This window comes from Protomyctophum parallelum, assembly GCF_964188405.1.
Source record: "Protomyctophum parallelum genome assembly, chromosome: 4".
Taxonomy (NCBI): domain Eukaryota; kingdom Metazoa; phylum Chordata; class Actinopteri; order Myctophiformes; family Myctophidae; genus Protomyctophum; species Protomyctophum parallelum.
The window spans coordinates 24,737,687-24,809,775 of record NC_139700.1 but is presented as its reverse complement, the minus strand read 5'-3'; positions in this window follow the sequence as shown (position 1 = coordinate 24,809,775).

Below are 72,089 nucleotides of genomic sequence, written 5' to 3'. Positions count from 1 at the left end.
AGGCGATGTTATTTTCGTTTATAGGCGATAACCTTAGTTTTCTTATTGGCATTCAGCCGAAGGCCAACCTTGGCACACTCTAACTCCTGTGCTTGTTTACGTTTCAACCATGACACTATTGGACTGTGTAGACATGTAGCACTGCGTGTGTTATTTGTATTTGCTCTGCGTCGAACCCAATACTTCAATCGAGAATTAAAGTGTAATGACTTTGAGATTGAAAAGAATACATTTGATGCCGTGCGAGCCATGGGAAAATACAATGAAAACAGAGCCCCTAGTTGTCTGGACGTGGAAGGCTGCACGATGCAAATGATCCCATATTTAGACAGCAGTTGATGCCATTGTAAAGAACCGTAGCAAGTGGTAACTGCGGTGGAGTGGGAACACTAACCCAAGACTATGCATGTGAAATGCAGTCGAGCACTATTAGCTTTGTCGTAATGTATTATTCATAAGGTCAAAATATATTGCATTCCAGTCAACCATTGTGTAACACACCGGACTGTAGGGAGAGACATGAGGGCGCATGTTAATAGATTGACCTCATAAAAAGGTGGCCCATTATAACAGACACGAGACTGCATTCATATGTGGCCATAGTCATACTGGGTTACGGCCGGGCTACACCAGGCTTTTCGCGCGCATTTACGCGTACACGCGAGCCCCACATACGCGCACAAATTTGCCCGTTGTAGCCTGACCGTTAGTCAGATGAAGACATCATAGGGTCCTATGATATTTTGTGTATCAAAGCAAAAGTAATGTTGTAAATCTTGAAGAGGAATTCTACAAATAATATAATGATTCATTCTTGAACTATAAGAAGGCTTCATATTGACATGGGAGTTACCACAGGTGACTAGTTGTTGTATCCCGTTAGAATAAGCAAATCAAGAGCTACCATAACATTTTAAATATGAAATAAACATCTTCTTATGTGTCTTTTGTCATTTTCCACATTTTGATTCACCCAAAGACTGGGTAAAAGAAGAAAAAAACGAAGAAGAATTTGATAGCACATTTTATTTTATTACAGAACACCCATCATCATTTGCCATTTGAGTCTCATTATGCACATTTTGTCCTAGACAGGTAATGAATGCAGAATGGTCTCACTGGCCTTTACTGTATCTCATTTTCTTAATTTTGTTATACCAAACTACAACATGCTAAATGTAATAAACCTTCCATTTCAAATAATGACCTGAAAATGTTGCATTGGCATGAAGATGGGACTTGCAACTCCACCATTCCCCATCCTCTTTTCATATGCCATTCTTAAACCGAATCCAACACGATTTCAATAGTATTACAGCACCTTACTCAGTAAGATTGCATCCCATCTTTATCCTTCATATCTGTTTTGATAATCTTACATTACACCTGCTACTCTTATCTTTAAAGGATTCTATATAGTTTGCACATACTGGGTTTAGAAACCCCATTCATTTGCTCCATCAGTTTATTTAAACGCAGACACAACAAGCCTAAATTAGTCGTGCAACGGTGCTGAGTGCCGAAAATATCAGATCTATATGCTCACAACGCTTTGCACCTGCTCTGTGAGGTTGAAACCTGTTTTCAGTGCGACACCGTCATATGAGTAAAAATCAGGCTTCAGAATCTTGTGTAAAGAACTTGCTGCTTTGAGCCAACTATTCATCTGCAGGGACTAGCTATTCAAACAGTAGCTTCATTAAAGCTCCCATTATATATTTAACCATGGTGTATATAATAGGACCTCATTTCAGCTGTGTGTGTGTGTGTGTGTGTGTGTGTGTGTGTGTGTGTGTGTGTGTGTGTGTGTGTGTGTGTGTGTGTGTGTGTGTGTGTGTGTGTGTGTGTGTGTGTGTGTGTGTGTGTGTGTGTGTGTGTGTGCATGTGTGTGTGTGTGTGTGTGTGTGTGTGTGTGTGTGTGTGTGTGTGTCACTATATTTGAAATAGGCTGCCCATTTGATTTGTATATGGACACTTGTTTTACATCCAAACTTATGAAATATCAGCTTCTGGTGGAACGTATTATGGCCTTGGGATATAACTGTCAACTTATTGTCCTTGTATTTGGAAGTCTGGGCCATGTCCATAAACTTGTGCTCAGGGGTCTGCAATTGGGTGGATTGCTAAAAACAAATGCAAAAAAGCTGGCTAAATACTGTTCTGTCTCAGCTACTATGGGCAGTCTGTCTGTCTGGAGAAGGCGTTGTTTCATTTATCCCTAGGTGGCTTAAAAAACCCAAAACAAACATCCTGTCTAGTAGTGTCAAGTAATAGTATGTCAACAATGTGCTATATATATTTTTATTCTCTTCTTTTCCCTCTGTGTGTTAAGCAGCATGTGCAGCAGCTATATCTGGTTGGACCATGTATAACCTAATTCTGATCAGTGTTTGGGTCTATTGTATTACGCCTCTTGTGCCGATCCAAATAAAATAAATCAAATGTGTGTGTGTGTGTGTGTGTGTGTGTGTGTGTGTGTGTGTGTGTGTGTGTGTGTGTGTGTGTGTGTGTGTGTGTGTGTGTGTGTGTGTGTGTGTGTGTGTGTGTGTGTGTGTGTGTGTGTGTGTGTGTGTGTGTGTCTGCGCGCACATGCGCGTGTGGGAGAACAGCCATGCAGTTTGTACAGCAAGTTGAATGAGATGTGGAGTCTTGTAAACATTACTGCATTAATGGCATTACAAATTGACCCGCACAAAACAAAAAATTGCATACCAACAACAAATTACCAACATTATCTTCACTTTCTATTCAAGGGAATGACTACCATAGTAAATTATCTCTTTTTTCCCCTTCTTTTTTTCTTCTTTTACAAACAATTTTGTTTCATTTCAGGGCATGGCTCTTCAGGGGGAAGTTGCTGACATTCAGTGAAGTGAGTGTCTCTTGGCTGGGGTTCAGAACCAGAACCAGCTGTTCTTATACAAACAACGTGATACCCTGTTCTTATACCCACAGCCCATTAGCAAATTCTCCAAGTACCGTTTTACAATACACCTGGGTCAAGCTTTGATTTTGTGTAGAAGACAGCTCGTGTATTAAATTAGTAATGACGGACAGTTATTTTTCCTAATTTAAATTGCATTAAATGTGCTTTGTACATCGACGTTCCTGCTCATTTAGCAGAAAAAGCGAGTAGTGCCTTTATGTATTATAAATACAGATTGTATTTAAATGAATGTGTCACACACGGATGATTGATTAAATTCCAAGATGTTCTCTTATTTGAATGGAAATAGCTGGGGCAAAAGTCTGTTCGTCTGTCGGTGCCAACCTCATTTGAGACTTCTACGAGCGGTTGGGCTTGGAAAGCAATTTACAGCAACAGAGTATAGTCAGCAAATGTGCACAAGCTCTTTGTCATGAGGAATTAACAGCAGACCGGTTTAATGTCTTTGGGATCATGATGATGTGAATGGTAATTATGGTGATGGTGATGATGATTAAAATGATGATGCCTCCAAGGTAAAACAAAATGGGAGAGAATAGGAGACCTCAAATGGATTGCTTTTTAAATGATCCACTGATGTCTATGACCTGAGCAAAGTTTCTCCCACTCCACTTGAACCCTTAAGTTCAAATGGCCAAAATAGCCAATCTAGAAGCTGACAACGCATTGCAATGCGTTATGACCTTGTAGATCGGCAATTGTTTTGTCAAAGACGTTTGGTGTAGATGGAGTGAAATACTAGAGGATCTAGTATGGAGAGACGGCAACTGTGTGAACTCACTTCCCACGGGGTCACACTGCGCTGCTCCTCTGAACAGATGCATTACTATGCATCTATGAAATTAGGTAAAACACCTATTTTTTGCAGCAGTGTGTGAGACAAGCACGGGATTGCATGTCCGCTTAAATACAATTGTCAGATTCCCCACATTTCCATACCTGCCCGAGACATGAGGCCTGGGAAAACCTACCTAATGAATGAATGAATGCACTCAGATTAGCCAACGCAGGGAAGCTGGAAGTACCCTCACTAAAAACGCCGGGACAACGCTTCACGCGTCCCAAACTCTTCTCCCTTCTGGCTCCAAAACTATGGAATGCACTTCCCATTACAGTCAGAACTGCAGCATCACTCCCAATCTTCCGCCGTAGTCTGAAAACCCACCTTTTCAGACTTCATCATAACACCGTAACACTTACCCTACCCCCTTAGATAGCAGCCTCTCTGTTCCCAAATCACAGCAGCCTTGCTGCATCACTCTCCCCATCGCCGTTCCACAGAGGTGACAGGGCAATTAAACACTATACAGCTTATTAATAAACACATCTGCTGGTATGCCACACTCTGCCTGTTTAGTACCATGGCCTACCCCCTCCCACCTTTCTCCCTCCACCCTCCCACCCCCACAATCCGCCCCCTCTCTACTTCGCTGAGTTTTGTGAGGCATGAAACTCCCCACAGCACACTCATTTCCTCACAGCTTGTCCTCAGAATCCCTTGTCAGCTGGATACTAGCCTGGGGTCCACCTATGCTTTCTATGGCATAGGCAGCTCCCGGCAGGATCCGCCGGGAGAATCTAGACGCAGCTGCGCAACATGAGACTAATTAATTAGAGCGACAGAGAGAGAGAGGAGTGTTTGTGTGTGTGTACGGGTGTACGTGTGTGCGTCAATTTAACAATCAGAAATCAGCAGAGAGAGTGACGTTTGCGCTACTCTATGCCGAATTGAAGTGGACTTTTTTTCTCCCTGGAAATAAAAACGTCTGTTTTCGAGGCTAGCTGGATACTAAGAGGGGTGGATGGTACTGATTTTTTTCTATTGACAAGTTACCCGCCCTTAACAGAGACCTGAGCCCTTAATTTATCCTTATTTATATGCAAATATCATGACCAATGTCATTGAAATGGCATTGCAATGAACATCACTGATGACATTTAGGTGAAAAAAGAACAGAAAAAAATTATAATAATTTAGTAATTAAATAAAATAAAATTGTTGCTAAAAAGCAACGCTGGGTGTTAGAGGGTTAAGCCTATGTACTTTGTTCACTGGGGTCCCCCAGGGGTCTTTGCCCCCTCCCCTTTTCCCTGATCTGTAAACTACAGTATTATGACATGCCCAGAAAATGGGTGCTAGGGTTCATGTTGTGTAAAAGTATAATTTTCTCTCGAGCAAATGCTTGCTGTGTTGAGAATGCAAAGGATCATTATACAACGATTATTATTTCATATATGATTTGTCCAATAATTATGTTATGCTGGAAGTGTTTCTTGTCAAATCTTGATGTTCAGTAAACATCAATAAATGAGGCAGCGGCAGATAGTTTCATTTACAAACCACAAGAAGAAGAAGCACAGCAATAGTCGATCAAACAGAACTAGTGAATGTGTCAATGTATTGATGTTTGTTTTGTTTAAGCGTTTTGTTTCAGAATATGTCACTCTGCCTTCCACCTCAAGTTCAGGTCGAAGACATTCAGCAGAGCTAAGGGCCGTGCGAACACACTTCTAAATCACAGTGTAGCACTTTTTTTTTTTTTACCAAGTTTTAACAGTAAATATGTCAATGTTTCAGTGTGAGTTTGAGGTGCTAAATTATCCAGAGCAGAATGTAAAAGTGTCTGAGATATGATAAACTGGGTAGAAAAACAAGTAGGCTATAAGGGTTGTAAATAATAACCCATAATTAACTAAGGACATGGCAACATAATGGCCAGTTATGTTGCTCATTCTCGATGATGAGATCATAATTGTCTCGTGCAACAGGTTGCAAATGCCTCTTTCTATAAAAACAGTTTAATTAATGTAGCTTGCCAAGTGTTATCTGTGTCCCGACAAAAAATGTCTCACCTCTTGAGCCAGCTGTTCGGGCCCTGTCCCTATATCTCGCAGCAGAAACCAAGCCCAGGTTGATGTGAAACGGTTTGTACACCAGAAAAAGCCAGCCATGTTCCAACTGGCATTGTGTACAGGCAGAAAGCGCATGCCCCTCCTCCAGATCTGCCCATTTCCCCTCTGCACGTACTGTGTAGCTAAACGTTGATCCTTTTCAATGACTCCTCTGCTAGGGAAATTCTGGGCATGGTTAGCGCTGCAGTGGCAACACTCCAGGCAGCATTTCTGGCTGTTGCTCGTGCTCACAGATCCGTGTGATCTATGCGACCAATCACTACAGAAGTTTTGTGGGGAAGGAAGAGGTGAGATTGGGGTTGAGGTATACCCCACACTGATGAAGGCCTAGCTCTTCAATCCTCTTTAGCCATACCCTCAATAACAATACTAACTGGAATCGTTTTCAACTTTTACGGACACGTGCTCATGAAAATTAAGCAATTCCCTCCCTAATATGGTCTTCTGCAGTGTCTGCACTCATGAGATGTTGAAGCTGCTCCCTAAAAAACAGGTGTTTCTCTTGGATGGGTGGGCAGTGCACGCTTCTAAATAATGTGGACCATGTTGACTCAACAAAAATGTTGACACTGAAAGCTAGACAGGTACATGCCAGAAGCAGTGTTGTCAACTCTGCTTTTCGAGTTGCATATCGAATCAGATATCATCACTGACTAGCAGAAACCAGCTAACTCCATTACTATAATTCAATGTATTATTATTATTATTATTATTATTTCCCCCCATAAATCAATGCTACCCTTTACACCTGTGTGTTGGTTAAAAATATATATTGAACCAATGAAAAGTACTATAAAGTGCTTCTGACAGCTTACCCCATTGGACCCTCAAACTGTCTGCTAAAGCAACTAACTCCACCCCTTCTCCCCGCACAGTGCGCACTGAATGCACTGTGAAATGCAAACTAATAGGCGAGTGTGCTCCGGTGCGGTATTTCCGAATGCGCTCATAAAGTCACAATACCAACTTTGATGAGGCAGTACGCACTCTGCTACCCATTCAGGACGGGAACCCCTTTTGGTGTTTTTACCCTTCAGGACGGGAACTCTTGTTGCTATGTACAGTATCTAGCCTACGTTTCCTTTTTTTTTTCTTTTTTTTTTATACATAAAAGTTTTTCAGAAAACTTAGCTCAGTAGGCCTATTTAGAATGCGTTTTGTATAATCGGTCTGTATATTTTTAATTTCCTGAAAGATTAACATTTTGGAGTTAGCTGGTTTCTGCTAGACAGCACATTATAATCTGTTTCAAAGTTGCACAGTAAATTACACTACTATGTCGTGGTTCAGAAATGTTGACATTCAACATATCCGTTGTTTGCAGAAACTCACAATGCAATATGCCACTGTTTTTCTATGGTAACCGGGCTGCAGCAGTACAATAAGGAGCAGGAGCGGAGTTAACGAAAAACGTAACTTTTTTACGTTTTTGCCAGTTTATTCACAAAGTGACAGGATGACCCAATAGGCCTACGAGCTGAGGAGAACACACATCAGGCACACAACACTCCGTGATGAAACACCTGGTTTTCCAGGAGACCCATTTCTCCAAATGGATTTTCTATCCTCAAATAGGTAAGCCTTGGTGCTAATGTCACGTGAGCATCAATATTCGGCTATATTATTGCTGTGAGGTCATTTTCCACCTCCTTTTCTTCATATACAATTCTAATGTCCCCTATGGTAAAATGGAGAGGACCATTACTCAGTCCTTGTGACAGTTGCCAGTAGGTGCATGTGGTAGGGACATAATTGAAAACATGTCGCCATGATCTGAATTACAATTACTCAAGGTCATACAAGGTTGTGAACAATACATGTGTGAATTAAATATTTGTTGAAATCCTTATTCAGTATAGCCTACTGATAGCCCAATGCCACATATCTGAATTTAAGCAATTCCCTGCTTTTTCTTTTGCTAGTTTTGATGAAAGCTACAATGTCTAATGTAGACTTCTCTGTATGTCTGTCTACCCATATCAGTTTACCTCATCTGCTCTAGTACTCACTTTGTACATTACATCACTCTTAATAGTTGCTCAGTCGGAGTATCCATTGGATCAGTTTAGCCATCTGTTCATATTTCTACCAATGTGGTTGACACAAAAGAGACTCATTACTGTTATCAGTGATCTGCTGTATTGTACTGTCTACTCTGTACTGTGCTTTCCTTCTTTCACCATTCTTTATTTGCAAATGGTTTGGTCTGTCTTGATAAGGGGACATTCTGGCTGCAACCTCAACCTCCCTCAAACTAAGAGCAACAGTGCCTCCTATGGTAATATGTGGAAGTTGTGCATAATCTTTCTTTCTCTCCATCAGTGGGTCTATTGCTTTGTGAATGTTATTTGGGGTAAAGTCTTGAGTCTGCAAGAGACATGAATCAGTTTGGTCTATACACAGGTGTTAGAGGCAAATAAACAAACAACCACTGAGCATAGGGAATGTGAGTGCTGCTGTGTGTGTCATAGTATTGGGAGGATGTGATGCATTGTACTGAAATGAGCTTTAAGCAGGAATCAGATATGGGAACAGACACACAAATGGGGGCTATTGTGCAGTAGTCCTAAGCAAACATAGTGAGTTGACTGTCACAGAGCAAGCTCTACAGTATGTTCAACAGCATGAGTTTATGGCAATAAACTGGTATTAACAGCATTTACATTTATTTTAAATGTCATATTGACCTCAATCAAACTGGCATATTGTCAAATAAATGATGCCGATTATCCTGTTTTCTTTTCCTTTTTCTTTCCCAGCCCATTAAGCTGTTATACAAAATAAAATTTCCACTCAAGATTATCATGTCTCACGATCAAGGGGGATTAAATTAATTAATAAATGCAAGAAGCAGTAATAGATGCTACAGTATTCAAATAGATTACCCTGTTTAGACAATTCATTGATAGATCAGGTATTTTCTACACTCCGGTAGTGCTAAAAGCGATAGCACACATGAAACGGAGTCTTCCAAAGTTCCATGCACGTGTTTAAACCACAGGTGCTTATAGCATTTGGTACGTTGAGCTAAATATCGATAGAGCCTTTGCGCTCCGAACATATGCCATTATCAGGACTTGCCAAATGCCAAGAACACACAGTCTTGCTCCATGAAAACACACAGCAACGCTTCGGCCGTAATGCCTATCACCTGTAAAAAGAGTCACAATCTAAGTGCTTGTCTGTTTAATACACAGCCAGTCACCAGTGTTGGCTGTGGCCGGGGAGATAAGACTGGAGGGCGGTGGGCAGAAGGTGTTGTGTTTGAACTTCAGATAGCATGTGATGACTTAATTCTCCTTTCTGTCTCAGTCCTGCATTCGGTGACCTTTCTGTCTAATCCCCTTTCACGACCGTAGTGTTTGTCAAAGGCCCCGGTGGTGTGACCTGCCTCCCAGGGAGATAACATCAAATTCATTCCATTCAGGGCCACCATATATCGGCCCGTGTCCTGAAGCACGCCCTCACAATCATGTTCAAAACACGTGTATAGGAGGAGAGATAGATGCATCAGCCAGGGTTTATGATGGGTGCTATTTTCAAGCTACAGTAGGCACCTCCCAATGTTATTGTTGTTTGTTTGTTTTCTTTCAGAAAGTACTACACAATGAGATGTGACTAGTTTAGATTAAACAGTTTTGGAACTATACAGGTTGTAAAATAATGTTTTATTTATTTATCAACAGTGATGTATCCTGGGGTCTTTGGGTGTTTCAGGTCCTGCAACAGATCAGACACCCTCGCCCAGGCTATACCTATACCCAGCCATGTGTCTAACTAGCATGTGCTAGTTAGACACACTAGCATGTACTAGCTTGTGTGTTCCACAAATCTCCCCGCTTGATCCACGGCCATCTTGACGCCTTTCCTGGCGGTTTTTGGATTTGATTGAATTTGTATATGCTCAGAGTTACAAACTCAGGATTTTACTGTGCATGCTATGTATTGTGGTGCTCTCGGTGCCGTGTCATTAATCAGAAGGTTCATTGTTCCGAAATTACTATCCCTATCTCTAACCCTAACCTAAACCTAACCGCAAGCACGGGAGCAGTGCATGTTCGGACTAACGGGACTTCGGATCTATGGGTAGTTCCCGGTGCTCTCGCCGGAGGGTCCTAGCTGCCTCCATGGACTTGTCCCCTTCCGCCTAGAGCAAGAGGGGGGACAAAGTAATGTGCGTAGTATTATTCATCTGTGTTTCGGCCGTGTCAACGCTGTGGGCAACATTTCCCTGTGACATTTCAGAGGTGGAGGGGGGAAAAATGCACCAAAGCAACATAATGGACAGAAAGACCTTCAGCGCACCACAACAGTGCTGGGGTAAAGCGTGACGGACGAGGCAAATGCCTCCATTACTGCTCGCCATTCCACGCTCGCAACACAGTAAAATCCTCAGTGTCCATTTATCCACATTGTAACTCTGAGATGGTACAGGTAACCCCTTACACGTGTTCATTGTGGTTCCATTCGTACTCTCTCAGAGTTAAAAAGCTGTAATCAGTAAGATTGTAAACAACTGGATTAAGTGAAGAATCCATAAACAATTCCCAGATACTGTTGCTACAGTATGATCTTGGTTTCTTTCCCAGTTTATTTATTTTATATTTTTCTCCTCCCGGCTGAAATGTCAGAGGTGGAACTTTTTACAGGTAAAAAAAGTGGGTGATTTTTTTTTGTGCATAGTTCCCATCGTGTAATTTCTTTACTGAAAAAAAGAAAGGGAAGAATAGGGGAGGAGATCAAGGCAGGAAAATAAAGAAAGTTTGAGCACTTTTACCACAAAAAGTACAGGTAAAGGGTTTTCTTCTGTGTGGGTTTAGATATTTACAAGCTTTTGCCATACAAATGCATACAACCGAAGCCAAAGGGTATCTTAGATTTTTCCACAAAAAAACATAATTTAGCCTACACATACCTGAGATAAGATCATAATAAGGTCAATCCCAGCCAACATATGCTGTTGAACTAAGATGGAATGGTCTCTTCTTGGGCAGGGGAGGCATTACGTTTGAGCAGGGGTGTGCACAGACATTTTGAGGGGCATGTGCTCAAGTGAAAAAAGGGCACCGCCACCTGCCTTAATAGTGTGAGATGTATAGATTTTGGGGTATAAATAATAAATTGCACACTTTTAATCCAGAATTGATCAATGTCAACATGGGTCACATACTAGTGTACACTGTACAAAACAAAAATTAAATGAACAAACTATACAAAACACTTACTTTCAAAAGGTAACTTTGCTGTCCAGAGGGCAAAAGGGCAGGTGCTTTAGCACCACTTGGTGTCTATCTGTGCACTCCCCTGATTGTGAGGTTCAGGTATTCTGAACCAGTAGTGTTTCGATCAAACTGCAAGACCACCTCAACCAACTACTGCAGATGTGTTATATTGTATTAACATACTCTAAAATAAAGTTTTATCCAGTAAAATAAGTTCCAGATTGCAGAGGGTGTTACTGTGTACCTGCCCGCTGTTCAGATCACACGCGTACAAGGAGACCTGAGCCACACAGCGCAGCAGGGCCCCATATACAACCCCAGCTCCTCGTAGGTGGGAGAAATATGATGGTGGGGTGTGAATGAATGTCCTCGTCTCCTCCTCCTGTCTTCCTTCTCATCTCTCTCTCCACTGCCCTCTTTCATCTGTCAACCTAATGAACAGATGTTGCTCAGCTGTTGGAGTCAACATGATGGACCGAGGCACTGGCAGGCACATCCTTCTGAAGCGAGAGAGCCAGAGAGGGAGCGAGAGAAAGAGCCAGAGAGAGAAAGAGAGGGAGAGAGAGGCGGGTCATGCGGACAGTAGACAGCACAGAGGGGTGCCTTGACTCCACTCTGTTTCCCTCCTTCCTCCCTTCCTCATCGCTGACCTCATTTCTGTCATTCAGCTGCCTTTCCCGGACCGAACCCGATCCCCCAACGCCATACCACCCGCCGACCTGTCCGTCTGAGTCCTGGTCAGCCATCCTGTTCCACTGATCGCTTACCTGCAACGTGCCCTTGTCTGCAGCCACATGAAGCCCACCGCCGAAAAGGGCAAAATAGTTCAATGATAAGGTCAACGAGGCCGCAGAGAGGCGAGTCTTGATGAGAAGGTGAAGGAGGTGTGTGCGTGCGTGCGTGCGTGCATGCGTGCGTGCGTGCGTGCGTGTGTGCGTGTGTGCCAAGTGTGTGTTGGGGGGTGGGGGGCAGACTAAGTAAGAGCTTACAAAGTGAAACATCCCTTGATAGTATATGATCAGAGACAGACAGAGCTTAAATTGTAAACAACTGGATTAAGTGAAGAATCCATAAACAGTAAATTCCCAGATACTGCATGTTGTTGCATGTTGCTATACTTGCTACAGTGATCTTGGTTTCTTTCCCAGTTTTTTTATTTTTTATTTTTCTCCTCCCGGCTGAAACGTCAGAGGTGGAACTTTTTTTCCATGTCTGTCTGCCTGTGTCCGTGCGTCCGTGCGTGTCTAAAGAGACATGAAGCAAGTACCACGCCCAAACCCCCAGTTATAGCGATTTCCCGTTCTGTGGATTGGCCTCTACAGCCACAAGAAGACTCTTGAAATCATAATGTGCCACTTGACACTGCAACACTGCAACTACAGGGAGGTTCTTTGTGGATTTGTCTATACAACTACATAAATAGGCTACATCACTGACTGGTGCCGGGGTGCATACTTAGTTTAGACTAGTCATTGGTTATACATGGGTTAAGGTTAGGTTTAGGTGTGCTGCCCCGTGGGAGGTTATGTTTAGGGTGAGGGTTTGAGATAGGTTGTAGTTGTAGGACTAATGACTGGTCTAACCAATGAGTCAATGACTAGTCTAAACCAAAAACTGTCTAAACTAAGTACTGCACCCCTGGTGCCTCCCAGGGGTCTATAGTCGACACTTTTTTGTCCACCTTCAGACCAATTATCTTCATCGAAAAGATGTACAAGCTCACAATGTGGACAATTTCTGGTTCCTCAAACAACTTTGCCAAAAAATAGGTTCTCTAGAAACTCATGAGGAATATAAAGAACCATTCACGAAATATGTTTCTTTAGTAGGTGAGTTCTTAGCCTTTTAAAAGATCTTTCACTTATTGCCAGTAAGGACATGGAGGGATGAATGAAGGAGTTCGGGTGTGTAGGTTCCAGGGGGGGGTCGCCGACCCTGGAGTCTTTGGGGAGGAGGTCGTATGGTGTTCGTCGTAAGGCGTTCGTCGTAAGGCGTTCGTCGTAAGGCGTTCGTCTTATGCATGGACGATCACCCCCCAGCAGGAACCTGAGGAGGAGAGAGAGTTTTGTTTTAATCGTTTGTTCCACTTTGGCAAAGTGAATGCAGTGCCGATGAGCTCCTTTGAGGGGAGCGGGGGAAGGAGCTACTATGGAGGTGAAGGGCGTAGGGGTGGGATGCGAGAAGCCCGTAGGAAGGCGGCTAGTGTGCGACACAGCGAGGCTGACGAAACATGAATGATTCTGGGTGGTACTGGGCAGGTATACAGTAAATGGGGACAGGTAGATTGGCGTGGAGGGCCTCCTGAACATCTGTTGTTCCAACTGTGTGGTTTCAAGTGTGGGGATAGAGTGCTTCTCACCAATGTCTACTGAACTGTGTAAAATCTTGTTCTAACAACTGATTTGAGGTTGGATTACTGTTGCAAACTGCCATGTTTACACTTTATATTGAACTCAGATATGGATGAAAAATTCTGTTTATTTTGTCTACTTTCCAATTTCACTTTTGCTGTTTTTGTATTATGGCACATAGCAGCATATTTTATTCATGTCTCACTTATGCTAGATTTATGTATTATAGCACTGTAAGCATTGTATGCATAGTATCAATATTTAATTCAAAGGCATTCAACTGTTGCGGAAGAAGACTCACATTCGAGCGAGATACTATTATGAGTCGCGACTTTGAAAATGACGTTCAGTTATTGAGATATCTGTCTCTAAAGAAGTAATCATTAAGTATGCACAATACTGCTGAATGGAATAAAGCATACATAAAGCCTCCAGCACGGCACAACTTCAACCTATATTGTACTGTAATTTAGCCGTCAGTTTCCATGCCACTTTCAGACATGTTCATGTTGCTGTCACAGGAATGCAGCTCATCCTCTCGTATAAATGTATTACAGCGCTATCTGTGGCAGGGTTGGGCAAGCAATGTGCCCTGCATGCCAAATCCACCCTGCTGTGTCCCTTATGGACCCCTTGCTTCTTCAAAGCAATGTAGGGGTGTGAATGTGTGGGTAGGTTGCTGTATATAGCTGTAAAATATATAAATAAGGCCACTGAACTGGCCTTTATAGGTGTGTTTCGCATACATTTTCTGCAACGATCATGGGAATTATGAATATACTGCTGTTGGCATAAATCTGCATTTCTCTGCAGACAGAATGAGTTATTTTCAGAATTGAAGCGCCATAACAGGGTTTTTATCAGATTGATGGGTGTTTAGAATTTTTCATCTGTCCATCTATCCCCGCGCGCGCACACACACACACACACACACACACACACACACACACACACACACACGCACGCGCACACACACACACACACACACACACACACACACACACACACACACACACACACACACACACACACACATCCACAGAGAAGGAAGGAAGTCCATAGGATCAGAGGAGGATTGAATGGAGGGAGGGGAGTCTCTGATGTCCCTTATTCCCAATTCAATATGAAATGCAATTGCTTTGACTCACATTTTACTCACCAATCTGCCATATTCCACTACCTTACTCATCTCATCTCATTCTTTGAGACGGCGCTCCCCTGATAGAAATTGAGGACAATGGGCAGGCTAACAGATAATGGGATAAAGAGGTAAAGGCATTCATAAATACTGTATGTGTACTGTATGTCAATTTACACATTTCTCCCAAACAATTTAAATCATGTAATACTGTAAATTATAGATAAAAAGTATAGGGTCTCAGTGAGATGGTCAGTGTTGTCTGAAACACATCTTGTCAGTCAATCTTCACTGAAACTCATTTGGAGATAAATGCTTTTTGGACTTTCTATCAAACTGCAATGAAATAAAGCCTTAATTGCATTTCATATTTCATAAATACTTTGTTGCACAATTCAGATTAAAATACAGTACAGTTCCCATGAGGACATATAAAGGAGGCAGCCAGCCGTCCTCTCAAAAGCATTTAAGAGGCCTAATAATAATTGCCGTATCTCTCTGAATTTTTGGAGCATGAAAGCTGAGGATCATCTCTTTCCTACCTACAGTCACACTTAAAATGTGTTTTCATGATACAGTTCTTCATCAGAATGCTGCTCAATGACCTCACATGTCATGCACTTTTATTTAAAGACCTAGTGAAATTTAGAAATACGTTTTTTACCATGGATGCCAAAACAATGGGAACATTTACATTTTTGTGTATTTTTTATATCAAAGGTCCATAAAAATCAAATAATTACTTCCTTTGAACGAAAACCTAATGTGTGTCGAGTGTCACAATATATAATCATCCACCTGTTTTATTCCCATCTTTGAGCGTCCTCCAAACACAGCTGCATGCTTCTGATTACAGAACTCAAAAACATACTTTACATAGCTTTCTGTTTCAGAGTGAAACTTAAAAATAAAATGCATGAATGTATGAATTATCTTGCATTTTATCCTGACAGACTGTTTGAGTAAACCAAGATACTGTTAAATCTGTATAGAGGGAGATTGATTTTACTACAAAAACGGGGAGATACCACACCACACCACCATTCCGAAACACCCCAATTCCAAAAAATACATTTCGGAATGGCGGGTTTCAGACTGGTGGTGTTTCGGAATGGTGCATGCCATGGGGTTTCGTAATGGAGGCCTGTCCCCTGCCTCTGGCTTCACCTCCTGTCTGACTGTTACGGAATCACACTGTTCTATGACACACTCATTTCTAACCCCGACAACATCCAGCTGTACACCGACGAAATTCAATTCAATTAAATTGTATTAAAGTGTCAAATCACAACAAGTGAATTGTCTCCAGACACTTTACGAGCAGAAAACCGTCAAAGATCCACCCAGAGCAAGCAATATTGCGACAGTGGTAACGAATAACTCCCCCTTAGGAAGAAACGTCAAGCAGAACCCGACTCTAGGGTAGGCGGCCATCTGCCTCGACCATGTCGGGGGAGAGGGGGGGGGAATAGAAAGAAAGAAATAGAAGAAAGATAGACGGAGATACAGGCAAATACAACTAGTAGCAATAACAATAATAATTAATGTAATAGTAAGATAATATAATATGGTATGGTATAGCAATGTTGTCAGACAATAATAATATATAATTTATAAGAATATTAAGATATACTGTAGTATAGTGGTGTAATAATACGATAGCAGTCTATGGTCGTGCTCTGTCAATTGGTTTAGGTGGTTACTATCAGGGACTAGGGAATTAACCAAAAAGATTCGACTCTTCAACAAGTCGAATTCATTAACAAAAGATGACTCCCATTAGGAGAAGTCGAAAGTAAAAACAAAACTTTTTCTTTTCATCATTATTTTTGCTCTGTGTGCGTGTGTACAGAACTCAAACTGTAGAATTCGTCACAGGCAGAAGTGATTCTTCCTTTTCCAACTGTGTCGGAGTGCAGTCTCAGCCATTAATTAACAACTCAGCTGTGAGTGTGAGTCTGCTTTTGATGTGCCATCCACTGCTCACTCAGCTGCTCTGTGTCCCACTGACTAGCTGAACTGCAATGTCAGAGAAGTCAGGACAGAAGCACAAACTTTATCCCCAAACGATCCCCAAACTAACTACCCCCCCATCAATGTGATGACATCATCAAACCAGAAGTCGACTGGACTTTTACTTTTACTGACAGCAAGTCGACTTGCAAGAATCACAAGTTGTTAATTTGGTCAAACAAAATATTCTCCACGAAATCCACTCCACGATTATTCCCTATAGTTGTAGCAGCTCTTATTTGGGGTGGCCACAGAAATGTTTTAACTCACTCCGACAACCAAGGAACAGTAGACATAATCAATAAAATGCCATTCCAACTCCCCCGACATCATGCCATTCCTTCGTCGCCTCATCTGGACCTCTGTCACCCATCAATTTATCATCTGTGCTGCACATCTCCGCCTCCCGGACCATCTCATCCGCATCCTGGGGAGATGGTCCACCCCAGGCATACCACACACCTATATCTGGTCCAACATTCACAATGTGCGCAATGCCCATCTTCAACTAGGTCGACCGTAACTGCTGCTTTCCTAGCCTGTCCGCCCTGGAAGGGGGTCTCCTTCTTCGCTGTCCGTCCCAGGGTTTCTTCCACCATCTTCCCCGGTGGTTTTCCATCCAAGGGTTCAAGGACAAGAGGAATCACACAACAGTCGCCTTGAGACCTTATTCACCCTCTGGCCACCTCACAAATCGTTCCAGCCTTTTGGGGGCAGTGTCGGAGCAGAGGCAACAGACCTCTCCTGAGCAGAGCAACAGCGGTCGTCAGGCTCCCGAGACTACACCCCCATTCTGAGTCTTCCCCACCTCGGGCTCCTCCGCAATACACATACATCTGACTTTGTGCAATAAATACTGTTTAACTTGAGCAGAAAGTGTGGTCTCTTATACTGTCTGTTATATGCAGTGTAATGTGATGTGCGGAGTAGCTGACACCAGCTTGTGAATCCTAGATTGCACTCCCTCCTATCCTATGTGTGTGTAGGTGGGACTTGACTTGACTTGTTCCCCTGGACAATACACATTTACATGTAAGTATAAACGAAAGTAAGAAAACAAAAATGGGGGTTAAAAAAGTGTAAAAAATAAATACAAATAAATGCAGACATCTGTCTGCATTAATGCATAAGTGAGCACTTTTCTTAAAGTCAGAAAAGCATAAGCATAGTCAAAAAGGCAGCTGTTTAGAATGTAGTAATACCATTTCCTGTCTGTTGTTCACTCTTCTGCATAAGATAAACTAACTAAGGTGGCAGTAGCATATAGAGGGGATGCACATGCATAAAGTGAATGGCAAATCGAGTGGCAAAGTGAGAGGAAAAGTAGTTTAACATTGTTTAACGTTGTTTAATGCAATCATATAGGACTTTTATCTTTAGATGTATGGACTGTCAAAGCCAGAAAGTATTTTTGTCACGCGCATACCCTCTATTACTTTGACTGTGGGAAGTGATGCCATAACTCTGTGAAGATAAATGGTCTGCATTTCTGCAGCTATTTTAAGATGTCTTGGAGCTTTTGATTTGTTGATGATGTCCAAAGAGAGATCCTGTGTCTGGTCACGCGGTATGTCCTATTGCCCAGAGTCGCATTGTTCTTTTTGTGGGATGACTTTGGGGCACGTGGGGTAATTACCTCTTCCCCTGTCGCTGGAGGTTACCTTAATGAGCTATGACCTATACAGAACCTCCTCCTTCTAGTGTCATTAGCTTGAGTTTGCACTATATGTTTCGCCAAAACAATTCATTGTGACTTCACTTAAAAGCTGATGGATTCCATGGACATGGAATATAGTTCAGTGTACTGTACACCCAGGCGGTGAGCAACAATTCCTCACAATATATATATACACAATAATTATAACAGTACACAGCACAACATAGCCTACATACTAGTGTCATACACTACATCATGTTTCATTGCTTCTGCTCACAGTACGCCACCGGTTCGGTCATTACCAACTAGTGAAGCCCATTAGGAGTTCTAGGAGATGTATATACAAAGGATGGAAACCCTCAGAGGAATATCTTTAGGGAACAAGCGGGCCAGGGGCAAACCCATTCTATCACATGGAATATGCATGGGGTTTTGCTGTCAACAAAGCAGAGATTGGCTCTTGCACTATGCTAGAGCACGAGATAAAAGCACTTTAAAAGTCACTCTAAACAAGCGAGTCAATGTTTCATCTTTAAATTCTAGAGGAGAAGAATACTGATGTACAGTGTAGTTGGAGATTGGTGTATTGGCTAGTCTGCACTGTCGCATCACATCATCACATGTGCGTGCAGCAGCATGCACATGCACTGCGAGTGACACACATGAACCGTTCTCTTCCCATGCAGCCCAGCGCTGAGCAGTAAGGTCAGTAGCCTGATGAGGGTTTTGCTCCTGCTAATTTGGGATGACAGCTCATGTCATCAAGATATGTTCTTCTTTTTTTTCTTCCATGGAACCCGATTATCGCTGGTGCCACCCATGCAAATGACAGGGAGACCTTAGGGGATATCATTCTCTATTAAAATATGTAGGAGTCTAATTACAGATAAATGTCACATTAGCTGTGTGAGAGATGGAGACCAGGGGTGAATAGGTGGTATGGAAAAAAAGTGGCAAGATGGCCACAGAGTGATGGGTGGCAGGAAGGAGAGGAAGTGTAATAACTGTGGCTGTTTGTATTCTTTTTGGAAAAATATAAAAAAAGATACTCCTGTGGAAAGGCTATATTATATTACTTATATTGACCCTATAAACAATTTAGTATTATTTGGTATATGTAAGGTTTTGCCCCCTCAAATGGTACCTCGTCAGATAATCCCCACATATCCTACAACAACTTCTGTGAACAGACTTCACTGTAGTAGCTTTTCATAAATTATATTTGTACTTAGGCTGTCTGCTGTCATGAAAGTTTATAGTTAGAGAAATTCAAAGTCCAGCCGTCTGCTGTCCAGCCTCTCCCACCCCTCACTGGAGAAAATTCTGGGAGGAAAACAGAAACGGGGTGAGTCTTCTTGTTACTGTCCGACATCATTAATGTTCAATTAGCTGCTTTGCATGTAACATATGAGAATGTGTATCCTGATTGAGCAGAGCGAATCGTTTGATGTAAAAACATTTCCAATAGCTATAGCGAAGAATATTGTCAATCAACATTGTTGGCACGATTGTGCTAATATCACATTAATAATTCCGCATCATAAAGCAAGTTTTTCTCAGTGTTCAATAAAGGCTTGATATCCGGTTGCAAAATGTATGCAATACATAAAAACGAACTCACCATGTATTTTTAACTGAGGTCAAAAGACTTAAAGGCATGGTGAGCCCATTTCTATATGTGATGGATACATTTGCAACAGATATCAAACACTTTATTAGACGTAAATAAAACGCTTTAATTTGTCACTTTGTATGACTTCTCCGCTCTGCTTAAAAGTCCAACTGCATATCATATGGAAATTGTTAAACTTCTAATGAACAATCTCATTAAAATAAGGGCTATTTCCAGAAAGTATATCCCGGTTGGCTTCCATGCACCAGAAGTGTCTTTTCAATTACATAGAGCCCCAAAGTGGCAGAGGGCTTTCAAAGCCTTCTCTGAAGCCACATCATTAAAATCAAAACAAAACAATATATGCTACATAGAAAGTAACAGAGAGCCAACTGACCCGGATTCATGCAAGAGCACCCAGGCCTGGACTGGCCATGAACGCCAGGCATTTGATGTGGGATGGTACCGTGGTCCGTATCAGAGGAGACGTGATTGTCTACAACTCCCCAGACCAACAAGGACAATACACCCAATCACCCTTAAGCCCTGTTCATATCTTTTTTCCTATTCATTTGGTCATTACGGTTCACTCAATGAGAGGACTGTTACATTTCACGGAGGCATTGTGTCCAAAATGGAGCACTCCTGCAAATGTCAGCCAATCACTATGGAATATGAAAAATCTGAAAGAACAGTTTTGTTTAATGACTATATAGATACTGTGTACCGATTTCCTTGATGTAAAATCTGTAGGGGTACTGTCGGAAGCCTTGTGAAAACAATGTGAGTCCTCAGTGGGTGTTGTAGGCTATCAATAAATGCTTCCCATATAGAATATGTGTGGACAACACCAGGTTAAGACTAACAAAACCCTTTCCAAACGAAAGATTGCACCCATTTGTGTAGCCTACTCATCCATGTCTAGACTACTATGCATTTAGCCATGTTTGCCCAACAATGGGAAGGATTTTCCAGATGGTTGATTACTGAAGAGACCTGGGCTCCAATTCCGTCTCCGACTTTACCCGCAGCACGGCCCGCAATTCAGCCGCTGCCCGAAAATTACGAATATAGGAGCTTTCTCTGTCCCTTAATGGTATTTTCGTCCAGCATCACCCACTATCTTTTTTGCAGACACCGGTATTTGCGCCTAGAGGTGTGGTCATGGGTCACGCTTTCCCCTAAATTGCTATTTTGGTCAAACACATTTGGGAAAGCACCCGTAAACCGTATGCCAAATTAGTTCTATCTATCTATCTATCTATCTATCTATCTATCTATCTATCTATCTATCTATCTATCTATCTATCTATCTATCTATCTATCTATCTATCTACTATCAACCTGTGGTAATGCAGCATTGTGTAGTATAGGCTTGGTTTTTTTTTTCTGGTGAATGACAGAAATGTTTGCTGAAAGAAAAGACATATTGGTGATATGTCATAGGATAAGTTGTACTACGAAGTGCAAACACAGGTGCATTGTTTTGAATACAAAGGGCTATAAGTAATTTGGAAAGGGTTTGTGAGTGTATTTCTTAACTTGGTGTTGTCCCCACGTGTCCTGTGTATCTTGGAAACAATTTATTGACAACCTACTTTACATAACCCACTGAGGTCAAAGAATAACCCCCTTATAAAGGGTTAACACACACACAAACACAGACTAATGATAATATCACATTGCAACTGGAAGGAAAATCATCACCCCTGGCACAGATGGACAGTTGGAGTTGAAGCAAGATCTGCCTCCATGGACCTGAGAGGAAGGCTTAGGGGACAACAGAGCCTCACACTAAAACCACCGCCAAGGGCAAGGAAGAGAGGACACAGGCAATGGTGGGACCGGTTTATTTCAAATATTCAATGAGAGAGAGCAAACAAGCAAGTATATAAATGGCAGGAGTAAAGAGAGAAAAGGGCAGACAGTGGCCCGTGTGCCAAACAGGGCACACACAGCACAGTGTCGTTGGGCTGGATGCGTTTGCTCACTTGGAAGGACAACAGGGGTCGGGATTTGGCCGTCAAGGGTGCAAGCTGCCTGTGGCCTCTCTCATCTTGTCCCTTGGCTCCACCCACGAAATCCCTGAGTTGGACATCAGGGCCATTGTGATCTGATTTCATCCTGTTTATCTAGTTCAACATGCCCAGCCACCAGAGGTTTGGGGCACAGGAGAGGTTTTGTCCTCCACTGCTATTGAGAAAATAATCTCGTTTTATAGCCCAGTTACTGAGATGTGGAAAAGTACAGCAGCTGAGAGGCAGCGAGCATCTGTACTAAAATGTCAGACTGTAGTGTTTGATCATGCTTCATAAGCTTCAGAACGGTAACGTGACTCCCCAATGTATCTGAGCACACAAACACACACGCACGCACGCACACACACTCTTTACTCTTTAGGCATTCATTGAGAGCATACACACACATTAAGTGGTTGCACAAAATGCTTCATATTTTTGGTATAGGCACGTTTACAAAGTCTGCAACAACAAGTTCTAGTCTGGTGTCTTCATTCTACGCCTTCTACATCTGCCTCGCGTAACTATGAAATTTAGTGAATATCCCTCAAGTTAAGGAGATTTATACAGCCTGGGTTCCAGATGAGTATTAAGCTTTTAAGCAAAAGCATTTATGCACAAGATTTAGGCAAAGCCATGACAGACAGTGAAGAGGAAAGAAACAGATGTCCTCTTGTTAACTAAACAGAGCGAGAAAAACGCAGGATGGAAGTATTGACTCTGCTCAATGCAGATACAGACATCAGACACAATGACCAGATTAACTGTAGCAAAACTACTAGAAAAAGTGCTCCTCAGAGCACAGGTTTCTTCACGGTCACGTACAGTAGGTTATTGTGTGCCAGCAATGTTCAGAATTCAGAATCAATCAGGATAGAATATGAAATGAATGAGAAATGAAAAAAGGAGATAAAAGATAAAATCTAATGGGCTGCTTGTGATGAATCTTACAGACTCAATTATTTCTCTCCAGAGAATGAACCCTAACCCTTAGAGTAACCCCATGACCTTTCATGCAGCACCACCATTTGTCCAAAATGTCAACTTTGCACACAGAACATTCCATCATCTAATTGGCGGATTGGAGGAAGAACCCTACTACTGATCTTGGTGACCCGATGCTCTTACCTCCCTTAGGCCAAAATGTCTGCTTGTTTTCTGTTTTAAAGGTACTTCATTTTGTTTCAGTTTAAAGTATTTACTGCTGCTGCTGCTGGTACGGGCCATTCTTCTCATGTTGAACTCCGGTGTTCAAATGCAAGTAGTTCTTGGAAAGGGGTCTGACTAGAGACCAGTGAGATCAAAACAATAGGGATAGAAGCCATTCATGTGTTTAGGGTTTTAGACTGATGAAAGGAAATTAATTAAGAATGCAGTATTCCAGTTATTCCTGTCAAAACTATAATATCATCATTTTTCGACCATGGTCGAGATCATGGATTTCACAATATCACGCCAGATTTCCCGGTCCTTCATTTTTGTGAGATACCAATAGTATAAACATAAAAGGCTTTCATATAGCCTACTCTTACATGAAACGATTGATTAATTAATTTATTAATGTTCGCACAGGGCCTCACATTTTTCACAGACGCCTCTGGTGCTACACATAACGTTGACATTATGAAGAGAGGATTTATAGAAGAAAATAGATTTTCAAGCGATTTCCCACGCCACCTGTTCGTTTACCAAATTACCTGACACAGGTGACTTAAAAACCTCTGACTATCTCAGTCCCTCAGAGACTCTCCCGGGGAAGCAGTGAAAGCTACGGCGCTCGGTAAGACAAACCCATATTCCCTCTCATTAAATAGCACCTCAATATGATAAGATAGTAATGTGTGTTTTCTCACCTCACAGGCCGTTCCACTACATGATGTACGTATGAACACCGTTGGGCTCTGAGGCTATGGCATTGAACTTTCCCACTATAACCACCAGTGAGCTAAAAGGAGAAATGTGACTGTTGTCCGAGGAGAGGCCCCGGCACGTACCCTACTTACCGGTAGAAGCGACTCCTGCTCTCTGTAAGAAATTACATTATTATTTAGATTAATTTTAACGCTATTTTGATTTGGCATATTTTGCAACCAGCGCTTGTATGGAAACACAAGCCTGACATAGGGAAGGAAAACCCTAAAAGAAACCCACCTCTCACGGTCCTCGGCTGGTCCTCCGACGGTCCGCTGCTGCTCCTCTTCGCTGACCCCCCCCCCTTCCTGAAAAGGAAGAAACTGACTTTTGCCTAGCATAGATAAAACCTGTGCCAGAGTGGCAAAATATGCAATTGTTTCCTGTGTGACTTTGGTGTGTAGAACAGCGCCCGCACAACATATATATATATATATATATATATATATATATATATATATATATATATATGTAGCTTTTCATGCACATCCAAGTGGGGGAGATGCTGGTAGGCAAGGTATGAAATGCAGACCAAGGAAAACATCCTTAGAGGAAGGGACCGCACACTCCAGAGATGCTCGGACAAGATTAAATTTGCTTCAAGCTGTTTTATTGCACGACGCGTTTCACCGTGTAGGCTTCGCCAGGTGCTTTGCATGCAAACTTTGCATGCAAAGCACCTGACGAAGCCTACACGCATGCACGCACTCACATACACACATTGTGTTGTTATTGAGAGACAGCAATATGTCCAAACCTTTAGTTTTTGGTCCTTTCTATTTTACATAAGATTAGTCGTCACCATTCGCTGAGATTATTGAATCTGTGGAAAACAAATTTTGGAATCAACATTACAACGTTGCAGTTGCAGAACCACTTTTGACCAGATGCCACCCTGCACCATAGATCGTATAAGTAGGGGCCTTAGTAATTGGGAGCATGTTTATGTTCTCTCAGCCCTATATGTTAACCCTAATGTTAAAGTGAACTCTTGCCATAAAGCCTCTTGCACACTGAGGTTTTTTAACTACTATAGGCCTACTCGTCTGAAATTACTGTCCGAGTGCTGTACATAAATATTTTTTAAAATCAAAGTCAGTTTGATTCCAACATTTATGTAGAAGTGTAAGAGCAACAAAAAACTGCATCATGCTTAGTGTGCAAAGACGTTAACGTAATGTGAATGCAGTTCAAATGAGGCACAGACCTATCAAAGGCAGACAAAATTAGTCCTTGGATTTAATTGGCACTTCAGATGTCTGAGTGATGAATGGAGGACTGTAGTGTAGACAAACCAAAACAAAAACTTGAAAAACAGAACTTTTAGAGGGATTGCAGAATGCCCAAAGCTGAAAACACTCAATGTGTGTTATTTGACCTCAGAATTTGAACTCTTTTTTCATATGAAGTCACCCCTGACACCAATTAACTCATCATATTGCAATACCAAGTCCATTTGTTTATACATAATGACAATGCCGTATAAAAAGAAAAAGCCTGTAAAATGTTATGAGATTTAAGATATAAAACAAGTTTGTATTTCACGCGCGCACGCGCGCACACACACAAATTTGCTTCATCGCGGTCAGTACAGGAGAGTCTGTGGGATTTTTAGAGGTGGAATGGAGCAATTTAGGGGCAGGGATATGTGATGTTAAAGTTGTGTCCAACAAATATAACCCTGTTTCACTTTGGATCCTGATGAGCTGAAACATGTTTGTTTTGGGTCTTTTTGCCAAGCCAAATGCCATGACATAAAGGCGTTTTAAACAACCCAACTGGAGTGCCTTGGATCTTTCTTGAGTTCACCTGTTTTCAATGTCAGCCTACTACTTAAATGTGAAGAAGAAGAAGAAGAATCCAGAATACTGGATGAAAGATTTGTATTCTGGGATATATTTATTCTTTAAACCAAACAGAATAAGTTAAAGAGTGATGTTAAAGAGTGGTGAAGAAGAACAAAGCATGATGGGTTAGGGTCTAACCTTTATCACAAAGGCCCAAATTTACTCACTTTCCCCGTCTTCAACCTGTAAATACATTGAGGGAGAGCGAGCAAGAACAACACAAGGGTAATACATTTCATATTTAGTTACACTTAGTTACACACCTGTATTATGCATGTCTTAAGTACCAGGTCTTATTACTTAATTTAAGACCTGGAGGCGTGATCAATGCCATTTGGCTATTCTGAGTGGCCAAAGAGCATTGACCACGCCTCCAGGTCTTAAGTTAAGTAATAAGACCTGGTACTTAAGACACGCAAAATACAGCCATTACTGCGCATGCCTGCATGGTGGCTTTTTGTTACTGCGCATGCGTGGCTGCGTTAAACTATCATTCGTTGCCTTTTTGTCGCAGGCCGCTGGACACTCCAAGCCTCATAACAAAACTGACTCACATGCACTTACAGGCAGCCGTATGTTTTTGGATGCCAACGTCTCTACATTGTAGAATTAATCACAGGGATCGCAATGAGAAACATCTATGACGAAAATCGTTATTCCTATTCAAACCCTGATTCCTTCCATATCCTCCGGCTCTGGTTCAGCTCTGCTGAGGATATCTCCTTTCCTGACCTTGTCCTCTGTGTCTCAGGGACACTCAGTGGAACTGTGCATGGCAGCTCCTCTAACAGCTGTGTGTCAGTTTTGTGAAGGCACAGATGTTAGTACAAGGTCATGTAAATGCCGCTTACAAGGATTTTCTATCACGGCTCTAAAATCACAGACAACAATGTGCCTGTAAATGACTGACGCGTTATGAATGGCTTGTTTCAGTGCATTGGGGGGCAAGTTTATTTGCTTGTGATGATAATCGCTCTTCCTGTCTAGCGAGGCGAGCAAACAGACATACAGCCAGCCATGCACCGTGATGGAAGTCCCTCTTGTGAGCCTATAGGCTTGCAAGTGTTGGCTTTCTGTTGCTGTGTAGCCTGAGGGACATCGGCACTGACTGGAACTAACAGCTGTTGCCGTCCAAACCCCTTAATCCCACATTACTGAAGCAAATAAAAAATGGAAGCAGTGATTCTTTAGACTGACTGAAGAATGAGCTGATCCACATTAAGTAAAATTTGCCATGGATGCAAACTTTCTCTCTCTCTCTCTCATCAACATCAGTGCAATCTGTTGCCCATTCAGAATAAAAATGTAGACCGGCCGCATACTGAAGAGAGCTGTAATTTGCCAAGAGCATTGAGTGATTTTCATACATTATGTTTGGTACATCATTACCTGTAGATGACTGGTAGTAAGGCATGGAATCAAAAGCTACATCACTGTTCATGTGTCATGGTGTGATTCTACTTAATGGCACCATTACGGTTACAAAACACGAATGGCTTGTCAGCAGGGGAAAAGCATTATTGTCCATGCGGTTGTAGTTTGTGATTGGCTGTCAGCTGCCCTACCATGAAGGACCATGGTAACCACCTGTTCATAAACCATTTCCTCTGGGATACAGTAATGGTCCATCAAGTCTGAGGCCACTTGCCTTCACACAAGCTTCTCCCCAGGAGGACTTTAGAAACTCTACCTCCACAGGGGTTGACATAATTAATATATAGTCTACGTCTACGTCATCATATGACCATATGTCACTCCACGAAAATAACAGATTTGTTCATCTGATGAACAGGGACACATCATGTCACATTTTCCAGTTGAAAATCTGTCACTTTCAACGAGCGGCCCGGTTTTATGATAAAATGAATATTCTTTTCCTTGAGGCTCGCAGTGTTGCAGTCTATCCCTGACATTGTAAAACAAAATTTTGTTTCATGTCTGCTATTTATTCCACAAGTTAGTGTTTGTACTGATCAGATTCATGCATTTTATCCTGCAACATATGGCAGTGCGGCATAGCAAAGGCGTCCATGTTGGTTTGTACAGTGCATACTGCAGTGAAGATTGACAGTACAGACACTCAAAATGTTGGTTATTCTTTCTTTTTTTAATAATTTATAATAATCTTTATCCCACGATTTTGGAACCCATTTTTCAACCAGTGTCAATCACCGGTATCAAATGTAATCCTGGGCGCTACACTTCCTCTGCCAACCTGGGGGGGCAGCGGACAGACCTCGTGCTTCCTTCTATGCATGAGGAGTCCAAGCTGCTTCTTTTCACCTGACAGACGCGCTATTCCCCGACCGGACATAGCGCGTGGAAGGAACACGTTATTCCGACCAGTTCCCATATAGAGCCCCATTGTGAACCCGAACATGTTTAGTATGGGTCCCCAGCATGTAGAAACTGCAGGATGCAACCTTGCATAATATGTTGAGCAATTTTCATAATTGGCATAATATGTGACCATACTGTACCATTAACAAACTATAGAGGGCAAAATATTCAAAATTTCATCATGCTTTATGTAAAAACGGCCAATGCCGTCATCACAAATCAATGTCAGCACATTTGGGCAAGTGGGCATGGCCGTTTTAAGCCCAATGAGTGTTTTTTTGCTCAACATATGCAAGTTAGCATCCGGCAGTTTCTACATGCTGGGGACCCATACTAAACATTTCATAAAACCAACATAAAACCTTGGTGTACTCAACATGTGCGGGTTCATTTTTTGGCTACTAGGCTAAAAATAATAATATTTGAACTGGGGACCCATCACCATGACAAGAACCTGGAACTTTATTGTCATTACATGGTTTTACAAGTACAAGTGGGTGAAATCCATTTTTGTGCATAGTTCCCATCATGGCGTTATTGCAAGAAAAGTTTAAGTTTTAAGCTTTTTCTACAACACTGTGCAACTGAACTTATTTTTTAACACATAAAACATAATATTTACACATAGTACCTGAGATTATATATATTTGGTTGCAGCCAGAACTCGCTTTTCTTCATCTCATTCTGCAGAACAAATCCATTTCTATAATGCACATGCAGTAGCCTACTACTGTAAAAATGTCCTTATTAAAATTGCAATAGTATACTGATGATATCCGTACTGATATACAGCATGTTGGTAGCATCACTATATTATGTGCCTTTCCAAGTGCATGTCACATTGACTAAATGTGCATAGTAAGTGTGTGTGTGTGTGTGTGTTAAATACAGAATGGCATGTTTAGGCCTCTGTCCTTGTACTGAATAACGCTGTCCCTTAAGCACGTGTTCCAGAATGTACCTATGATCTGTGGATTTGTCCCTGTAGTGTAGTCTGTCACAAGGGTAAATGTACCTTGTCATTGTTGTTGTTGTGCTTGTAGAATAGGTGATCCAGAAAAGGATAATCAAGTTTGGTCCAAATGATAATGAGCATAAGGAGAACAAAAAGCGTTGAAAAAAAACGTTATAAAAAAACAATCTGCTATTTTTTAATGTACTGGGTACATTTTAGTGATGTTAGATGGTATAGCTTAAGGTGGAGGGATGTCACAGTGCTTGAATAGTATAGTGATCAAAACACATGTAAGCCTTCTGTGCTTATTATATTGTCCTGATTCATCATTTGAATGTCTCTTGGCCACCAAACCAGAAGGCTTGCCTTTTATCACTTGGTCATAAAAGGTGACTGAGGGGACTTCTTCACATTTGTTTGCTTCATTCATTTTTCATTGTTCACAGTTAATTAGGGCATGTTTATTAGTCTGATACACAGTAATAACCTCACTTAGTTACAAATGCATGAATTACTTCTGAGGATTTTACTGTGTGTGTGTGTGTGTGTACTTGAATCTAGTTTAATTCTACAGACAGTTACAGTATACTTACTGTTGTACAGATAAGCCTGTGAAACTAATGAAAAACCTTAAGTTGCTTTATTTAATGCGAGTTCATCAAAGACTGCTGATGGGTATATTTTAACTGTGCCACGTCAATGTCATGTTGCCTACTGTTGTTTGCCGCAGTATAAGGTATTAATTGTGTTGTCTTGTGTTTGACAGACGGACACATGTACGGACAATAAATGCATACATATCCAGGAGGAGCAATACATTATTTAAATATTAGTGGTATACTGTTGTGCTGTCCCAGTTATTCAGTTTATTAGATAGGTTTGACACCCCCCTAATGTGTGTGCATTTAGCCTAGCTATGATGTGTAATCAGGAGCCAATTGTGCAGCCAATTGAGGTTCAGTAATTTCAGGTGTGCAGGACAGCAGAAGTCAGTTGTTCTCCAGCAGCCTAGGAGCAAACACACACACAGAAGCTGCTACTGTCATTCTTTGTTTTTAAGGCTTGAAACCATCTCTTGTAAGTTTGTTTGTGTACAATTGCCTTGACTCATGTTTTGTAAGCTTAATCTGAGAGTTGTTTTGTTTTATTACATGGGATGCTTAATATGTTTAATGATTGATTGCTTGCCTTAAATTATGTGAGGTAGAGTGTTAATATGTTAATTGCAAACTACTGAATGCTTAGCCTAGCATGTGCTTAGGTTATCTTATGTTATTGAGCTGATTGTGTATTTTATGTTTTCTATTTTTACAGTTTCACTATGAAAGTTTACCACCGGCATCTCAATAAAGGCAAACTGAGATGAATCCTGACTTTTATTGAACTTTGTTTGGCTGGCTGTTGATTTGTGTCACGGACGACACCCTGAGAACAGTACAGTGAAAAAGAGTTAATCTACAAGCAAGACAAGCTTTGTGGCAGTAGACTATACACACAGATCCTGCATCAACATGTCTGAAGACGGCAGACAACCGGCCTCTGCGGAGGAACATAAGGCCAACACTACTACAGTAGGAACTACAGATGTGAAGGACCACGCGTCAGAGAAGGGTTCACGATTGTCACATCGTTCCAGCTCATCAGCTGTACTAGCAGCCGCCAAAGCACTCACTCAGGCTGAAGCCACACACGCTCCTACAGTAGGAACTACAGATGTGAAGGACCACGCGTCAGAGAATTCTGGTTCTTCACGATCGTCACATCGTTCCGGCTCATCAGCTGTACTAGCAGCCGCCAAAGCACGCGCTCAGGCTGAAGCAGCACGTACACGTGCACAGTATATACAGCAGGAAATGGCCATCAAGCTCGAACAAATTAAAGTGGATATGTCACATCAGCTTGAACGAGGAAAATTGGACGCAAACTTACAAAGCAACATGGAGCGAACAAGAGACTACGTAATGGAACAAGCTCACTTCACTGTAAGGTCTGAAGCTGGCACGGAAGGCTCATGCAAGGGAGAGCCGCTCCCTCAAAATCAGTCCCATTCAGCCCACCATCCAGTCCATGATGAATCATTGACTCATACAGACCCAACATTCCAGGGAAATATGTCCTCCCAATCAAAGCTAACTGAGCAGAATGCACTCAACCCTTCTGGTATTTCACCAGTTTCATCTGTCAAGAGGCAAAGGCAAGGAACGATACTAGCTTCAACTTCCTCAGCAGTAACCCCACAAAAGGTGACAGATTTTCACAAAACAATCAGAGAATGACTGCTGCTGTCAACAAAACTGATGTATCTTCCTCAGATGAAGAACAATCTCCCAAAGGAAATGACCCAGGAAAATGCTGTCCTATTCATAACAAGCCTCATCCCTTGAGAAAATGTCGAGGCTTCAGGATTAAGACACTAGAGGAGCGAAAAGCTTATTTGAAGGACAATGGAATCTGTTTCAAGTGCTGTGCATCCTCCTCTCATCTGGCACGAAATTGCAGTGTGGCAGTTAAGTGTACAGAATGCGACAGTCAAAACCACTGCACTGCCCTTCATCCAGGTCCACCCCCTTTAACCTTTCAAGCATCCAGCCCCTCAGCAGGTGATGGCGGGGAGGAAGAAGCCTCATCCTCATCACCAATGGTAAACAGTGCTTGTACAGTGGTCTGTGGCAAAGGACTTAAAGCCAAGTCCTGTTCAAAGATTTGTTTGGTCCAAGTCTATCCACATGGTGAGCGGGAGAAATCAGTGAAGATGTACGCAATGCTCGACGATCAGAGCAACCGATCGCTAGCAAAGTCGGAGTTCTTTGAGCAGTTTCACATCAACGGCTATGCATCTCCTTACTCACTGAAGACCTGCGCTGGCATTACAAACACAACTTGGAGAAGGGCTGATGGTTTCACTATAGAGCCTGTACATGGAGGAGTCCGTTTGTCACTCCCAACACTGATTGAATGTAATGAAATACCGGATGACCGATCCGAGATCGCTACACCTGAGGCAGCCTTCCACCATCCACACGTGAAGCACATTGCCCGAGAGATCCCAAAACTGGATGAGAAAGCTCAAATCCTTCTGCTGCTAGGTCGTGACATCTTGAGAGCACACAAGGTGAGGAAACGAGTAAATGGACCTCACAACGCCCCCTTTGCCCTCAAGCTTGACCTGGGGTGGGTTCTAGTAGGCGATGTGGACAGCTCTCCTATACTTCAAAGATAAAATGCTTCAAAACCAGCAAATTAGGAAAGAACAGGCCTTCAACCTTCACACGACATGAAAACCACATCTATCTCAAAGAGAAACAGAGAAGATTGCAACAGTCAACAAGGCCTGAGCAACGGCATTATGTGTCCTCAACTGGTGAGTCCAGAAGTAGACACTGACATTCGCCCTCAGACCCAAGTCACCACATCTTCCACCACCGTGAAAGACAGACAACTTGGTTCCGAATGCTTCGAGCGTTTCTCCACATGGGACAGTTTGCTGAATGGAATCGCATCACTCATATACACAGCCCGCACTCTCCAGTTCTCCCCTGTCACTCCTTCACACAAATGCACTGGTTGGCACCGGTGTGGACAGCCGCTAGTCTCTGATGACCTTAAAGCCCAGATGGGAAGGTGTGCGACATACTAGTCGAGATTTCCAAAGATGGATCACAGACCTACAGACCAATCACGGAGGTCGTCCTTCTGCTATCAAGAAAAGATAGATAATTAATGTGTTCTGGTATCTTATAGATGCCAGGCGGGGAGTGTGCTGTCCCAGTTATTCAGTTTATTAGATAGGTTTGACACCCCCCTAATGTGTGTGCATTTAGCCTAGCTTTGATGTGTAATCAGGAGCCAATTGTGCAGCCAATTGAGGTTCAGTAATTTCAGGTGTGCAGGACAGCAGAAGTCAGTTGTTCTCCAGCAGCCTAGGAGCAAACACACACAGAAGCTGCTACTGTCATTCTTTGTTTTAAAGGCTTGAAGTTTGACTGAGTTTGGCTGGCTGTTTATTTGTGTCACGGACGACACCCTGAGAACAGTACAACTGTAGTAATCTACTGTACATGAGTGGTTATATGTCTTTCTGTCTGATGCATTGAGATGCTAATAATGTCAAGTCCCAATATTAGTAAGTTGATATAGACTAAGCATATAGGACATAAACAATAGGCACATATAAAACCTTTGAAATATTTTGTTATTGGTTATGATGCTGTGTACAATTTCCTCCAAATAAAACGTTAGGGTGGTTATACATTCCAACCCAACTGCTTTAAAGGTTTATATTCCTCTTTCAGGAAAACGAAATGTTTAGTGTTCAATTTGACACCAAATTAACATTGTTCCTCTTGCTACCTCTCACACTGCTTTACCCATGGTTTCAAAGTGTGCTATTAATGATGACAAAGTGTTACACATTACCTTTGAGATTTTATAATGGAAAAAAGTTTTTAGTTCCCCCACACCCCCCTCTGAATAAGTAGGATAAATAAATGGGAAACGATGGTGTCTTGGGATCTTTGGCATTTAAATGCTATGGAGGAGGGCACTAGCTTCAACCCAAATTGGAAACGTAATGGAATTATGTGTGTCATACAGCTGCCCCAGACATTGGGGCAGCTGGAAACATTTGGAAACATTCTGTCTGTCTCAAAAAAATTGTGGTCCATTATTTATGACCATTACACCAAAGGAACAGTCACTATTTGTCTGTTGGGGAGATGCAACAACATGGCGGACGGGGTGTGGAGGGTGGGTGGGGGCTGGCGACGTAAGCCCATATGTTTTACATTTCATTGCTTTACTCAGGAGTCAACTCAATTATTTCTCTAATCGGTTAGTGTCAAAATGACATTCTGTTGTATCCCGAGAGCACGGACCTACACTTACTCTACACACACTGCTCACATCAAGTCTGTTATACCCTTCAAGGTAAAGCAGCGAGCCGAGCCATAAATTTGATCAAGGCTGCACTGTATCTACAACCTAAACCAAACTCCACTTTAGATTGGCAGTGCGAAAATGGTGCATTTCAACAGGTAAGGAGAGCGAGAGAGAGAGCAGCTGCCACACATCTCCCTCTGCTCTTTTACTCAAGGCAGTAGTTCCCTCTTTAGTTACCTCCAAATTGCCTCTTTTGAACTTCAATCTGATCCAATACTGGAGAAAATAAGGCAGCATCTCCAGTGGGGATGGATCGTCCGGGAGAGTATGCGTATGTGAGGAAAGCAGGCAGCGACAGTGAACAGCTTGACATTTCAAGCATTGACCCCCTCGTCTGACCCCACCTCACAACTACACTCAACTTAGATTACTTTTTTTTCTTTACTATCTTACAATATATTCTTTCATCTGCTTTTTCATGTTCTCAGGCAAGAGAAAGTCACAGTCTGTGTGTGTTTGGAGCTGTTTCTCTGTGTTCAGGTAAGCGTTGGAGGCTGGAGGGGGATAATGTATGTGAGAGAGGTTGCACAAAATAGCTTCCGAATTATTTCTGCAGTAGGAACAAGCTATTTAACTGTGAAAATAGCTGTAACCACGCTCTTTACCTGCTGATTGCGATAATTTCTGATGAGCATTGTTGGCCAGTGTTGGACAAGGCAGGGAAGTCAACCCCAGTACTTGAGTCAAAGTACAGTATAGAAATCCTGGATCAAATATGACTCAACTACTCAACTACTAAGTGAACACCGCTCAGTCAAATTTGTACTTGAGTGTGTGCGTGCAAGCGTGCGTGAGTGTGTGCGTGCTTGCATGTGCCCCATACACACATGTATGTGAGCAAATGTGTACAACGTTAGTATGATTGATTGAAAGATGTATTAACAGATTGGAGAATTACAGTACATTTCAAGCACTACTCAATACAAAACTGTTAACTGTGGACAACACCATAAAGTATTACACTTGTTTACAATAGGGTCCACCAATTCATAATAACATTTAGAGACGTACAAATATAGCCAAAACAGGAAATCATCATATAGGAGGTAAAAAGGGGAAGAAAAAAAACATATACAGAGAGGGGGAAAAGGGGTGGGTGGGGGAATCAGATTTTACGGGGGCCAGTTTCGAATCGCAGCCGTCCGTAGGTGCCTTTTGTGAGCGCTTTTGAAGGATTCAAGGGATTCGCTGCATGTCTTAATTACTGTTGGTAGGGCGTTCCACATTTTGGTGGCATATGAGCAAAAATAATTTAGTCCGTGCAACCCCTGGGTTGCACGTGGTTTGTTGAACTCCCTCTGGTGTTATGGGTGTGGACTTTGTTGACATTAAGTATTTAGACAGGTACATGGGTATCTTGGTGGTGTATCGAATCTTGTGGACCAGACCCATTGCAAGATGCTGTCGTTAACCCTAAGCCATTCCAGCCTATCAATGTGGGCAGGGGTGAGGTGGGTTTGGGGAGTGAGAAGGCCAATTAGTAGCCTGACCAGTATTTTGGGAAGTCCCTGGAGCCTTGTTTTAAGGGCCTTTGAGGTGCTGTGGTACCAGGAGGTGCATGCGTAGTCGAAGAAACCTTGTATGAGGGCACCTGTTAGGGTCTGCAGGGTGTTTTTGTTGACCAGTGAGGAGATCCTGTAAAGGAATCTTGTTCTTTGGTTAAGTTTTTTTATTACGTTGGTGGCCATTTTATCACCAGAAAGATTTGCCCTCAGGATAAATTTAGGAGATTAGGAGTTTCTAATAACTGTGTATGTGTGGGGTGCTATGTGAGATTGTGTCTGTAGCTACACCTATGTGTGTGTATTAGGCAGACAGACAACCAGACTTTAGTGGTAATTGTTCATAATTAAACCTGGTTGTCTGGAGGAAGTTGCTATTCGGCCATTGAAGCTGTACAACCGTTTGCCAGTCCATGGTTGGGGTTGCTAGGGTCTTTGATAATCCCATGGACTTTATTAATATAAAGTTAAGGCTGTTGTATATATTGGATGGAGGGGACATAAAATAACAGATTGGAATAAACACACACACACGCACATAATGCAAATAGCCCTCTGGGGTTAGGCATTCGGCTCTGATAGCCTCAAGACCTAAGTTTATTATCACCATTCACCACTATAGGCTTCATCCCGTCCTACAGTGGCTCCGATCCACTGATCCAATGATAATAACAGACACATAGTTTAGGGTTAACGAGAATATCCTTAGGACCAGAGATATGAGATCCAAACATGCTTGGCATTAAGGTCTCAGTGTGCAAATACAGTGAGCGAAGGGATGAGCAGACACACAAAGACGGACCCATACTGAGCGTGCTGAAATGTCTCCAGTCGAAACACAACCAGAAGTGCGGTTGTTTACTATGAAGTTAATGAGTGGCTCTGGACTTAATAAAAGACTAAGAGACCAAGGCCAAAAGATCAGAGGCAGGCGGGGTATCATTTGTCTTGATCTAACATCACATGCTGGCTCTGCTATATGGCTTAGGCTGCCCCTTGTGAAAAATCAAAGGCGAAGGGAAGGGGAAACATCGTGAAGTCGTGGAGGGAGGAGCTGGGGTAGAGAGAAAGGAAATGGAAAGATAAGTGTAGGCTTATCCAACATCCAGCTATAATTGAGGCGGCTAATGCACTACAAAGACAGTGTAATCCTAGGTGTCAGAAAGCAATTAAATGGAGCTAATTGCTAAATAATGAATGCAGATAGTTTAACCGGAGTGACCAATCTGCCAAATTGCCTTGAACTTGGTTTTATATTTGTCTCCATTTAGTGTTGAGCCCTGACGCTCACGGCTGCATGACACTGGAGATGACACACGCATCATGTTGTATTTCAGTAATAGCTGTCAGAATTTATACGTTTAGGCGAGACCTTTTCTTTCCTACCAGCCTGGCCGGCTCCTGTTGGTCTTCAGTGGCTCCAAGCAAAGAGGAACAAACGACGGTAACGTGTCATTAGTCAGAAGGTTCATTGTTCCGAAATTACTATCCCTATCTCTAACCCTAACCTAAACCTAACCGCAAGCACGGGAGCAAACCTAAACCTAACCGCAAGCACGGGAGCAGTGCATGTTCGGACTAACGGGACCTCGGATCTATGGGCAGTTCCCCAAACGACTGAGCTATTAGCCTAGTATCTATTCAGCATCTGGCAGATCACAAACATGCCAGAAGAATGCTTCAATCCAAAATCATTGATGGACTGTGTCACGGGGCAACCCGTGCCCTATATACAATTGAACACATGAAACTGCTTTCTATAATATGAAAGGACTAATGTTTTATTAACCTTGTGTATTGAAAGTGTAATCACTGATTTGTTGTCTCTCCTGCACTGCTGGTGGAAATTCCCTTTATTAGGAATGGGCCAAGTGCTGTGCAGGAGAGGGGTGTTACTTCTTGTGCTTTAAGTATTTGTCATTGAGTTTTCATGCTTATTTATATTTGTTTAATTGTAACACATCTTTGGTATGTTTAGGTTACTTTTATACAATGGACTATTTATGGAAGTATTTATAACTATTTATGTGTAAGAAATGTGGTTAATTGATTCTGTCCTGTGGTAGGATCCACTCCTATTTAAGGGAGGCTGCAGGGACAGACTAGTCAGTTGGTTGTGGGCTTTAACACGGGTAACAGTCCTGAGGGAGAGCTACAGGGCCTGGTGTGACCAAGGTTTAACCTGAAGAGAGTTCTCATCCTATTTGGTCTTGTTCAATTGTGTGTGCCTAAGTATTTATTTGTTGGTCTATTGTTGGCCAGTATTTAGTTTTTGCTTGTGTTATGTAAATTGCACTGAAGAAAACTGTCTGGAGGTTGGTGGAGGAGTTTGGGGAAAATAAAAGCCCTTAACTACCATTTCTGACTGTTCTTGGAGCCTTGGCCGTTCGGGCAACTTCACAGACTGTTAATACTGGGGAAACATTTGTTGTTTTAGCATCTTAGCATCTTGACATCCTCAACTGCGAGAACTTAATGATAATTTTGTTCCATATTATTCATATCTGTGAGAAGGTGACTGCTAAAATGTCACAGTGTAGGAATAGTTTTAATTTTTAAGTATGGTAAGGCGCAGTTTCCAATTACAATTAATAATGGAAACATACCATGGTCAGTGTTGCTGACTGACTTTTCTTGTAACCACCGCACTCAAACTTCTGGTGTGCTATCCACTCAGATCAACTACACAGAAAAAAAAGGATACTGGGTTGCACACAGTGGCAAGAGTGAATTTCAGCCAATTTAGGCTATCCAGCGACCCAGTAGGCCTACCTTTGTTTTCGCAGTGTTGATGACTCCCACACATGCATAATAATAGCTCACCAGCTGAACCTCGTCAGAATGTCAAAACCAAACCGTTGTGACATTATGTGTAATATGTATGATTCAGCTAACCTTTGCGGGTACCCCTCCCTCCCTTGGAGATACAACAGGAACAACATATCCCTTGGAACGTGTTCCTTGCTGTTCTTTATGTTAATATTATGTGAACAGACATCTCCTTACACCACAGTTCAAGGGAAATACTATATTTGATCACTCTTTCTTTTTTTTCTTTTTTTTACTCCATCCATATAATTGTATTTTTCCCTCTCGCTTTTAATTCTCTACTCCCCTGGAAGTTTCACCATCTAGGTCAAGGGTATTGGGTTGGAGGGGGGATTGGTGTGACTGCTCCAGCTTGCTTCATAGTGCAGATAGTTCCAAAGACACAATGACTTTCCCAGTAGTTGTTATCCATATTTCTTCCATCTGAGATTAACAATAGAAATTGAAAAAACAACAACCATACGACTCACCTAATGACTTATACAATAAAATGTGCTGAGGTGGGATATAAAATGTAGTTCAGGTTGAAGGTTCCATTGATTATATTACGCCATGACTTTCAAGCACTCGGATAAAACATGAAATATGGTGAATCTGCCATAACTGTGGATTATGCGGCCGACGGAGAGCATCGTAATGAAATGCAGCATTCTGAACATAGCTGCTGCGGTTGATAAGTATAGCTAATTCAGCATACACTGTTCCAGTTGTCACAAGCTGCAGGATGGCGATGTGTACACTGTACAGTTCATCTCAGTGTTCAGCATCACTCGAGGCACAGTGGGAAAACGCTCAGTTTGAAAGTCAGGAAACTGAAATGAGAAAGAAACGTATCAGTGCCTCTAGTCTAGAGACCAAAACTCTCATGTGTACACATACAGTACTGTTTTACCACAATTCCCCTGGACATTTAACTACATGGACGAGCAGATAAAGGGGAAGAAATGGCAAGGAGCAAAGCAAAAATAAACACACGAAGAAGCATACTGTTGCTCTGACCACATCAATCTGACACTAACGGCCTCGGATCAGGCTCTAATGGTATTCATGGTTGCTATGGGTCCATTTAGTGTGATAATATTAAGATCATTTTTATTCATGATATCCCCTAAATTGTCCTTGGCAGAAACGGGAGATTATGGCAGGCTGGTGACCCGTGGGTTGTGAATAAACAGGAAAAACAATCAGTGTTCCATTTAAAGGTGTAGATTATTTAGCCTCTCGGGTGTGATTGGGGACGGGGATGGGGGGTCGGGGGTGGGAGTTCATGAAAGGAATAATTAAGTCATTAGAAATGAACTGAAGTTAGAATAAATGATATTGTCCACACTAACCCCCCATCAACGTGTGACGCTCATAATCATATACTGTGGACATACCGTAGGCTACACTGACAATTGAAGGGGATGGTATTATGTGATAGGTTTTTTAATCAAAGACCTTTTAGTCTTCAAATGACTAATATTTTACTATAGGAGGCTGTGTGAATATAACAACTACCTCCATAGTTGTTAATAAGAATACAGATGCTGTGACAGTACCCTTGTGGATTTCTTTTTTAAATGTACATGCTCACATTGCATTACACACAACGCAATGCATTGTGAGCTTGAACATCTGCCAAATTCAACAGAGATTTGGGGCTAGCTATCTTATGCCATGCTTTATCCTCAAGTAATAAACATTTTCCGTGAATTACACATTTAGGAGCTTCCACTATGCGTAAACATTATCTTGCGGCCATACAACAACACCACTATTAATTTTGCCGACTCCTATATTTGCGGGTGGAGGTGTGTGTCTGTACAGTAGGCGTGTTAATGCGCTGTCCCTATATTTGCTATCTTATGCACACAGGTTTAGGACAATGGAATGTGCCTCTTCAAACCACCCATAATGCAAATTCTGTTTGATAAACCCGCTGAGCATTCTTTGGTCTAATAGACGTCTAATATTCGTCTAAAGGGCAGTCTAAAAATGCGATAAAAAACGTCTAAAATGAAAGTTTTTTAGACGTCTATTCTTAGATTAGACGTTGATTAACGGTTGATTAGACGGTCTATATATAGACGGTCTATATACTGTATAGACGTTTAAACAACTGCTAATCAACGTCTAATCTGAGAATAGACGTCTAAAAAACACATTTTTAGACGTTTTTTATCTCATTTTTAGACGCACGTCTAATAGCCGGCTATTGCTCAGTGGGAAAATAATGCGCTCCTGACTCTGAGACGGTGAGACCTGAGTTGGAGCTGCCTCGGCTTGAGTCATGTTGCACAACATTCACAGCTCAGAGGTCTCGTTCTGTCTTAATTCTCCACAAATCTCTGTGATTGGAATTTTACTCTAATCCTTGTGCTTATTGTGTTTAATTGTCTAGTCAAATAAATTATTAGATTTGCACGAGTGAGGATGTGTTGAACTACTGGACACAAAACAACCCGGCCTCTGTATCAAATATAAATAGGCAATGGCAGGTGCAGGAACGGTGATTGGTTTAATCATTGTAACGCCCAAACCACACCATGCATAATTTAAGGGGTAATTGAGGTGTTTTAGGGACTTAGGCTGTGGCACAAGATAACACATTTTACTGGGCCACACCTCTCACACAGTACTAAATCGTAAATTCCCAAATTAAGTAGTAGGGCAGTTTAGAGGCTCCGACAGCACCCGAGTGACATGTTTTCATAACATGTTTTTTTGGGACCCTTATGGTGTCTAGTTATGATTTCTTCTTGTTGCCCGGATCAAATAATGTCCCATGGGGGTTATTTTTAACCCTTTCTTACACCTACCCCCAGAATTAACCATACAATGGAGCTAACACAAAATACCATAACTCTTGAACTAAACAACATACAGAGACAAATGAACACATTTTACTATATAATGTGGACCCAACGAATTGATTAAAGTTGTTATTAAGATTCAAGCACATCTGGACTTTATTTCTGGACAGAAAAAGCTAAAAATGACCAGAAAACGTTCAAATCCCATCTATACTTCTCTTTCAACAAAATGTTTGAGGTGTATTCTTTTATACCACATGTTTTTTAGGACCCTTATGGTGGCTAGATAAGATTTCGTCTTGTTTCCCTGGTCAATTAATATGCCATGGGGTTCTTTTTAACCCTTTCTTACCCCTATAACCACCGTGTCTCTCCTCTACGGAATAATCCTTATGCTTTCTTTCTATGCTGTAAAGAAAAAGGAGTCCGTGTTGCAGAACTGGTGATTTAATAAACAAAATAATAATTCAAAAGGACAAACGTGATCAGCAAACAAAATAATATATCTCTTCCTCTGAATAGCGCGACCGCTTCCCTTCCCACCAGAACAGAAAGTCAACACAAGACATCCCATAATACTCCTCGTCCGAGCCTCAGCCCGCCAACACAGTTAAAGGAACAATCCCCCTGTATATACCTTAGGGTTACACCCCTACCCCCCAAACGAACCATAAAATGGAGATAACAGAAAAGGACCCAAGGGATTCATTAAAGTGGATATAATTAAAATTCAAGCACAACTTTATGTTATTTCTGGACAGAAAAATCAAAAGATTACCAGAAAACATTCAAATCACATCTATACTTGAGGTGTATTAGTTTTTACCACATGCTTTTTAGGACCCTTATGGTGTCTAGTTAAGATGTCTTCTTGTTACCCAGGTAAAATGCTGTCACAAGGGGTTCATTTTAAAGGGTTTCCCTTTCTTACACCTATCCTGAAAACAGACCATAAGATGGAGATAATAGAAATACCATAACTCTTGAAGTAAACAACATACAGAGAAATGAAATAGAAATGTGAGCAGTTATGGAAAGAAACGTATTGCGACCAAAGGTCGCGTTTACTATGAAAACCTGCTAAACCCATTTTAATGTATACGATATAATCCAAAAAGCGATCCGTTCATAACCACGGAGAGCGCCCTGGATTAGGAGAGACGAGTCATTATTTCCGCCGCGCTAACAGCTAAGTCAACGGTAAGCTAATTTTAGTGCAGAGCGTAGCATACGGCAGCCGAAAGGCGAACTGACAAAAAAAAAAGCAAAGATTTCAGAATATTCTTATCTCACCCGGTATCATTGAGGATGCGCTAGGACGTCCTCAGACGTCCTATGTACGCGTCGATTGTGACCCATATGACGTGTGGGAACGTCCTATGTACAGAATCGGTTAAGTTGCTCTGTTGTTTCAGGCCTGAAAACGTCAATAAAAAAGGGTAAAAAGTCCATATATGGGCATTCCCAGTTATGTTAAGTTAATCCCGGTTATGCCCATGATCCCTGATGTCTTCAATATTAAGCCCATATGGCCTTATTGTGACAGTCTCATGATGCTTGCCCAACGCGAGTCACACTTGCAAATTAACTAAGTTAGTAGAACACATGGATCTCCATATGTGGAGCTGACTATCATCACCTGGATCACCATATATGAAGATCACGACACTGACCTCATCAAACCGTGGATAGCCATACATGGTTTGACATACTAGATTCTGTATGGAGCCGGCCAAAAACTCTGCATCTGACTTCACTGACATAATCATTTAACTCCTGCTTCTCAACTGTGCCGTATTAGGAAGCTCTGTTGTTTCAGCACGACCTCACCTTTTAGGGGCGAGGTCGCTTCTCGTCCTCAGGACGTATTACTGGTACTGTAGCATATTTTACAGTAGTTGTTTGCGTGCTGAGGGAAAACGATCTCCAGGCTCACAACACAGAGCTAGGAGATCTAGCAAAATAGTCTATAGCAAAAAAGCACTATAGGACACATGGGGAGTGTACAGTATGTGAGGGTGTGGTCAGATCATGTGTAACACATGCTACGTACTTTAAATTATGAGAGTAGAAATCACAAAGAATTTGCAATAAATTAGTGCCATTGCCAATTACAAATTATATAATGTAACAGCAAAAATAGATGCTGTTACATAAAGACATTTCCCACAGTTTAATGTTTGTCTTTCAACGATGCTTCTTTAAGAAAACGCCATAGACAAAGTGAAATGTAATGTTTGTTTTGAGGACTAAAACAAACCTTAGCATAATTATGTTGTAATTGATGTTGTAAGATGATAAGAGCGCCCCTCACTTCACACGGGTGTGATTTTTATAGATCTTTCGGAAAAGCTGAGACATGCGTAACTGGGTATCTACTACTCTATTTGACAATACAATTTTAACACCTCTATTCCAAAAACAACTATGGTTTTCTAACATTCAACAAAGACACCTCCCATAAACTTGTCATTATCCATCTATCTTCTTTCTCAGTATAATTGTGCAGGGTTTCCTCAGACTGCAGTCATTGATAAGAACGTGTCTGTGTATTTTAATTTGAAAAGAAAAGAAAAAAAGAAAAGAAAATAACTGGCACCACAAAATACGCTACTCATGCAGTGTTGACCACATGGCGTGTGGGGTTAGTGTGGACCCACAGGCACTACCAATTTCACAAATGCAGGTTTTACTTCTTAGAGAGACAATACATATCTTTTAGACATTCTAGCAAACATGCAAAAAAAAGAATAATTATAATGTTATTAATTCAAGGTTTGAATCACATTAGTTGTCTTTCAGTCCTGAAGTTTAACGTGAAAGTGAAACGTAAACGTGAAAAGTGATGTCCCCTAAGGCAAGATTTATACTTTGGTGATGAAAATTTCAGATTTACAAACTTCACAAGCTTGGTTAAATTGACTGTCCGGTTTCCTTCTGTATGTGATAGCAACAGCATAGAGATGTCTTTATATTCCATATTTTAATGTAATGTGGAATTTTTTGTGGACCCCAGAGGATCCTTAACAAGCATAAACAAGCATCATTACTAAGCATTATATCAAGGCCTTTTCATATAGTTTTATTGCCTCTTTCATCCATGCTTATTACCTTGTACAGCTTTTTCATGTTTGTCTGAACGTGTTAAACTGATGTTAATTGATGCAATTTGTTTTAATTGATGTTTATTTGTATCCTTCGATTTTGTTTTACTCGACTGTTGTCTTTCCTTATGACAAGTACTTTGTAACACTGTTTTGTGATGTATACATAAAGTTCATTACTTGCGCAAGCAGAGCGCGCAAGTAATAATTTCGCCCGGTCTTCGTTCATCGTGACAGCCACCCGCCATTTTATGCGTATGCCAATAAAACAGCAAATCTGTGCCTGGTTTGCTGGGACCAGATCACATAAATGACCATATGTCTTACGTCATCATTTAGAGCTAGTCATACATATACACACCACGTACTCTGGTCCCAGCAGATCAGGCACAATTTGCTAGTTTATTTTACTGATTATGTATATAGTATACGTATGACTAGCTCTAAATGACATAAGACATATGGTCATTTATGTGATCTGGTCCCAGCAAACCAAGCACAGATTTGCTGTTTTATTGGCATACGCGTAAAATGGCGGGTGGCTGTCGGGTTTTTTGGGGCAAAGTAACCACAGTATACCGCTAATCAACTTACAACTACATACTCTATATAGTATATGTATATGTATACGTATGTCTTACGTCATCATTTAGAGCTAGTCATACGTATACTATATACATAATCAGTAAAATAAAATAGCAAACTGTGCCTGATCTGCTGGGACCAGAGTACGTTTTTGATTGATTGATTGAAATATTTATTAACAGTTTGTAGAATTTACAGTACATTTTAAGCACAAACTCAATACAAAGACTGTCAACTGTGAGTGGACGACCCAATTAAGCATTACACTTGTTTACAACAGGGTCCACATTGTTCAATTCATCAAAACATTTAAAGACATACAACCATTTAGAGACATACAAATAGACATTTCTATGTAGCTAAAGAACAACAGGAATTCATCATATGGGAAGCAAAAAAGGGAAAATATACAAGCACTGGGAAAATATACAATATACAGTGAGGGAAATGGGGTGGGGGGGTGGGGGGATTCAGATTTTACAGAGGCCAGTTTCGAATTGCAGCCATCCGTAGGTGCCCTTTGAGAGCGGTTTTGAAGGAGTCAAGGGATTCACATGTCTTAATGACTGTTGGTAGGGCGTTCCACATTTTGGTGGCATAGGAGCGAAAATAATTTAGTCCCTTGTTTGTGCCGAATCTGGGTTGTACATGGTTTGTTGCACTCCCTCTGGTGTTGTGGGTGTGGACTTCGTTTACATTAAGGAAGTATTTAGACAGGTACATGGGTATCTTGGTGGTGTATCGAATCTTGTGGACCAGACCCATTGCAAGATGCTGTACTCTGTCGACGACCCTAAGCCATCCCAGCCTGTCAAAGTGGGCAGGGGTGAGGTGGGTTCGGGGGGTGAGGCCAAGTAGGAGCCTGACCAGTTTGTTTTGGGAGGTCTGGAGCCTTGTTTTAAGGGCCTTTGAGGTGCTGTGGTACCAAGAGGTGGATGCATAGTCAAAGAAACCTTGTACGAGGGCTCCTGTTAAGGTCTTCAAGGTGTTTTTGCTGACCAGTGAGGAGATCCTGTAAAGGAATCTTGTTCTTTGATTGACTTTTTTGATTACGTTGGTGGCCATTTTATCACCGGAAAGATTAGCCTCCAGGATGGAACCTAGGTAGGTAATTTGATCTTTTCGTGTGATAATATTGTCACCCACTCTAACCAAGAAGCCATCTGCCTTGCTGAGTTTACTATTTGATCCGAAGAGGATGGATTCAGTTTTTCCCAGGTGTAAGGATAGTTTGTTATCAGCGAGCCAGGTGCAGATTCTACCGAGTTCAGAGCTGAGGGTCTTTTCAACCTGCAGTTTGTTCCTGTCCGAGACCAGCAGTGCTGAGTCATCTGCGAACAGGAACAAGTTGCAGTCACAAGCTGAAGTCATGTCGTTAACATAAATTAGGAACAGTAAAGGCCCTAGTATGCTTCCTTGTGGGACACCACAGCTCACTGGGAGGGGAGGGGACAGTGTTCCGTTCACCTCCACCATCTGTTCTCTCCCCTCCAGGTAGGATTGCATCCAGCTCACTGATGTGCTATCAAAACCAATAGCTTTAAGCTTGTTAACCAGTATGGAGTGGTTCACAGTGTTCGTGGTGTGTATATGTATGACTAGCTCTCAATGATGACGTAAGAAATATGGTCATTTGTGTAGTCTGGTCCCAGCAAACCAGGCACATATTTGCTGTTTTATTGGCATACACATAAAATGGCGGGTGGCTGTCGCGGTTTTTGGCGCAAAGTAGCCACAGTATACTGCTAATCAACTTACAACTACATACTCTATATAGTATATGTATATGTATACCTATGTCTTAGGTCATCATTTAGAGCTAGTCATACGTATACTATATACATAATCAGTCAAATAAAATAGCAAATTGTGCCTGATCTGCTGGGACCAGAGTATGTGGTGTGTATATGTATGACTAGCTCTCAATGATGATGTAATAAATATGGTCATTTATGTAATTTGGTCCCAGCAAACCAGGCACAAATCTGCTGTTTTATTTGCATACGCATCAAATGGCGGGTTGGCTGTCACGGTTTTTGGCGCGAAGTAACCACAGTATACCGCTAATCAACTTACAACTACATACTCTATATAGTATAATTATGTATAACTGCTCTCAATGATGACGTAAGTAATACATTATGTTTCTGGGGTGTATAAAAGTAACGATACTGTCAGAGTTAACCATAAAGCTTAACGTTAGTATGGTGTGCAAAAACTAAGTATATATCTAGTATATACTGTTGACTGCAGATCTGCAGTCAACGCATTCGAACATTAGATGGCAGTCAAAGATTTTAAAGAAAAACGAAAAATTAAAATAAATGAAAATGAATGTCATGAAACCTTTAATGAAGAACTAATTGATTTATTAATTAATTGTGTGTATTTCTTACAAATAAGAAATAAAAGAAATAAAGAAATAAAAAGCTTAATCTAGTACAGTATACTTGACATGTTACACATTTGAGTGCTATCTGATGTTTTTTTTAATATTGAGTAGACAGGGTCTGTGGCTAGAAAGATTTTCAGGCCCTGAGAGTATGGAACCATGTGCAATCATTGATAAAACGGTTTTGCATAAACACAATTGCAATACTCAATTTAACGAGCACCTGCTACCTGCTCGGCATTCTATAAATCCCTCTGTGGAATGCACTATTTAAGACAAGTGTTTGTGTGTGTGTGTGTGTGTGTGTGTGTGTGTGTGTGTGTGTGTGTGTGTGTGTGTGTGTGTGTGTGTGTGTGCGTGCGTGTGTGTGTGTGTGTGTGTGTGTGTGTGTGTGTGTGTGTGTGTGTGTGTGTGTGTGTGTGTGTGTGTGTGTGTGTGTGTGTGTGCACGAGCGTGCATGTGCCTGCGTGAGTTAGTGAGCGAGCACATCCATTCTGTGGAGGGTGCATGTGTTCAGGCATGCGTGAGAATGTATTTTGTGCCGCTGTGTGCATTAAATGTTTACATTCTGGCATCTGAATCTGTGTCTAACAGCATTTGGTATATATCTGCGAGCGAACCCCTGGTGTGCAAATGCTATTCCAATTATGCATTATTTTTTTATTTCTTTTACTTTATTTCCAGCCCAGTTGGCAATGTGCGAATAACGGCAGCTTGGGGGGCCTGATGAAACTGACCTTGGTGTTAATGAGCTTTGCAGAGACAGACAGCGCTCCTCCAGGCACATTAATGGACACAGAAGCCTTGTTTACGCAGCACCACTTACCCCATGTCAATCTAAGATGACGCTTTTCAGTCCACATCTGTAATAGCCATTTGTCCCAGCCGCCATCTTAAGGGCTAGACCACACAGTTAAATTCCCAGCGTATATTTGATCATTTGTACACTGTGATAGATTAACCAATTGAACCCTAGTATAGTCTCCCTACTAAATTGACCGGACCGGAGCCCCCCTGGCTGGCATGGATTAAAGTGTGCAGCAGGGTGAGTACTCTTCAAGGACCCCCCCCCCCCCCCCCCCTCACTAAGAACCTAAAAAGTTATATGTACTACCGGTAAATACATACATACCATACATTTAGGTCTTTGCACGAATGAATTACTAAGCAAGCTCACAACACATAACACAGCAGATAGTCATCATGGGCCTGCTTATTTATGTCATAGAGAAGTGTGTGTTGGTTGTAGTATGCCATCATCCGCGAGGATTGTGTACCATTATCATTCTGCTCATTTTGAGTACTCCATTTATTCCTAACCTTATAAGCTTATATAGCCTACACACATATCAGCTTTATATCAACTTTAGACATGTAGCTGCACTGAATGGTGCTATGTATTATGTTTCATTACATTCTTATTTTCTATTATATTTATTTACAGATGGACATATTTGAAATTGTCGCTGTGAAAATCACATTATTTCTATAATGTTCCAGTTCTACGGTATATAGGCGTGCTCTAGGGTGTAAGTGAGTGTGTTTCTGTGTGAAACCGCATGTCCATGTGTGTAGGAGCATGCACATGTGACTGCACAATGAGAGCTTGTGGAGCATGTGACAATAATTCACATTTTATGGACAGAACAAGTCAAGTGTGTAAAGTTCAACAGAAACATCAACGGAAATGAACTGAGCCAATGACATTTTAATCGAAACAGCCACCCATGTAAAAATAGCATTGTTGACACAGGCATTTAATTTCTCCTCTACATTGCTGTAACCCCAGCCATTCATTGTAGCACAGAAGACAAATGCATCATTGCCTGTTCCAATGAAGGTCAAATACAAAGAAGTAACAACAGAAAGTGTAATATGTGTGTGTGTGTGTGTGTGTGTGTGTGTGTGTGTGTGTGTGTAGAGTTGTTGAAATGAGAGAAATATCAGATAAAGTTTGAGTTTCTGTAGCGCAAACATATTGAAAACAGTCCATATTAGTCATATAAACTAAAAGTGGTGGCATACATTGCTGTTTGTTAGTTTCCCAGGCTATTTACCAAAAAGTGGCCCAAATTACCTGACATCACCCACGCATACTCCGTTCACTTCATGGGGCCAGTCCAATGGCGGCTCTTCTACATAGACTTCTATTGAGCATATGGGGATTTACAGAATGCATTGAAGTCTAGTACTGCCCCCTCAATATCGCAACTCTTCTATTAGATGGCTCTGGTGTCTGTGCGCGTTGCGCATACAAATGCGCATGCATGTGTGTGCGCACGTCATGTGCAAACTGCAAAAGAGTGCACGCACGCACGCACAACAGTTTTAAAGTAATCTGTGCGTGTATTGACGATAGCCTTAATTAGTCCCCACAGGAATCTGCAGAGAAGAAGTCTTCATTCTGTGGAGAACATTCCTAATTCAGCGGAGAACAATCCTTGACTCCACGGCTTAGTTATTATTCCATGGACATAACTTATTTAACCTAAAATGACCAGTTATCAAAATAAAATTTATTTTGTTTTAATAATCAAAGGACGGATGTTATTATGCGCCATACTAATTTAGTCCATAGAGTTTAGTCCCCCAGCACTCCTCACCACCTCACCATGTACAAATCCTTTTTATAGTATACCTATAGGCCTACTTATTACTATACATACTGGTAGTAATATAAGTAACTTTGTCATGATTTACGGACAGTCCGCGCGACTCATCCCCATTATTCCTCCCGGACATTCCCCAGTCCACAGTGGGAAAATACGGGAGGATTCCTCAGACGTTCAACATGCGTGCAGTGTGCACACATTTGTTTGTTGTTGTTGCTATCACTGCATGAAACAAACGTAAAGTCTTACCTTGTAGAGTTTGATAGTAGAAGTTGCACGGAGGAGTCGAAGAGATGACAATGAAAATGCGAGACCGTCCGTTCTCTTGCCGTTTCAGTGTGATTGGCTTTCTCGTCAATCTCGTAAAAAGCGGAAGTGCGCACATGATGTAAACGTTAATTGGAAACGGAAACTGCGGATTTCGGAAGAAACTATTCCACAATCTCCGAATGCTAGAGTCTGGTACTATAGCCCCCATGAGCTGAGTAAGGAAGCTGACATTTCTGTTCACAAACATATATAAAAAAATATCTTTACATTTTATTTTTGTATTTTCTTTTCTGCTAAGCAACAAGCTACTTAGCTAGATGATTTAAGCTACTTAGATTATTCTATTATAATACATTTGCGCGACTGTAAAGACGAAACGGAAGTGGGGAGGAGGCTCCACTTCCGCTTTATCGCTGACGCATGATAGCTCCTCCGTTGGTCCAGACTGTATGATGCATTTGGAAATCGCGAGAGTCAACAGTCTGGTAACGCGAGACTAGGACTGCGATCGTGTATTAATAGAGCACCGAAGTCCTGACGTAACTCGCTCATCCCATCGATTCCCCTGGTTTGCGGAAGTCATTTCTCTATGGATGGGCTTATCTTAATATCGTCTACTATAACGTTGTGGTCCAAAAATAAATAAGCTGTCTCGGCGTTATTGTCGGGGAGGTGTCTCTGTATCTTTTGCAACAGTCAGTCACTCATATATGATACAGTCTGCTTCTAGCGAAAATGTAACTAATTCAGTAGCAGTAACATTTAGCGTTTTCTCTCAGTCAGTTGATTCTTCATATCCACATATGAGTGAAACGGCCGGGGTGACATGTTTATATTTCAAACACAGTTCTTATATGAGGCGATCTAAAATCCCCCTATGGGGATTACAATACAAATAAAAAGTACACAAACCTGTGGATTTGCGCCCTCTACCGATATTGACGTCAGACTTCGATGCTCTATATGGGATAACCTATAGATGGTCTCATCTCATTGCCGAGTATAAATCTAAACAGCAAGCAACATATCGTTTGACTTTGTATTGTATCGTTTGGAATGCAAATTATCGGTATCAAATAATTTTGCAATGCAAATAATTGATTGTATCAATACTAATTTAGCAATATTAAAAAGAAAAAAAGAAAAAGACGAGTTTAATTACTTTTCCATTCCATAGCTAAACTTGGTACACACGATAAACGTGTGTATTCTCTATGTTCATGTCAAGGTGCGGGTTTGTCCATATGTGTCTTGCGTAGGTAACCCAGCCTGGCAGAGATATATATATATGCTCTATGGCACACACTTGTTTAGATTTCAGTGTGTCCTGTGTAGTAACACACACTTCATAGACAATAGACACTGCAGGTGGTGGTCCGACTCCACGGCAGTCTGAGGCTTTTGATCCGAGGCAGTGATCTCAGTACGGACTGAAATGTTGCTGCCAGTCATAGCTCTGAACTAGTCCACCATCCTCTGTTCCAACCAGGATGTTGACTCCAATGGCATGTGCTCTCTTTCAACATGCCAGTGATGTCCGCAAGGGTGTTGACCAAACCAAAGCACCAGTCAGGAGCAAAACTGCCTTCACTTCAGTGCCACAAGCGCAAATAAACAGTCTGTCATGCAAACTCTACAATGTTATGTGTATGTGACAAATCTTGCATTGAATTTGAGCCCAGAAGCTTGCGATTCAAAGGCGAGCCGAGTAAGCTACATGGACACAAACCATAATAACCTTTATTTTATTTTTTATTTCAAATGTTAAAATTAGATGAAGTGCATTTCAACATCTCCAAAATGATGTGATTTATTCTTTATTTTCCCCCATAAATATTAGAAGACCTTTACTGCACAGCATAGGCATTCAAAAGGAGCCTCGACAAAATGGCATTCATACTGTATATGGGGATAGGTGGAGTTCAATATAGATGGAATTATATGGACATCCTTTGAACATCAATCACAGTCTAGCATTTGGGGTGGGGGTGGTGATAGCATCCGTATATCGCTGCTCGCAACATCAGTCACTGACTGCCGTTAACACTTTAGCACTATATTGATGGTGCTAATACACCAATCAAAGTCAGATAGCTCCAATCTGATCAGTGATTAACTGACAGTCTGTTTAAACAAACGAGGAGAGGGAGATTTCATTGATGTTCAATGTGTCAGCCATTCATTCGAGTTCCCCCATATCTTAAGGAAGTGACATTACTGCTGGGCATTATAGCTATAGCAGGTATTTTCATATTACTATACAAGAGTGTTTTTCCACACATTTTAGAATCCAGTTGATTATTATTGAGGTGTGCTAGCCCCTCCAATAAAAAGCTATAGTGTAGATTCTGTCTTAACTCAACCATTAAATGCCATTGACAATACAACATATGTGTCTGAGCAAATCGGCTTTTTGTGCTAACAAACATTAAATGTCATTGAGAATGAATGGAGAATTTATGTCATTTGTCAGAGCAAATCAGCTGTCGTTATGTCGGTGGAAACCCTTGGCCAATAAAGGACCACCATTATTGGTGACGTAACTAAGGTATGTTTCATGATGGCGAGGTGAAAGAACTAGGGCATGATGTGGAGGAGGTCAGCGGAGATGATAAGAGTGAAGTGAGGGGCACATTTTTGCAAATACAGGCCGCTAACTAAGAAGCTACCTGGTTCCTTGAGCAGAGCCAGATTGTCAGCTGTAATCTTTTCCTTGTGGATATACTGATTACTTTGAGTTAAATGGGGGATACCGTACATATATGTTTTTACGTCAAAAGCGTCCTTTGCACCACAGTTGACGGAACATGCCTCGTTGGAAGAAGTCATTACTCGCCGTAGAACAGAATGTTTTAGAATTGCATAATATTTGCTTTTAAAAGGTCTCTCTGATCATGAGTGATGTAGTGCTAATTTAAAACTGCAATCCATAGGTTTCAGGACCTACTCAGGATTTGGGAGACCAAATTTCTACCACTCTTCAAAGATGGAATGCCTGCTTGGCCGAGGGAGATTATTGCGCTCATGAGCTTCAGGCAGTAGACCACTTGTGAGGTAGTTGTCCAGGTGTCTACATTTCTCATTGGAAGAGTAGGGAGACCACCTCCAACCAAAGCAGATGTGCTAGTTTTAGTAGATTATACAACAGGTCGTTTCGAGGAAGCAATCTGATTGGTTGAAACAGCTTTCTAGCCGTGCTTAATCCATGATAATGGCACGGCTAATCAAAACAAATAATTCAGTCGTGCTTTTCTCTCAGAGCGCAGCAGACTCGGTGGCTAGGCTAGCTAGTTTCTTGGGACATTTGTGGTCGTAGTGGCTACATCCGTCATTGAAACATTATTATTTTTCAGCGATTATCTTAGTTTTATGGGTAACTGTTAATTACTGTTATAATTGCAATATTACACTCGAGGGTGTTCTTTATCGTCATTAATGCACTTCTGCGATACCTTTCGGATCTCGCCCTGCAGGCTTGCGGGCAATTTCCTACGGCACCGCAGGCGTGCAGTGATGACAATAAAGAACACCCTCTCGTGTAATATTGCACTGAATTTGCTACATTTTATGACCTTATCATTTCTTATCCAGTATGTCTTACATTATGCTTACAGACTACAGTGTCTATATTTAGTTTGTTGTGGATTATGCCGTGCTGCAAATCAAGTTTTCCCATTTGCGAAATAAAGCTGAACTAGGATGTATACAGTATGTCCCTGAATGCTTGTGGAAGAACATATGGATGTATGAGTGAAAACAAAAGGTCATCGCCGTGCCAACGGGAGGACTGGATGGTGCCGAGACAGAAAATAGTTCACTCCAAATGGCTGCAGTCTCCTGTCTATTCCATTGTAATGTAGAGATATGTGGAGATAAATATAAATACATGACAGGCCCTAGCATTTACAATAATGGCAGTGTGTGTCTGTGCGTGAGTGTGCCGTACGTACTGTATGTGCGGTGTGTGTGCAGTAAGTACAAGGGCTGCCTAGAACTGCCATCTATTCTATTGCAAGGAGATAGAACAATATAATAATCATTTTATATTTTAGATTATAGAGGTTAGCTAGTCACTCTGAAACATCACTTATTTTATTAGCTCTATGGCACTCAGGGGTAGAACACTAAATCTGGCATATGAGCTGTCACAAAAACAAATGGAGAGTAGAGGATTGCTGGCATTACCGGGGTGCTTCTATCCTGAGACACATTGTCATGTAGTGTAAGACTAGTCTTGTTATAGTGGTCAAATTACCTCAATAATAAAACTATACTAAATGATACTACTAAATGATATGTGTATGAAAAGGTCCCTCTTTCATAGAAAGACACCACCTGCAGAAAGTATTCTATAATAAGCAGCCTGTAGATGTGCATGCATCTTTATTCTGTAATGGAATATCTCCATAATTAATTTAATTCCATCAGTATTATGTTTCAACTAGATGACATTCATGACAATAATGATTTGTATATTGTTTATTAACTTTAATGTTCAGACACACATGTGACAAAGATAATAATCTTTGTCCACTCAACCATGATATCACGTGGTGGATGATGAGATGATTGATTATCTTTGGCAACATTAAATCCACTGCAACTAAAGGCAAAGGTATGCAAGACATCCACGCATACAAGTCTGGAAATCCATTTACCACATGCGCCATAATGCAGTTTTTGCACGTGAGTTGGTGTTATCATGGTAAGGTCCTCTTGACTTTATAATCGCTGCAGAGATGAGCAGGTTCATTCCAACACATTCTCACCCCCTAATTTAATTCCCATGATGAACAAGTTGGAAGAGATGGTACACCCCGTTACTATTCCCTTCTCCACTGGCTGCCACTTTGTTGTAAACATGGCTGACTGGAATTGTAGCTTGATGTCTCCCAGCTAATTGGTGATCATGCCCTGGATGTGGATTGTGGTATGATGGTATGATATATTGACATCTCTATCCAGAAGGGAGGTATCCCTTCTGGATAGAGATGTCAATATATCTATTCCGGGTCATGTGCTGTAGGAGCTCATTCTTTTAGCCATCATGGAAAATAAGATGATCTAGCATGCTTGACGACCTCTTGAACCTCTCTCCATGATGGAAATTCTGTGCTGAAAGAGGATGTTGGTGGATTGATGATGCCAAGCCCATGATGGTAGGGCATTGTTTCTTGAAGGGTCACTGAATGTCTCTTTAACAAACTCAAAGGTGATTTGGTGAAGCGGTAGGCTGGGTCTTTTATGAACTGTGCTTGTGCAGCTTCCTGCCTTTTCTGCCTTTGTCTTACCCATTCAGCTCTTCTTGATGAGCTGCTCGTGGAGGCTGGCTGTCAGTTATTTCCTTACTTTTCTTCCGTGCTTGCCAATTTGAACTGGCATTTGATGTCATTGTTGCTTCCTTGTGTGTTCGTGGGGGAGTGCAGGCACTGAGAGATTTCCTGCCTATAGGGTTCTCCTGTGTCTCACCACCAGACTGTTCATCTGTGCGTTGTGCATGCGCCTGTCCTTGTCCACACTTGGCCTTATCGTTCTTGTATACCTTTGTCCCAGTTATTTTATAATGTTTGTTGTTAGTGCTGTTAGTGTTGTTTTGTTTACTTTCTGGGTTTCAAAGCCATTTACATTTAGGCACGCACACACACACACACACACACACACACACACACATTATACACCATCATCGTATAATTCGTATTATCCCTCCTTTTGAAAGTGATTACTGTTCAAGCATCACTTTTGCGAGAAAACAGGTTGATGAGCCACAATATGGGTCGATACTCTCCTAGTACCTAAGCAGAGTGCAATGGACTAAATGCGCTCATTTGTAACCTTTTTATAATGCCCTCTAATGTCTGCCTTGGAAGATCACACTATTGATCCAATTGGGGAGACGCTTGCAAGCCACAGTAATTCTGTTTTACCCACATGAGGGATCTGCAATTTTCACCTAAATGGGAAAGGTCCTGGGATCACAGTAGTACAAATGCAAACAAAAATTACCAAATAAAGGAAAACCAGTGGCTGAAATCGCAGTCAACTGGAAGTTGATACGAGCTGTCCATTGTGGAGCACAGACTGGTGCAAGCCATTGCAAGGGAAAATGAGGCATTGTTCTGTGGTAACAGAACAGATTCTGCAGATGTTGGAATGACACTGAGAAACATATCTCTTATATTGTACATCGATTCGGCCATATTTTCACTGTGTTTGCGCAGCAGCACAGTGGCACTTCATGAAATTTTACATTTGTCCTTTTCCCGTTTGTTTTTGTCTCCATCTAACCTCTCTTCCCGCTCCCCCATCTATCTGTGTCTGTCTCCCTGTGGTTGTATTTATATAGGTGGACCAGCAGCGGCAAAGTGATTGAAAAGCTGTCCTGTAGATCAGGGTGGTTTGTGGTGCCTGTCCATGCTCTAATCCATCCTGCGGCCCCACCACACAGACAGAATATCAAGCAGGCAACCCCAGAGGAGCCAGAGCGAGAGAGAGAGAGAGAGAGAGAGAGAGAGAGAGAGAGAGAGAGAGATACGGAGAAAAACACAGAGAGAAAGAGACAGAGGAAGAGGGAGGGAGGGAATGAGGGAGAGCAAAAGGAGATGGAGGGAAAGAGATGATATGGCAGATAGGCAGACTGTATGGAAGAAAAAACGAAATAAAAGCCAAATCAAGAGCGAATGGGGGGAGAGAGAAAGAGGGATCAAATAAGATAAGATAAAATAAGATCAAACTGTATTAATCCCAGGGGAACTTCAGGTGTCATAGCAGCAACAGCATTGAGAATAAAACACAGGAGTCGTACACTGCCCTACAAAGCCAACGTGCAGTAACTACGAACAAAGATTTGACTGAAGAATGGGTTTGAAAGTGTTTCAACTTGTCAGCCAAATAGATATCGGCATATAAGTGATTGTATATCTGTTCTTTTCGGGTTATCCCCCCAAATCACAAAGGCTATTGACTTTTGCGATACACAAATAAGTCGGTGTGTCCAAAAACTTAGTTATACAGCACTTTGGCTTTGTAGGGAATTGTAACAGTATAGTATATAGAACCAAACCACGTTGAATACAAACAAAACTGATGCTGGTGACATTTGCACTGGACCTCTGAATGAGTAAACGACTGAACATACTAGTCTGTATAGTGTATGAAATTAATAATGCATAATATCAACATTTTCCTTCCACTCACGGATTATACCAACGTCAGCCCTCTATGTGGCTGACACACACTGACTCCTTGCACTTTATTCCATGTCCTTAAGTATATATAATGCACAGTACACAGCCGCTGCTATGCTCACGCACCTTATGTATCTATTAGTTCAGGTACTATTCTGTTATTTGTGGAAAAAGCTAAGAGACCCTTTGGTTGTATATAGTTTGTACCTTGTAAATAAGCAGGATACCCTTTGGTTATATAAATGTTTGTGGCAAAAGCGCTCAACTTTCAGCAGAGTGCAATTAATTCTAGTTGAATGATACGATAGGAACTATGCACTAAAATTTATTTTAGACACTTTATTTACCTGTAAAACTGTGATGTGACAATAAAGCTGATTCTGATTCTAGAAATTAAATGCCAGGAATCTGCAAAATGCAGAACTGCAGGGTCACCCAGGGGCTTTGCTGCATGACCAGTCTCTCGAAGTTCTTCATGACATGTTTGGTCAGAGACAGAGTAAGTAGGCTAGTCATTGGAAGCACTGAGGCCAATGCATGAGGTCTTCCAGAGAGTTGCTGTGCCCTTCTCAGCTGCAATGCTGCTACAGCCATGCCTGCCACACACCTTGAGCACCGTGGGATTGGTGTTGTACAAAAAAATCACACCTGTGTGAAGTGAGGGGTGCTCTTATCATCTTACAGTGATGTAATGAAGATGTAAAACAATCTGTGTTCCCAGAAGTTGTATTTTTCGGCAAACAAACGGTGACAAAACAAATATTACATTCTCTTCATTGTCAATGGAGTTTTTAAAGCAAACATTGAACTAAAAACAAACATTAAATCTGTATATAGGAGGGGCTAGCGCTCCTCAAAAATGGAGAGAGAGAGAGAGAGAGAGAGAGAGAGAGATAGAGAGAAAGAGGGGGGAGGTTGGTAGTTAAGATAAATGGAGAGTAAGAGTTAGAATAAGTTTGAGAAGTGAGATTGAAAGAGCTAAACAGGGATTTGGTGGTATTGCAGCACCAAGCAGGGTGTAACAAAGAGCCAATTCCTGCAGTCTCACTCCACTACTTTTCTTCATTTGACTCTGATTAGCTCTGGTAATGTATCTGTGCCATTATGTTGCTACTAAAATAGGATGCAGGTTGAAGGAGGGAGTGAGATAATGGGGACTCAAGCCACCATCTAAATGACCTGAGAGCAGTGACATGCACTGTGGCTCTCAGGGGAGCCATATAAAGAAAGTGACATGCCGTGAGTATCTCCGCCACGGAGGTTAATGCCTCAGTTGACTCTCTGATGCCTCGGCTTGGTCAGAGGTCAGCACAGCAGATACCTATATGGCATCCACCGGTGGAATTGGATTGCTTTCAAAGCTGAAATATTTCTAGGGCTCAGAAAGGGATTCTATTTCGGCCTCTGGGGAGGGGGTGGGGTATCACACATGTCATTGAGTTATCTGCCTTCCTCTCCTCTCCTCTCCCTCTCCCTCTCCCTCTCTCTCTCTCCCTCTCCTCGCCTCTCCATCCCTCTCCATTTCTGCATCCCTATGCTATGGTGTTAACCATTAGAAGGTGCACAACAAGCATGTGGCGGAATTTGACACTGTGCTACCGTGCCAGCCACAATGGATGTGTTTTGACTTTCTATGGGTTTGTTCATCGTGTCTTACCTGTACGTTTACAAAGTGCTCTATTACCATGCCACTGATACGTGGGCAGGGCAGCCTCCTCAAAACCTTCATCACACTTAGCTCAGCTTCACACTTCCTTGCCCTTGGCTACAGCAATAAGCTCATAGAGGACACATTACGACTGCAGTCTGAGAATGTTTCCTGTCTATACTTTCAAAAGAAGGGGTGATGCCATGGCCATTTTTTCTAGAGGGACGGTGCGGTGCTGCACCAAACCCCAAATAACAATGGTAATGAAGGTCACGACTGAGGCTGGCCAGCCTACTGAGAGGTTTAATAAATGGCTTAACATTGTGATGTACAGTATGTTCAATGGACTTCAGGGCAGCTTTGAACTTTGTTCTTGTTGAGGGGATTTTAGTTTGGATTGGTTGTTCAGCTATGAAAGAGGATCTCAACATTTTTGGCTGGGCTCATACACGTTGTTTTGCGTCAACTCACATGCAGTAGTGTCACCTCCATGCGCAATCCTGTGTGCAAGCTCATCAGTCGAGCCCATTGGTCAAAAAACCTTTTTGCTCGTCCATGTATCTGACCCATGCAGCTGTGGTAAGATGCGGTATACCAGAATCTGCCACCACGACCTTAGCGCTTCACTTCTCCCTCTCGATTCTGGGGCTTGGGCCAGATTCAGCATAAGTCATGACATTAACCATTTAAACACTCTAAACTTATATTAAAACTGACTTGAGAGCCAACTCTTTTAAAATAGCAGAGCAGATACTGTAGATCTGCTACCTCCCCACCCCCCAAAAAACATGCGCACACACACACACACACACACACACACACACACACACACACACACACACACACACACACACACACACACACACACACACACACACACACATACGCACACACTGTTGTGTTAACAATGTTTGTCATGCAGAATAAAATGCGATTTGCATTATTCCAAGTTGGTACTGACTCGGTCTGTTGAATAATGAGCAACCTTTCTACTGCCCAAATATGTGTGTCGAAATGTTACCTCATCCATAAATGAAACTTAAATTTGAATCGCGTAGACCGAGTGTGCACCAATGTGAGTGGAATAGAGAAATATTTCTTTCTGAAATCACTTCAAAACCCATAATAAAAGCACAAAACTGTCCTAGAAAGAATCCATATATTTGAATTGTTTTTGTTGTAAATTATTGGTGCGTACTGAAGTTGCCTCAGCCTTATGTTCCCTCAGCCCTATGTTCCATGCACACCCCACATTAGACCATACGAATGTGTTAACCCAGTCATGTTCCTTCATATCAGTACCAATGTTGCTCCTGTTTGTTTGTTTGCTCATTTTTGTCTGTCTGTCTGTCTGTCTGTTATAAGTGTTATTATAGGTTTTTTAGCTAACTCAAAAAAGTTTGTCAGATTTTTAACACAGGGCAAGGAAGTAAACCACTCGTATCCCGTATTGGAAATGCCTAATGACTGGGTGTGCAGTAGGTGGGCGAGCGGACAGACGGCATGAACTGACACAAACACAAAATAAACTGTTGCCTACTACAGTACATGGCCTGTACAGTACATGACAAATTGTGAGAATAGCCGATCTATACAGGATCACAAAGTGTCACATCGTTCTGAGCTTTTAGATATGCTATTTTCGGGGGATATCAAAAGCAGAGGCAATCATAATGCCCCACCAGCAAATCCAACCCTGGCGTAGTGGTGTAGTATATAGCCCAGTGGTTCTCAAAGTGGGGTCCGGAGATCCTTGGCACGAAAAAGTATGGGAACCACTGATATAGCCAATTGCTGCTTTACTATATTATACTTACGCTATACAGGAAGATGTGACATTGTTCAGAACATTCTCATTTTCTAATTCAGTATGGTATAATTATATTCATACCTTGCAGTCGTGTCTGAGCTGTGAGACTTGATGAGAGGACATCATGAAGCTTACAAAATAAGCTCTCAATATGCCCTTATAGCAGGATACACTGTACCTGCAGGGGATTGGGATCAATAGCTGTGAAAATACTTTTCTGCTCTGCAAGAGGTGATTGAGCCACAGCGTCACAAGATCATTTAGACTGCCACCGTGATATGATGGAGTTTGACGATAAAAAAACATCCACTATTTCAAATCAATACATTCCAGCAGACATATAGTGATATTTGTTGCTGATAGGTCATCATAATGTACCACTCACTCACTACGTGAGAGAGGTGGGAAATCTCTGGAAAACATGCTTCATCTGAATGAGATGGATGAGATCAATAATAAATAATGAACAACCAATCAATAGATTTGAATAAATAATTCAGCTTTGACATAATAAGGTTTTATATACCGTATACACATACACATATAGATGGATAGATGGATAGATGTGTAGACGGACAGACAGACGGACGGACGGACGGACGGACAGACAGAGAGACAGAGAGACAGAACTACATAATGGAATATGAATGAAAGGCACAAAACATAGGCAGTGCCTCTGGGTCTGAAACCCTTTATTTTAATTGCCAGCTGCATGCTATTTGGTTTTGAATGGAGGAGTCCTGGAGGAGTCAAAACACAAACACACATTATTATTTTTGTCGATGGAAGGCCATTGAAATCAATCTATGGGCCCTTTCATTGTCTGCTACGTTGCTGTAAACCCCATTTCCACAGTCAGCAACTGGCGCTGCTTCACATTGCTTTGTCCAGTTACAGTGATGGAGCAGCTCCAGTCTGTATTTTTGTTTTCTAGTCGACCCAAGCAATAACAGTTAGTCCCTCGGGATTTCATCTTAATGAACCTCATTGATTTGTTCCAAGAGGTTAGCAACAAGATTGAATGAGGTGTTTTGACACTGGAAAAACCGGTATTGTTGTTGAGTTTCCCGCACCTGCAGGTATACTCCACCCCAGTGAGGGCCAGAGTAGCTGCATGGAGCCTGTGTGTGTGTGTGTGTGTGTGTGTGTGTGTGTGTGTGTGTGTGTGTGTGTGTGTGCGTGTACACGTGTATGTGCGTGCATGCGTGCGTGCGTGCGTGTGTGTGTGAGTGAGTATGCACGCACGCGAGTGTGTGTGTGTGTGTGTCCTTTACAGAAACTCTGGACCAATAGCGTCTATTTTAGATTTTTTTTTTTTTATTGTATATAAGGAGTTACCCTCAAACTGGAAACTGGAAGCCAAAATGTAATGTGTCGTACATGTCATGTGACTCCCCCCCCCCCCCCCCCCCCCCCCAAGGACCAACACTTTTCATTGTGTTTGGTAGGAAAGGTTTGAGGCCTAGAAGCAATGTGGGGAATAGTGAAGGATAACATCAGAGCAGAGGCTGAGCAGTCATGCAAATTAATTTACTAAACTAAATGTATACCAGGAAGCTTAATCATCCTCAACAGAACACATAGATAGTTTCCTGAATATATTATAGCCAGTGTTGGAAAAGTATTATTTAATACAAATGCATTTTGCCAACACTGCAAACGTTGCATTATTAACCCCATGCCTAAGGGCAGTATAGACGTGTTGTTCCACATGTTTCCGACTAGTATATGCACAAATAAATCAATTACATAATAACAATTATCACATTATATCTACCCTTAGCAATGTGTGTGCACATATGTTCAGATCCTCATTCGAACCAATTACAATCACATGAACATGAGAGAACGCTGTGCTTTTGACTGAAAACAATAAGCTGGTTAGGAGATAAAGTATAGGCCTAAAGCAGGAACAGGACCCTTGGGCAATTTCACCTCTTTTCATGTTGGCTTAACCACCAGGGACCAGACGACAAGCAGGTGGAGAGAGAGGACCTGCACTTCACACGACTCTCCAGAGAAAAACTATTACAGGTGATTTACTTGGCCGTTCTTCACCACCAATGTCAAGGAATTTCTTAATAAGCCTGATTTATACTTACATCGTATGGCAATGTCACACATCTAATATACAGTAGCAGCAGCTTCTACAGGCTCACGTAGCACGACACATTGTTAGCTTGTCGCTTTGTGTCGCTGTGTGTGTGTGTGTGTGTGTGTGTGTGTGTGTGTGTGTGTGTGTGTGTGTGTGTGTGTGTGTGTGTGTGTGTGCGCGCGTGTGCGTGCATGCGTGCGTGCATGCGTGCGTGTGCGTGAGAGAGAAGGAGAGAGAGATGAGAGGTAGAGAGAGAGTGGAACTTGTATCTAGGCCCTCGTATCTAAGCACATTATCCATAAGTTAATAGATCATATGACATTGTTAACATAATGTATTAATTTGATCTGTGTCTAATGACAACAGTTAAACAGTCAAACAGTTAAAATTAGTTTTAACACTTTGAGCTCTTCCACATACAATATACAACTTAACTGTATACAATATTGCAACTAGTCATCTAGCAACACATGAAAACATTCTAATCAAATATTATTGTCATTATTTCAATTCAATGTTTGCTGTCTGAGTTTAACACGGCCCAACATGGGAGATCAATAATAGCGGAGTTGTCTGCGTGCTAGAATCACCTCTATGCTGGAAGAGTTGGTGCGATTGTAAATATCTTCATAGGTCATGTGGTGTTCCCATGTGATGCCCAAGATCCTTCTCAGATAGCGGATGTGAAAAGCCTCTAGGGATCGTAAGTGCAACTCACCATACATCTGTATGGTGTCCAGGCTTCAGAACATTAGTGTACACGTACATAACAGTAGTGTGGACACACATACTGTCTGGTACCCTGCTGCCTTGGTTGAGGCCTTCAAGTTCTTATTGGTGAAGACCTGTGATCTTAGGCGACCAAACATGGCGGAGGCAAGGTTGATGCAGGCTTGGATATCTGCGTCAGCGTTACAACTGTCTGAGAGGATGCTGCAGAGGTATTTGAAGTGGGGTACCATTTCCAGAGTGGTGTTGTCTATGTAGAAGACGTGTGGGAGTGTGTGCAGAGCTTGGTTGGTGGCAGCTACCACATTGAGGGCATGCTGAAGGGATTCGGGGGAGTGAGCAATCAACGTGCAGTCATCTGCATACTGGAGTTCGCGGACTTGGAGAGCAGTAGTCTTGGTGGATGCTTGAAGGCGCCGGATGTTAAATAGGTTTCCATCCAGGCGGAAACTAATGCTGACTCCATCTGTGTTCTCCAGAAGTTTATGGCAGATGTAACTGCTGTGAGGAATATGTTGAAGATAAGAGGGGCTAAAACACATCCTTGCTTTACTCCGATCTTGACGTCGAAGGGGTCATACAGTTGACCACCAATCCGAACCCTGGTTTGCATGCCATCATGGAACTGTTGGAGGATGGAGAGGAAATTGGGTGGGACCCCACTGGCTAAGTATACCCCAGAGTAGCTTTCCGTCTACTGTGTTGTTTGTGTTCTCCTGTATATGCCTGACGGCAAAGATCATGTCTGTTGTGCTGCGGTCCTTCTGGCAGGATGTTCTCCGAGATGTGCATAGCCAGGCGGCCATCCTGCAACTGACAGGAGTGAGACACCTCTACTGCTGTCAAAAGAGGACTTTCTTTTTATAATTTTTATCCCACGATTTTGTAACACATTTTTCACCCCTGTGTCAATTATCTAATGTGATCCTGGGTTCTACACACCCTCCGCCAACCTGGGGAGAGCAACGGACTTGAACTCATGCTTCCTTCATGCGTGGAGTGTCCAAGTTGCTCCTTTACACCTGAAAGGGGGGAGTTTCCCTGGTTGGACGTAGCGCGTGGAAGGAACACGTTATTCCAACCAGTTCCTTTCCCCTCCTTTCTTTTTATAGATGGTGATTATGGTGGCATCTTTCCAGTCTTGTGGGACAGTCCGAGTTGTCCAGATGGCATAGATGAGGTGGTGTAGTCGGCATTTGAGTAGGTAACCTCCACACTTGAATACTTCAGCAGGGATGGAGTCTAAACCTGCGCTTTTATTGTTTTTGAGACATTTGATGGCCTTCCTAACTTCATGAAATTGAGGAACTTCATCAAGTTGAGGAACAGAGGGGAAGCTGGGGAGATCATCCAGGATGGTTGTGTCAGTGGGGTTGCTCTTGTTTAATAGGGTGCAGAAGTGCTCTGCCCAGCGTTCTAGTATTTGTTGTTGATCCTTTATGAGGGTGGTGCCATCGCCAGATCTGACTGGTGCGATTGCTTCTTCTTTGCAGGGACCATAGATGGTTTTGATTTCATAGATGCCGTGCGTGATGTTGACGTCACACACATGCACGCACGCACACACGCACGTATGGTCTCTCTAATATTATTTACAATACAAATAGAAATAAGGGTTTTCCAGTGTCCAATATTTTTACTTACTCCACTAGATCTCAAAGACAAATATTGTACTTTTCTCCACTACAATTATTTGAAAACTAGTTACTTCGTACATTTGGATTATTATCACAAAACATGCGTTTCGGCCATTTGAAAATAGCCGATCTACAAGCTTGTGACGCATTGTGAGCTTATAGGCCTAGATATATTTTCAAGATTTGTAAACATTTGAAAAATTGAAATTCTGACATTCTGCATAATGAATGCTTTTACTTTTGGTTCTTCAAGTACATTTTGATACCAATACTTTTGCACTTTTACTCAAGTACATGTTGAATTCCAGACTTTTACTTGTAACAGTATTTCTATATTGCAGTATTGATTAAAACAATGGAGTACCTTTTCCACCACGTGGACACACGTTGAGTTCTGAAAATACCAAATACACACATGCAGGGAAGAACACGCAAATGATCAGTTTGCCCATCCACTACACACTTCACCTGCCTCTAAATAGGGCCCTGTAACATATGAACCCATTGCCTGCTGTACCCATAGATATAAAGCGCAGACAGAGATACCTACCATATGATTAGAACGTATACCCTGTCATTGCATCATAAAACAGGAGTTTGAGTTCATGTTCACATGTAAGACTTCAGTACAGTCGTGCGGGGGTGCCCTCAACATACATGAGAGATATATCAGACAGAGGAAGCTGGTGGCCATGTTCCTAAAGATGGAATCACTCAGAAGGAACACTGGGTGTAAGTAGAACGCTCAGGCTGATGCAGACCGACTGCAGCCGAAAATTGGCAAGTGACCCTCGAGATGGGTCAGTCCCAATTCACAGATGGCAAATTGTGCGGAAGGCATTGATTAATGGGGAAGACACAGCTCGTTATGGCCCTGTGGTGTCATCCGCCTGCCTTCTCCTCTCCACCTTCCTCCACCTCCCTCCCACTACTGCAATCAAGCTAGCGGCTAAAATAACAACTCAACAATTGATCTCAGCCCACAATTAATGACTCTACTCTGGTGTAATTTGTGAGCAGACATCATGCTCTAATGTGATAGACGGAGGGCAGCTGAAAGTGCTAGAGAGGGCTCTGTCCCACACTATGACAGCACAGTAGATGAATTATGTTAATATTGTGCTCTAATTTATTATCATAAGGTGCCTCTGTAGTTTGCCACGGTGCTCCTCAACACAACCTGTGTTGACATACTCGCTTTTTTGCATCGGAGGGCAGAAAATGATATGAAAAGTTGGCCATCACTTTACATGGTAGAAAAACTTCATTAAGTTGAGTCACAACAACACAATATCTCTAAGAAGAGATTATATTCCACTAATAAGAATAAATGGACGCATTCTAGAGTAGGCCTATGTCGTATAACTAAAATAACTGTGATATCTGACACTTAAGACTAGTATTGTAGAGATTTAGAATGATTGGACATTCAAACCGTCTACAAATTTCTGAACACTGAATTACACAGTAAAATGTAGATATACAGTATAGTAAAGTGTTAATTTAGCTAAAGCGGACCTGCCTTATCTATTTAGCGTTAAATGAACACTCCACATTGTAGTAAGAAGGCACCAGAGAGAGCAGTAAGAAACAGATGAAGGTGGTGAGTTAATAAGCAGTAAAGGCATTCAGTCAAAGGAAAATATGGCAAGTGTGCAGCGGGATGTGTTACAGTATATCCAATATTCATCAAACCTCGGCGTACTTTTCGACGAGTCCATCCGCTGCCGTCCGTCATGTGTAGTCCCTGCAGAGGGGACGTTTTAGGGCAATCGGCCATTTCATTACCTTGCGATGACTCATGAAGGCATTGTGGGGGAGACAATAATTGGCAAAATATCAATCCCTGTCTAGTGGCCCTCATGCATCCTACGACATGTGACATATGGTACCGTCTCCCTCACCTGTGACTAGCCTAGCATGTCACAGCAGAGGCACGGGGGGACAGAGCAGGACATGTTCAAAGGAGGGAAATGACAGAGTGTGACACATCGCAGTGTCATCCATCATGGTCACTCATCTGTGGTCACTCTACGGAAAGATGTGCCACTTGAGGGTTTAGGTTTCAGGAAGCAATATCCGAAAGTGTGCTATACTGCTATCGTACACCGGTATGTTGAAGACAGACAGGGAAAAGTATTACTTGATACGGTAAGAGTTCATGGCAAAGATAGATGAGATAACGATACATGGCGTGCACACATGCGTGCGTGCACTCACACACAGAAAGTAAATGGAAATGTGTGTTGTACTGATAAATGCTGATGGTAATCATAATGGTAATATGCCAAAGCAAAATTAAATATACGACTATGGGTGCCTGGCCAATAAGGCTAACACTGAGAAAAAGTAGAGCTCCATGCAGCTACATGGAAAATAACCACTTTTTAACTAGAACAAGTGCCCCTCGGGCACAGTCTCCACCAGGGCAGGTCAGGTTGTGGCCTCCTGGTGGCGCTATAATGCCATTTCTTCTTATGCCTTGTATAGCAATTGGATGATTTGAGGCATTTTGTTCCAAAAATGTGTTTTGCAAAAATCCACCTGTTGGTGGTGCTATAACAGGCCAATGTGAAAAGGGTGAGATATATTCTTCAGCCTAGTAGGAACGTCTGTGAAAGGTTTCACGTAAATTGCACGCTGCGTTCATGATTTGAGGCTTTTTGTTCCAAACGGGATATACTGGTATACAGTATATAAGATGCCACACATAAACGTGCATTGTACATACACTGCTCTATTTTTATTATCCTATCCTATTAATAATTTGTCTGTCAGTCAGAGTACTTCCTTAGCATAGAGCAAGACAGCTGCACGCTTTCTCCGCCATCTCACAACGCCACGACGCACGGACCGCCTCACGGAACCTAGCGCCGCACAGCCTTGTCCTCCAACCTCAATCTGCCCTGCATTACACACGCCAAACATTCTAACAATCATTCTAATTAAATTAATTTGCATAAAAAAAACAAATCACGTTTCACCAGTGTTGGGATGGACACAGATTAATACTGGGACACACTTTTCCGCGCAACAGACCCACACGGGTAAACAATCCCCCCCCCCCCCTAACCTGACGCTGCCAGATCCAAGAAGCTTGCTACACAAATTTGTTTCACAGCTTATTGGGATCTGGGATCGCGGAAGCAAATTCGATGACGGGGCTGTTCCTTTTTTTCAAGATACTTGGTAGATGATTGGATGGGACCGTCTGTCTATCACCGTGTGGGCGTGCAAACACAACCAATCATATTGACGTGTCTATATAGCTTCACATCCGGTTTCGCACATATCCCGCCCTTAGCTCACGCTGATTGGTTCGGTACGGAACGGATTTTTGTCAGCTCAACTCCCTGAGAGATCCCAGATGAGTGCTGTGTTGGGGAACATGGTTACCCAATACCGCCCTCATCTGGCAGCGTCAGGTTACCCCCCCCCCCCCCTCCCTATCACATTAACCACACTGAACATCATTTGCTGTTCATATTATTCAGAACGGGTAAGGACTAGCAATATAAAACTACCGACCCTTTTTTCTAATCAACTAGAAAGGGATGTTTTAACTACATGGCTAAATAAACCTAACCCTCTCCAGTTCCCCTCGCACATCCGCAGACAGTTGACACATCAGCCCTGTCACCGGTGACTAGCATAGCATGTCACAGCAGAGGCACGGGGGACAGAGGAGAGCATGTTAAAAGGCGGAAATGAGAGTGTGACATATTGCATCCATCATGGTCACTTGTCAGTCGTCTGTGGTCACTCTGTGGGAAGATGTGCCACTTGAGGGGATATATACGCAATATCTGAAATCATGCCAGAACATTTACAGGGAGTACACGCGCGCACGCACACACACACACACACACACACACACACACACACACACACACACACACACACACACACACACACACACACATAGTATGCCCACACACTGACCAGTTAACAACAAAACAGTACCTTTAATTAAAAAAAAACAACTATTAGGTTAATTACAACTTAAACATTAAGGTATTCACAACAAATCATATTGTTTGTGTCCTATAATATCAACATGGAACAAAGGCTTGTGTTGCAGTCTGCGGTTCTGCTAGGACAGCCCTTTATTATTTGCATTCCCTGGTGTGAAATAATCACTCTCCCCGACTGCTCTATATAATTATTGTTAAACACCAACGGTGGAAAAAGTACTGCAATGTAGAACTGTACTCCATTAACCATTACAAGTAAAAGTCCGGAATTCAGTAAAAGTATTGGCATGGAAATGTACTAAACTAATAAAGGAGAAAGTAGCCTACTTCAAGCCTACTACCAGCCCATTTCAAGTTTTTGTTTTTAAATAGCAGATCTACAAGCTCACAAAGTGTCACAACGCAACGCACTGTGAGCTTGTAAATCGGCTATTTTCAAATGGCTGAAATTGGACTTCACTCAAGTAAAGTACAAATACCTCAAAATTGTACTTACACCACTGTTAGACACAGAGTCCCCTTTTCCACCGGTTGGGAACCAGTTAAGTTCCGTACCAATTCTTAGTCCATGAGCCAGAATTGAAGTGAAGTGAAGTGATTCAGTGATTTGGGTGATTTGGAGAAGAAAAACGGTCCGCCCCGGTAACAAGATGTGCACATGCACACACTCTACAGTGTGCAGAGTCAACAGCATTCATATTTATCACACATTTTGCTACGTAAATAGGTAAAAATATAATTAATATTTATCATTATGAAACTTCCCCAGTTAATTAGGCTAAACTTACACAAAGACAATGATTTATTGTATTACAAATCTTCTGAAATGTTACATTTAAATATGCAAATTAGGCATTGTATAGGGAAATATGCAACAAATTGAAATTTTGAAAAAGCTACTACTGTCACTGTGGAAGGGTTATCATATAAAATTTACTTATGGTTTTGCGCACTCAATTCATAATGTTCCAATTTTGGAGCTGTGGCTCATGGACTAAGAATTTGTTCTGAACTAAACCGGTTCCCAACCAGTGGAAAAGGGGCCTTGAGAGGTTTTCCATGTATTGCCACTGCCACTGCTGCCACTGCAGCACTTTGATATCTCCAGATGTGCTGCAGGTTTGCCAGCCCCATAACCTCATGCATGGCTGCAATAGTGTGTCTGTGCTGTGCCCTGCTGCATGCACTGTGATGATCACACTGCAGGAGGTTTCTGCTTGCTTTATTGGGTTATTTTATCGGCCCTCTCATCCAGCTGTGACAACTCTGGCAATGATCGAGTTTGGCTTGTTTTCACTGCATCCTCCGCAAACTTTGACACCTGATTTCATTGAGGGAGATGGGATTTGAAAGGAGGGGGGGGACACGGGTCGCCTGGCTCTCCTCGCCTCTGCGTCTAATTTAATATACTGGAGATTGTTGTGAAATAATAACAACTTGACTGTGTATTTCCTTTTCTATTTCCATTGAATAAGAACTATCCCAACAACTTCCCATGACAAAACGTAGCATGTATGTTTACAAATGGGTGCTACAGATGATGAGATAATGTGAATTTATTATTATTATTATTATTATTATTATTATTAAATGGCATTTACAGCACCCCATTAGCTGTACACGGACGGACGGACGGACGGACGGACACACACACAGACGGACACACAGACGTGTGCAAAACATAATATTAATAACAATAACAATAACAATAACAATAACAATAACAATAACAATAACAATAACAATAACAATAATAATAATAAAAAGCATATTGCACTCTAATGTATCATCATGTAATCTTATTTATATCATAGGCCTACATTTAACCCACAAGTGAAGCTGCACTATTTGCTAATACGATTGGACTAACTAGCACATTAGCTGCAACCATGTCAGAGCAGGACACAAGTTGTGTAAATTATACTTTGATCATATTGACGAGGAGTGTCTTCTAGTCTTCTATAAAGCACACCAAAACACACCCCCTGCTGAGGACGACTCTGATCCCACGTCTTTTATGGTAATCCGTTAAAGAAAATGTTCAATAGCACAAACCACATTTTATTTAATTTAGAGTTTGCTTTGATAGTCAACTGACATTTAAAAAAAAATATTATCATCATCAAAGTATGTCATGTTGTGAAGGATAGTGGTGAATGCAAATAGTTCATACAAGAAGCACCCTATTTCTCATGGAGGGCAGAATTACAGAAATGTATGAACTACAGTACCAACAGTCCCTTGTTATTGTCTCCAGCAGGCCGAAGACATGGGGGGAGAGTATGTTTTACACGCCGTCCGTCCGTGTGTGTGTCCGTGTGTCCGTCCGTCCATCTGTCTGTGGACAGCTAATCTCTGCACACACACTCCCTGAATGCCACAGCTGAACCTCTGCCCCAAGGTTTTCACATTGGGCTCTTATAGCGCCACCAGGAGGCCACTTTGTGCAAAAAATTTTTTGGACAATACACCTACAGATTTTGTTCAAACATCACGCAAATTGGTACACAGTCTCTTCAAAGAAACGGGTCTTTCAGATTCTTCAGACTCCATCCTGATTGGCTAAGATTGGCTTCCAAAGTTCGCAGGAGTGCTCAGTTTCAAACAAAATGCCGCAAATCATGGACACATCGTGTGATTTCCGTGAAATTGTGCATGCGCATTTCCACTATGCCGAGGAAGAATTACCACTTGAACACTTTCAACTCAGCCTCATGGTGGCTGTACGGAATTTTACCAAAACTAAAAACGTTCCTATCTTGGGAGTGTGATCCCTCCGTAAGGAGTCCGATGGTCAGACACATGTATATGAAAATCACTCGGCTGTTATTTTTTCACTGTGCTATAAAAACCAAACAAAGAGATGACGTGTCTTTTTACTTTTTATGCCTTTCACGCACTCACTCATACACAAAATACACATACAGATAAACCCTGAGAATAAACTGGAGAAAGAAAATATACAACGTGCCAGTCTGTGTAATATAAGCGCCTTGCTTTGGCCTAGTAAACACACTAGTCTATATTTCTTTGTCGTAGTTCAGCATCGGTAGTTTGCAGC